Source organism: Leguminivora glycinivorella, chromosome 5, assembly GCF_023078275.1.
Source record: "Leguminivora glycinivorella isolate SPB_JAAS2020 chromosome 5, LegGlyc_1.1, whole genome shotgun sequence".
Classification (NCBI taxonomy): domain Eukaryota; kingdom Metazoa; phylum Arthropoda; class Insecta; order Lepidoptera; family Tortricidae; genus Leguminivora; species Leguminivora glycinivorella.
In genome coordinates, this window is record NC_062975.1 from 19,764,517 (window position 1) to 19,836,605 (window position 72,089).

The window sequence follows — 72,089 nt, forward strand, 5'->3', positions numbered from 1 at the left end:
AAATAGCGACGAACGGAATTTAGGACACGATGACACAATATATCCGTGCTAATCACAATATGACCAAAATCCCTTGATTTGGTGAATTTGGTTCTGGTAATTTTGCTTCGCTTCACTACCCTCTAGACTAGACAGGTCAAGACATAAATCATGCACCAACAGAGGTCAAGAAACAATTGTTGGTTCGTAGACTATAACGAATTAGTGAATTGCCCCACAGGGGGATGGAAGATAGCAGCCTGCGATAGCGGAGTTCCGAATGTCACGCCCGATTTATTTATACTAATTGGAACGTAGTTCATGCTTTCCTACAGCCATGGCATAAATATGTATGGTTAAGTTACCGAACAACTAAATTATCTGAGAGTTCCTATTTTTAACGACGGGATGTTATAATTTTGACGTGTATGTCTGTCTCTCCGTCTGTTTGTCTGTCTGTGTGTGTGTCTGTCTGTAGCATCGTAGCTCCCGAACGGATGAACCGATTTAGATTTCGTTTTTTTTGTTTGAAGGCTGAGTTAATCGGGAGTGTTTTTAACCATGTTTTATGAAAATCGGTCCAATATGTCCCGGTCGGGGGTTTTTTCAAAATTTTAATTGTGTGGTTATTTTACAGTTGTTTTCATTCTTGTCTAGGTAAGCTTATAGTTGTGAGCGATCTAATAAGCCGAAAGGTAAAGAAAAACTGATACTAAAGCTTAATAAGGCAAGTCAGTATCTAAATCTATATTACGGCGACGTCCGGTTTCACCGAAAAACTGAAGGCCCTTTTGAAATATTACTAGCTATTAATGTATACTTGGGTTGTGTGTCATATGAGTTAATAATACCATTGGCCCTAAAATACTTACAAGAGCCTATACATACGTATAAAACGAAGTTTTGTGCCCGCGCTCATTTCTTGGTGTTGTACTGGCATATAACAGGCATCATATTTCTCAACCTAACCCCGTGACGAATGTCGTTCAAACAGGAAAAAGCTAAAAGTTAAACAAACGTAAGCCCTACAAATGAGGTTAAGCGGGGGAATTATTATAATCCCTGGATAATTGTCCCACCCCGGTGAGGGTGACGATGTATCGGGTTTCCAATTTTGTCACTTTGTCACTTTACTTAGCGCCATGAATGATTCATAGTATGTACGCGAGATTTCAAAATTATTTTTATCTGACAGTTATTTTATAGGGATTAGAAAACCATGATTTCTTTTATGACAATGGATGTATTGGCAATGTGCATGAAGAAGTGACGCTGATTGTCACAGATACACGCAACTTAAGGGCATGACCAACATTAATGCTAGCGGAGGTCGTTAAGACTAATTTAGTATCTAAATATAGCATAAAAAGCCCACAATGTGAGGGCACCACCACTCACCAGGCATGCACAATGTGTATTGCACATATCGAATAGGGTACGTCGATGTAATATAATTTGATTATACAAGCATCGCACCATCTCACTTACCATACTTTCCAAACTTCTTCTTTATTGTGTCGCTTTCTAACAAACGATTCATCGGTCTCGATGTTTTTCTTAATTTTACTTATGAATAACTCCATTATGATACTGCCCATTTGTATCTTTATCGGTACCTATCCACAGACAAACAAAATATCGTCTCCACTGTTTAGCAATGCATGATCCATTTCTTCCTGACATTTCCTTCGCGATGACTCATCGCCCTCTGGTTAGGTCAATGTCATGCGATACGACATAAAACCAGCATAACTAGAACCCTACCCAAAAACACATCTCATCATACACGAGTTCTACAGTTCACGGATTGATTTTATATAGCAACTGCTAAAGCAAAGTTAACATGGATGTGTAAAAATACGTTGTGGCTTACAGGCGCATTTGAGAAGGTTCAATTTCCGATGTGTTTTTGTTTAATAGATACATGTTTTTTTGGATTAGCTGTCGGTAAGGATACGTATAAGGGGACGGATGAACAGAATGAGGGGTGGATTGGGATGTGACGCTTTGCTTAGCGTCATTGAGTGCGAAGCGAATGAGTGTGCTTTTCGGATTTAGCGCGGGGGTGGTTGTTGGCCTGACACTTTTGCAGCTTTAGGTGTAGTGGAATGTGAATTCAAATGGGCAAAATAGGTATAATTGAGTCTAGTTGATCAAAATATATATATATACATATACACCTACATGTATACATATGATATATATACAGTGTGGAAAAATCGAATGCCACATGGATGGCAACTACCTTAAATATTGTAAATAGCACATTTTGTGTAAGGGGAGACGTTCCTTTGTTTTTAAAAACAATAAATTCGGCATTTAAGGATTTATGAAAAATCGCTTGCCTCAGTCGGGACTCGAACCGGTCAAATGTGACAAAAAATAACGTGCCGTAGGTATTTTATGATGCAGATTGAAAGGGTTACTGATAAGGTTCATTTTTCTCTAAATAACAAATACAATCAGAATAACGGAAGTCCATGAAAATTTCTTCTTAATTGCGGTGCATTTCACGTGACGGGTGAGAACAAATTTAAAAGGTAATTGTTAGTTTTCATGGCCTTCTGTTATTCTGATTGTATTTGTTATTTAGAGAAAAATGAACCTTACCAGTAACCCTTTCAATCTGCATCATAAAACACGGCACGTTATTTTTTGTCACATTTGACCGGTTCGAGTCCCGACTGAGGCAAGCGATTTTTCATAAATCCTTAAATGCAGAAATTATTGTTTTTGAAAACAAAGGAAAGTCTCCTTTACACAAAATGTGCTATTTACAATATTTAAGGTAGTTGCCATCCATGTGGCATTCGATTTTTCCACCCTGTATACATGTAGGTGTTTTTCGGAATAGGTAAAGATAATTTGGTCTGAAGGAAATTCCTCTCGTTTAATCAAGTTGAAGGTACTGTACCAAATTCAAAGACTTTATGTTTTCTTTATTAACGCATTCACTGTTCATGTTTTCGTGGAGCTACGCTCGTAGCAGATCCAAACGTTTATCGGTTCCTTTTTCATTTGTAGAGGAAAATAGTTCCGAAACTTCTGAACCAGAGGGTACGAATGGCGAATGCCCGATACAATCTATAAATTAATTTATTAAGTCAAAAATTAAATGAATTTCTTTGCGAAATGCCAATAAATTCAATAAGACTAATGGTTTCCACTGTCATTACCAAAATCTGGCCCCCACACTAAATTGAAGTATCAATCAAATTTTAATTTGTGCCTACCCCCAATATTGCCGAATCTGCATGAGTCGTTACTCCCAGTCATTTAATGGTGACAATAAAATGTTACGTCCTCGTCCTGAAGAGTCTGTTATGTCTTGTTTTATTACAAGTAGACATAGGGTAGAAATATACTGCCTGATTCTAACAATACTTATTTAAAATCATTTAACCGGCAAACAAATCTTCGGTCACTAGTTACGTCAACCACACTAAACTTTTCTCGATTTCTGCAAAAGACTCGTGCTAGGACGAGTCTTGATAGGACCTCATACATCCGTTTCATATTAACTTTAATCTTTTAAATTAAATTCATAGACAGTTAAAAAAAAGTCAATCAGGTAATATTGTTGTTCGAAACAGACTTTATCATTACTATTTAAAAAAGTTAATTCTCAGTTCTAATATAAATTACCCATTTTTCTGACTTGGTACCTACCAAAAGAGAAGTAGGGGTATTAACCTCCCATTACGCACTTCATTTTTTCCGCACCAGCTGTGAAGAGCTCACAATAGAAATTTCCCGACATGGGGCAAATAGAGTCCTCAAAGCGCAAGTTTATTATGATTTGAATTTCACATTCTTCCCCTATACAAATGACTTGCAATTATGGGTCCTCAATGGACTTATTACATCAATAGGGGGTGAGATGGACCCCGCAGAGACCGCAACAATTGAATTTTAACGACCTCTAATACGGGAGACTTAGAGATGCGAACGTCGATAAACTTTATTTGGTTACAGAAAAAAAAATCACTTTAACTCTGAGTATTCAAAATCACTTTGAAGATAAGTAGTGCAATTAGGCAAATTGGGTAGATTAAAATAAATAGAATTATGACATAAAAATGAAAGAACAGTATTTAGATATGCACTTGGCGTCGTGTCGTGAAATGTTTGGGACCCCATACATTTCACGATTCTTCTCTTTCCAAACAGACACTGACTTGGCACTGATTGTCACAGAATATAATCTTATGAGCATGTCAAACATCAATTCTAGCGGTGGCCGTTGGAACTGCAGAGCACATGATCGATGCCGAGAGAGTATGTCGCCGTGAGATAGACTGCCCGTCCTTATGCCATTCATACAGTTAGAAGAAGACGTGTGATCTATCTCGCGGCGACATACTCCCGCGGCAATCATGTGCTAGGCCTACTGGGTTGAATCCATAGAAAAGTCTAAAAATCGAGTAGCAAATGTAGCAATCATAATAATGGACAATATGGACATGGTGCTTGTTAGGTTAAATGTCGATAAGGAAGATAGTTCAATAAAATTTGTATGGGAAACCACACGTTGACTGCACGACGACTGCGCAGTTTCCACACAATCGTAATCCATCATATTACGTTGCAATAATTGATTCATCCCTTATAAACGATGATATTATCGTTAATTTAGTCCAATATTGATGACGAACATTTTAAAAATAAATTATAAATAATTCTAGTGCACAAGTAGGGAACAAATCAAATTATTTTATTATTATGTTTTTTGATTTGTTGTTTTTCAAGTAGTCACACTACTATATATAAATTATAAACTGAAATAGATATCATACACGAAAGAAAAAACGCGGCAGTGGCGGGCGGGTGGTCTGGTGGTAAGGACGTTAGCCGCGTAAGCTGAAGACCGGGTTCGATTCCCGGCTCGGCCACCAGTGGGACTTGTCGTTTTTTCTTTTGTGTATGATTTTTTGAAACATACTAAAATTATAAACTAAGTTTAATATAATTATAGTATGTTTCAAAAAATCTTCAACACTACACCAGGGCCGTAGCCAGAATTCAATTTAAGGTAGGGCATCAGTTGCAATTACAGGTAAAGTGTAATACTGATACTGTGCAATAATGTAGCACTACATTATTACAGGTTCTCTAGCTACGACCTGCTCTTCTACATACCTAATTGTCAGCTATTTTTTAAACATACTTAGTTTTTCTACCTCCCTCAAGATTACGGCTTCCCATTGTATTTTTTACTAATTTCTCAAACATTGCGTCCGTATGTCCGGACCAAAGATTCGGCCACAGATGGCTGGCCAGATTTGATCCTCTAAAATCCTATTGGAAAGAAGCGCTGCGGTCTGCGAAATGTGAAAACGAACTTACTGTTGATAAATAATTTATATGGACCACTTTATAGGCTTTGCGAAATTCAATTGGACCTTGGGACAGATTATTGGAGACTGTATCATCATTTTATATATACATTTTATTTAAGAGTAAGGACATATTTGGAACCGCTACATAGTACAAAACAAAATCACTTCCGACCTATATATGTTTTCATCTTTAAAACTACGCAACGGATTTTGATGCGTTTATTTTCAAATAGATCTAGTCATTTAAGAGGAACATTTATATGTATTACATACCCCTGTGAAGCCGGGGCGGGGCGCTAGTTCCCCCTATATAAAAGAGATTTTCTTCTTGTTAACGTTATACATTTAATAACACTACTTTATAAGAAAAAAATCGATAAGATGATAAATATTTTTTAGGTATTTCTATGATAAAGTTGTGTACCTACTTTTGGTTGCGTAACAATTTATGCGTTTTTTATAAAATCAAAACTTACTTAGCTCTAACAGTTATATTTTGAAAAACAAAACATGGGTAGGTAAAAATTACTGAAAAGTTACAAAAAGAAAACATTTGATGTCAAAACAATTTTGTGTTGCTGTAATTACGAGTATAGTATAAAGGTCTACTACTTATTTAGTCTATATAAACGTACTGAAAAAAAAGAGACAAGAGGCCGAGTCTCATTTTGGGGCACTGAGCCAACAGAGTAAGTAAGTAAGTACATTAATAAAAACAAAACATAAATAAATTAATAAATAATATATTAGAGTTAATAAATTAACTTTTACCGTTATAAAATACAACCGCACTTAAAATATTACTTGGTTAACGTATTTTTTTACAAATTTTGCTCGACGACTTCCCTGGCGATGATAGTTATCAGCTGATTGATGTCTCTCTATAATTAAAAATAAAATAAATATGTTAGTAATATGTCTATTCATATGTGGTACCTATCTAAATTATTTATTGGTTGGGACTACAGTAAACATATATTTTTATTAAAAATTCAAGGGTTACTTATTATATTTTTCAAAATTTGCACTAAATACAGCCGAATATATTTAATCGGAAATCTATTAAACTTAAAGTAAAAAAAAACTATAGGCACGTCGAGGAAAGTTAATAAATATAAATTATATTAATCGAAAATTAATTCCTTTACTTACCTCATAAGCTTTAAGAGTCCCAGGAATAGTGTTCCCCAAATAGTTGTTGATATTACGAGAAACATTATTGCCTTGCAACACCACGTTCAAATGGGACTGTCGACAAAAAAAAAGGTAAAAAAATACATATTACAAATAAAAACGTGTGTGGTTCGGTGGGCGGAATGTTACAGTACAATATTATTTTATTTCTTTAACATTACAAAGTGCGGTTGTTGAATGAACGCAGATCCGAACGCAATACTTTTACTGGACATTCATTTTTAATGATATAATCTAGTGAGGGAATATACAGGGTGTATTTTGATAGCGGGTCAGTAAGGGCAGCTATGAGATGCCGTAGTCCTACGTGAAAATGTTCTAAGGGGACCATCCATCGATTTCAAATTGATGAAAAATTGTAATTACAGATTTTGGAAAAAACATACAGGGTGCGAGAAAAAGGGCATTTTTGACAAACTTTTTTTTTGACGCCAATCGATCCCATTCCTATCAAGGATCAAAAGTTTGTATGGGACCAATAAAAAATCCGGCTATAAAAGCCACAAATCCCGAAAAACTTTTCCGATACAATTTGTAGGAAAAAAATTGTTTTTTCCACATGGTGTTTTTATGATGCCAATCGATTCCATTCCTATTCAGTATCGATAGTTTCTTTAGGCTCAACCTGCGGTAATGTACTAATTTTCGATACTTTCACCATAGTAAAATGTAGCCATTGATTTGTGGGTTTTTAGTGCATTACCGTGAGTTGACCCCTAAGCAAGTATTGATACTGAATAGGAATGGAATCGATTGGCATAAAAAAAACACCATGCGAAAAAAAAAATTTTTTTTCATACAAATTGTATGGGAAAAGTTTTTCGCAATTTTTGACTTTTCTAGCCGGAAGTTTTTTTTTTGGTTCCATAATAGCTTTTGATCTTGGATAGGAATGGGATCGATTGGCGTCAAAAAAAAAGTTTGTTAAAAATGCCCTTTTTCTCGCACCCTGCATGTTTTTCCAAAATCTGTAAATGCCATTTTTCATCAATTTGAAATCGATGGATGGTCCCCTTAGACCATTTTCACGTAGGACTACGGCATCTCATAGCTGCCCTTACTGACCCGCTATCAAAATACACCCTGTAGATGTAAAACTGTAACATTCCGCCCACCAAAATAATATTTGTTTTTATTTTAGTAGAAGAAGGTACCGTGTGGCATACCATTGTATAAAATAAATATAAGTGCCATTTTTTGTAACTGTCACATTTTTGACGTGCTTAATCGTGACCAAAATTTGAGATGGACAATAAAATTAATGTCTACAGTTTTTTGTAGCACTAAAATATTGTCAGTTGGTGGTCTTTTTCCCTACATTCTGTGATTGCATGCGTTTAATTACATACTACTTTAAAAGAGTTATGAAAAAAAATAACGATAAAATAAACAATACTGCACAAGCTGAGAACCCCATCAACGACGGCTCCTCCGTGCGGGATGCTTCGATGGAAAATTTACTCGGATCCCAAAACTCGACTGCAGCGGAGGAAAACGATCATCTCAAAGTGCCAAATGTTTCGGCTGAGCTTTTTCGTGAATAATGTTACAGTGCTTCATCAAAATATTTGTGGTCTTCTTACCAAAAGAGAATCATTAGAAATTTGTTTACAGGAATTTACAGATACTAACATGGACATTGATGTAATCTGCTTATCAGAAACATTTGTAAAGTCCGGAGAGGAAAAAAACATTTACATTAAAAATTACAAAGTATGTTCCTATTTTTCGAGAACCCGGCAAAAGCGAGGGGAGTATGTATATTATGTAAAAATCACGTAGAATACAAAGAACTTACACTCTTAAAATGTTTTTCCAGTGAACATACTTTTGAATGCTGCGGTATTGAAATCCCTGCGTATAAGTGTATTGTAATTTGTGTGTACAGAATACCTAACTCAAATGTTAATGTTTTTCTTTCGAATTTAGAAAAATTGTTACATCTATTACATAAACGGGTGTCGACAAAAATAATAATTACAGGTGATTTTAACATCAATACCCTTGTTGAAACAAGATCTACCCGTGAACTACGAAGCATATTGCAAAACTACAATTTTTGTTTGCACGTAAATGTACCTACTAGGTTAAATTCCTGCATTGACCATATTATTAGCAACATAGCAAATGCAACTGTTGGAATTCACCCGCTATATCTCTCAGACCACAACACAGGCCAAACACTAACTTTTGAAACTGCGAACAAATATCAACCAATACAATATTGGTACATATATAAACGTGACTTAAGTGAAGAAAATATCTGCAAATTTATTGAATGTATCGAAAATTTAAAATGGTCTGACGTTTATGAATGTAAGGATGTAAATCAAGCATTTAATGTTTTCCACGATAATTTTGTATTTTTTTACAATTTATGTTTCCCAGTCAGAAAGTTAAAAATGTGTAACAAGGTTGGAAAATGTAACTGGTTGACAAAGGGTATACAAAAATCAACTTCAACAAAAAGAAAACTACGTTTTAACTATTACAGGACTAGAGATAATGAAGACAAATTAATTTATCAAAGATATTCAAACATTTTAAAATCATGTATAAAAGAGTCTCAAAGAAAAATAAATCTCAAACATTTATGCGATTCGAAAAACAAATGCAAAGCATCTTGGGAAATTATTCAAAACAAATCATCAAAAACCTTAAAACCACCAGAAACAATTAATAAAATCAATAATGGAGGTAACTCTGTCACTTGTACGGAAGACATCGCTAACATTTTTAATAATTTTTATATTAACCAAACCAATAATAAGTATGACTATAAACAGCACACTATAAAACAAAAAACTTGCCAGTCAACTATGTTTCTATATCCTTGCGATGAAAACGAGGTTTCAAAGTTAATTAAATCTTTAGCTAATACTAATTCTGCTGGACATGATGATATATCTACAAAAGTGCTTAAAAGATGTGGAGAACAGATTGCACCCATCTTGAGCCACATAATAAATTTGTCTTTCTCACTTGGTGTCTTTCCGGATAAACTTAAAAAGGCTATAGTTAAACCACTATATAAAAAACATTGCAGAGAAGAAGTAGGTAATTATCGTCCAATAGCACTACTTTCCATTTTCTCAAAAATTTTTGAAAAAGCCATGCACACTCGAATAACTAATTTTTGTAGCAAATACGACATTATTACTGAAAATCAAAACGGCTTCCAAAAAGGAAGATCCACTTCACTTGCAGCATTTAACCTTGTAAGAAAAATCACAGACGAAATTGACAAAAAGAACCCTGTAATAACTTTGTTTTTCGACATGACCAAAGCATTTGACTTTGTGTCACATGAACGCCTTTTAAAAAATGTCAAGCATATGGACTAAGAGGACAGGTACTGAAATGGTTAGATAGTTACCTCTCAAATAGAACACAAACTGTGCAGTTGGATAGTATTACAGAAAATAAAGTTTTGGTTCACACTAGATCATCTGATAAAAAAATAACCGCTGGAGTGCCGCAAGGAAGCGTCTTAGGACCTCTTCTATTTCTCCTCTACATTAACGACCTGCCATTGGCCACAAAATATGAATGCGTACTATTTGCTGATGATATCTCAGTAGTTATACCTTGCGAAGAAATTGACACATTTAACAATGACATAAATAACACAGTAAGCAATATCATACTTTGGATGAAACAAAATAATTTACAACCAAATGTAGAAAAAACCAGATTTATAAATTTTTATAACAGGAAAAAAATAGTTGACATTAAAGTAACATATAATAATGAAATCATAAATGAAACAGATGAAATAAAATTTTTAGGAATAGTATTAGATAGACATTGCAAATGGAATAAACAAGTTGATAAGAAATGCTCTCAAATAAATAGTTTTGTGTATGTGTTACGAAGACTTGCAACACTGGCCAACAGGTCAATTGCACTTACAGCGTATCATGGATATGTTGCCTCTGTCCTCAGATACGGTATTCTCCTTTGGGGAAACTCTAGTGACATGAAAAGATTGTTTGGGAGTCAAAAAAAATGTATCCGTGCAATTTGTCGTAAGACACCTACTACTTCATGTCGTCCATTGTTTCAGGACTTGAAATTATTAACTTTGCCATCCTTGTACATTTTGGAATCTTGCAAATTTGTCAAATTACACCCAGAACTTTTTACAAAATTAAAGAATACATGTAGGTTTAACACCAGATATCCTGACAGACTTGTACGCACAGTGAAATACAATACGAAATTATGTAAACAAAATTCTTACCTTATGTCTATAAAATTATACAATAAACTACCTAGCAACTTAAAAGAGCTGCCAGTACCAATGTTTTTCAGGAAACTCCAAGACTGGTTAGTTCGAAATTGCTTCTACTCATTAAACGAGTATCTTAACTCGTAAATCTTTATGCAGATAAATTCTCGGAATGCAATGCACAAAAAAATCAATGATATTTAATGGACTTAATGATAAATTATATTTTTGTAATTTTATGATGAATATATGATATTGTATATAAATGTAAATAGACTTAGTTTTAGCTTTATTTTTGCATGCCGATGGTGTTGGCGAGATATGCTGTACCTTTTTATGTAATGACTGCAACATCTGATTGTAACCATGTCTCTAGCGAAATAAAATATTTCATTTCATTTCATTTCATTTCATTTCATAATGTTCTATCACATAAACCTGTTGACTATAATTTAATGCAATGTCATTCATTTCCTTCTTCATATATTTTTTTTTATTATTATAAATGGGCTTACTCTTGGCCACAGACTAGCCAAAGGCAAAGACGTGGCCTACGATGGAGTGAGCTCGCCCAGAAGATGCCTGTTCACTTTTGATTTGAAGGTTGCCGGGTTATATGAGCTCGGAAATATAGCCGCCGGCAAGGAATTCCACTCCTTGGCAGTGCGCATAAGAAAAGAAGAAGCAAAGCGCTTCGTGCTGATTCGTGGAATATCTACTAATATTTTGCTTTAGTAGTAATTAGTAGTATATACTGGTATGTCTCGTATATCATTAACAAGCTGAAAGGCATTTTACAAGGTTATCGGTTCCAACTACGGACAAGGACATATATGGGTCTCGTAAATAGATATTATCTTGTCCACTGCTTATACTCTTGTAATTTGTAAATGATGATGAAATTACACATATTGTCAGCAGTAGCTGTAAGACAATAAGCATTATTTTTAGAGTTACGTAAACAACAAGGTAAAAAATAACTCGTCTGACTCGTCCTTGAGCGACTTATATGATAGTTTGAATTTATTTTTCTGAAAATTCTATATATTTTTTTTTCAATCAGAAATATTTTTCTTTAAATAAGAAATAGTATTGTGTTAGTGTACAAGTAAAAGTTGCATAAAATCTAGGCACACAGCAGCGTTTCAAGCCAAGTTAGAAATATCTTACTTGGCTTGAAATATCTTACTTAGTTAGAGTAGCACTGAAGCTTGAGCGGTTTCATATGCTCTACCAAGGCACCAAGGTGCGGGACGTGGGTGACGTCATTTCCAAACTAAAATGGAATTGGGCGGGGCATGTTGCCAGGCAGAGTGATGGCAGGTGGACTAAAATGTTGACCGAATGGTGGCCGTTATCGGATGTAAGAAGCGCCTGGCATCCGTTGGCTCGTTGGGTGGACGACATCCGAAAAACTGCGGGGCACTTCTGGATGAGATTAGCCCAGAACCGGGATAAGTGGCGAACACGAAGGGAGGCCTATGCTCAGCAGTGGGCGATTAATGGCTGAAATGATGATGATGATGATGATATGCTCTACCTATCCCGTTTGGGAACACAGGCGTGAATTTGTGTGTCTGTGTAATATCTTACAGCAATGCCTCCCAAGCTTAATTGAATGTCCATGCTCCTGATGCTGATGCCGCTGATGATTCCCACATTGACACGGACGTCACCGGAGATCACGATGTTCTTCACAGTGAGTCTAAAAAAGTGAACAGTTGTTTAATATTTATATTATTTAATTGTTCTTCCTTGTACATTGCACAAAATATGTATGAACAATAATTAAATATTGTATTTTTTTATTGTTCTTCTTTCCTTGCGGTATCTAAAAACGTCATAGTACTTAAATAGATTCAGACATTTACTTAAAAATATCGTAATTGACACAATTTGTAAGCTAAGTATAATAATAACAGTCATATTGGATTGTAGCTGGGCGTTTTCCAAATTAAATCCCGAAAATCGAATTTCAACTGATCTGGACGTGTTTGGGCTCATTCTACTCAGAATCACGAGCTGATTCGATCCCGACGATAAAAAAATGTGTCCCAAATTTTCCATACAAAATTCGAGTTTCCAATACGTCACGCTCGTAGTAAGTTCATACTAAAATCGTGACGTAAAAGGAAAAAAATATTAGGACACTTTTTTTTATCGTCGGGATCGAATCAGCTCGTGATTCTGAGTAGAATGAGCCCAGACACGTCCAGATCTGGTGAAATTCGATTTTCGGGATTTAATTTGGAAAACGCCCAGCTGCAATTGATAATTTGCAACATTGTAAACACCAATATGCAATAAGCTCTGAATGACCTCCATGCCGTATCTATGTTTATGTTTTGCGATAGAATTTTTTTTATCATTAACTCACCCTCCACTGATGCTGCCGTGGATTCGTCTGTCAAAGAGTTTCACATCCCACTCAGCCATACCTGAAACGCAAAAGGTAAGTTGGCTTATCATAAACTTCATGTAAAAGTGCCAACTTTACCAGTTAGCACTTGGCGGTATCATCATGAATCCTACCATCATTTTGAGAATAACTGAAAGTCTGACTACCAGATATTCCGTGGGCCCTTTTAGTTATATATTTATATTAAATTTCGATGCTTAGAAAAAAAGTTGCTTTGTGGTCTTGGATACGGGCTTACGTGGGTCACTTTCAGGACAACCAGCCTCAATTTATCTTTATTCGTTTACTTTCTTTCTTTCTTATTCATGGTCACTCAACTAAAGATAAATTGAAGATAAAATATTTCGCACTAATAAATAAAACTTGAAACTAACCAATCCAAGTATCAATTTCGGGCAGTTCAATATTGAAGGTCAGCCTAGAGGTCACCAAGGCATAGTTCATCCTGTTGATCACGATGTTGCTGAGACCCCTGAAGTGGAAGTTCAGCAGCGAGGACTTTAGGTTGAAAATGCTGAAAAAAGAAATATTCAATAAAAAAATTATTTAAAATATATGCTCCTAATGATCATTGTTAACATCGATACTGTCTTATTTTTATATAAGCAAGCAAAACATTTGCTTATAGTTTGGTTAAGTTTTCAAACGCACAATAGTTTTTGATAGGTATGCCATGAATTTCCATGCTGTTTGTACACAGCTGAACAAGGTGAAACAAATTAATTATTATTTGGTAGTTTGTCTGAACATGAAATAAAACTATGGAAACAGATTAAATCGCGTATAATGAATTCTGAACATGTTCAAATTTCATAATTAGAAATCACTTTGGCATATTACTTAGTCCTTCGCACTATTAGGGATTTTCGCTTATTTCTGATTGTGATACAAAGTTAAAAATATTCTATATTCAGATCCTACAGTACAATGTAACAGAAAACTTACGAAGGCACAGGCAGGGCATAGTCGCGGGATTCCCGCACAATGTAAAGCGGGTCCAAGCCAGCATCGCGGATGGACTGAGCGAAGTCTTCGATGGCGCTCACGATGTTGCCAGTGACCAGCCTCTCGTTTCCAGATCCTGGACAAATTGTGACAATCGAAAAGAATTTAAAAAGTTATAACGAGATAATGTTTAACGGGCACCGTAAATAGTAAAACCTAGGAATTATGTAGGAATTACCGATTCAAAAGTAAAAGCCGATAATTGATTGTGTAATATAAAAATAGTGCGTGAAGTGAACAAAAGATTTCCTTAGTTATAGGACTTATAACGGTCCTTAGGATCCAAGGATGGATTTAAAAATTGAAGCTTCCTTTTTTTAATGTAAATTTCGAGGGAGGAGGTAGAAAGGTATTACTTATAACATTATTTTATTGTATGACACCAACCAAAAAAGTATGACACTTATAATCAGATGTTTTACAAATACAGATCGACTGTTACGTGATTTACATGAAAAATACGAGATGATTATGCTACATTCCTGTATGTATACCAGCTTTATGACCACTGATACAGTTTTAAAATTGTCATGATCACGATAAGGTAAAAAGAAGTAAGAAGAAAACTTACTGATGACGGGTTCGAGGCCTAGACCTTTGTCACTGGGCACGGCACTGATGCCTGCCAGCAGGAAAGCTAATGCAATTGTGACCCCTTCATGTTTGCTTCTTTTATTTCTGAAAATATTGAAAAATTGATACTTTGCTTCGAAAAATTATCCTATTACGTTACTAAGGGCCTACGCTAGCTTACGCGGATTACCCGCAACGGACGCCCGCCTCAAAGAAATTGTATAGACACCGCTAACTGGCGCGGGCGCGTGCGACGGACGTTAATCCGCGCGGCGGGCGGCGGGTGTCCGCTCCGTGCGCACGCGGCGGGCACACGCTCGCGGACTTGTTTCTTGCATTCAGTCGAGCGCCGCATCGTGCCGCGGATACACGCGCCGGACAGTACAGGGTGGCTAGCCGAATGGCACAATCGCTCACGAAACGAAGCGCTAGTAGATATCTATCTCTATCGCGCTTGCGTATTGGCGCGACAGAGCCAGCGGCGTATCGCTTTCGTTTGGCGTCGGAGAAATGCCATTCGGCTACGGGGCCAGTTGAGACAATATAATGATCGACACGGAGCGCGTAATATTAGATGTGCAAGCTCAACCAGTATTATGGGATATGAGAAATGAATTATATAAAGACAGTAAATTTCACTTTTTAAGGCACTTGTTATGAAAAAAATTGTTCTAAACATGTGTAAAAACTTATTTTCACTTGTATCGAAATGTACTATTACTTATAGCTATTGCTAGCCTTTCTATGGGTGTTATCGGAACATTGATTCTATAATCATTTTTTTCAAATGCAGCTCTAATCTTATGAATAATTCAACAAATGTCTTTGAAGTCATTTTAAGATATCTGTAAAATGCTTTCTCATCTTCTCTCAAAAGCGAAACTTTGGTTACAAATTCACTATTCAGCAACCTATTTTTCAGGAACACGGAGATCTGTCGACGTTTCTGTTTCTGCCGACGTTTTTTCGCCATATAATAAATTATTAAAAAAACCATTATCTAGCGGATACGTCTGTACACACTGTGAACCAAAATTATACTGGTAGCGCTAAGTTAGGCGTGCGCCCGTCGCGGGCGCCCGTCGCGGACTCGCTGGCCCGCGGCGGGTGTCCGGAGCGGGACCCGCGAGCGTGCGCACGCGGCGGGCGTCCGCGTAAGCTAGCGTAGGCCCTAAATGAACTTGAAAGGAATTAAATTTAGATAAAATATGTAAAATTTAAAAAAAAAAATCTAAATGTGTGTGCCTTTATTTGTATGCGTACTGTATGAATTTGAACATTAAGTTTCATGGTCATTGAACTTTGACAATAAAAATTGTGCCTACTTAATTCGCGCTTTTGTTTGAGTTACGTTTACTTTACACGTTATAAATGCATGCCTGCTAAGATCCGGAATGATATGTGTCAATTTTGAGCTATATCTATACCTACTCAGCCTACTTGAAAGGCATTTTTTACTTCACTCCACTATGAGTTTACTAAAGACAAGTAGTTTTTTTTCAGTATTGTTTTCTTTTTTTTTGTACAATAAAAATATATACTATGTTACATAAATTAATTATTAACGCTACACTTACCTGCAGATATATGCGACGTTAGGCAACGTAATTAATATTTATACAAAATCTAATCTTGATTAAAATGATATGTACATATAGGCAATGCAATTTATTTTGAATCTTTACTTTTTATCATACCAATGTTATCTTATTTTCATTTTAATTTCGGCTATCACTTTTAAAAGTCAAGGTTATTTGTGATTCCGATGAAGCTTACTACTTTGAGATAGGTACGTTGATAAGGCTTAATGGGAAAAGAAAATTTAAATAATTAGAAGTAGGTAGCTTTTTCCAAACTATAGTATGCTGACAGCATCATATTATAGTTTTTATTATTCTATATTGATATTTCTTATTATTTTAATATTATTCCATCAACATTAATCGTTTATTCAATTATTATAATTCATAATTAAAATTCGAATAATATCTATCTATCTATGTTTAATTAAAAGAAGTTTGTCTCCACTTCCTACATTATCTGTCCTTGAATCTAAAAATCAAATGATAAACATGCGTACAAAATCAACGCTATCAAAAATAATTATTATCAAGATATGAATCCAAACTAAAAATTGGTTGCACTTAGAAATAATTTGAGTAGCTATAATGGATTATACCCTTAATTTGCCATGTTTGCGCTGCTCGACTGACAAATAAGATGGTTTAAGATACGTTATAATATGATAAGGGATATCCATCCCCATAATTTATTTATTGCATTTATAATATACAAACTTTATTATGTATGTGATAAAAGATCTTAAAAGTCATATGTCATGTCATATGTTCCAAAGTTTGCAGTACGTACATCTACATTTTTTTCAAAGATCATTCGCCTGCCCTTATCCCAGTCATTTGGGGTCGACGCAGCTTAGTTTGCTTAGTTTTCCTCTCTCGTTACTTCCACATTAATTTGTAAAACCTTTCTCGACACATGATTTTCATCTTTTCATACCATGCTAATTGATTCGCTTTTCAAATACTTATCAATGTGTTCATTATTAATCTAGTGTTTGTCTCAGATATTTGATTCATAAGGACAATAGACTTGACTAGCGTCTCCCTAGTGGTGGTGTCTCGTCAAGTCTATGACAGCTGCTTGACTCGATGGTATTGGTGCAACTGAGCAGCAACGTCTATTTCGTAAGCGTACTTTAATTTTACGAGTCACATCACATAACTATCCTCTATCTAGAAATGTTCTATCTAGAAAACTATCTAAAGATAGCTTACCGCCTGTTGCTACCTATATGTTGAATGTAATTCTGCTATTTGTAATCTGTTATCTTTGTGGTGCAATAAAGAATATTTACTTACTTACTTACTTGTAGTTAAACTCGAACTGGCCAATGAAGGTTTTCTGAATTTTTTTTTGCCAGGCGCTAGGCGGTGACACTGAGGTACCAGGTCTCTCTGACAGCATCTATATCCACCAATCATAGAAACAGTTATGTTGAGATACATGAATCGTATCGTGTAGCCAAGGTATTAAATATAGTTGCGAACTAAGTGCTAAAAATATGTATTTTTTTTATTTATTTTTTTATACTATTCAGTAACCTAAAGGAAAACTAGAAAAATATACACCACCGGTGGGATTGGAACCTACGACGTTCTAGAACACCGGTCCAGCCGCTCTCGGCAACTGAACAAGGCCTGCAATTATTCCATGCATTGCCTGAATTCTTTAACGCCTAAGAGTGGCAAATAGCGAACTCTCAATTTATATTGACAATTAGCCAATAGCAATGTGTACCCATAGGTACTAAAAATGTGTCCAGTCTTACCAAGGATGATTTATATAGGATTTACAATCTTCATACTAAGAATCCTACCTCAATTTTTAGCGCCACCTATTACTATCATAACTATTGACTACACTGATGATGCCTACAAATTTATTTTTTTCAAAATGTATATTGAAAATGTATAACATGATATTAAAATAAAGAAGCATGTCATTTGTTCTTATAAAAAATAAAAACACGCAAAAATATTTAGGGAAATTATGATTTTGGCCACTTCCAGGCTGCGAAACAGCACCATCTAGTTTTAAGCCTAGAAGGCCCATACATTTCAGGGGTAATTACGTTCTTACACTAGGAAGAGGTACTATACAGTGTCTGAAATAACCATCGTTCCTCATTATACTGAGGATCTCTGATAAGTTCAATTCAATATGAGTATGTGCAAGTTAAGTATAGTACTTATAATAAACACACACAAATAAAATTACGTATCTTTACAGAATTAATTAATAACTCTATCGATTGCCATAATAAATCAGTGTAGTAGCCACATACCTTATCATAAGAATCAAGAATGTTATCATTTTAATTCTTCTTTAATCGCTTTACAAATTCACGCGGTCTCTTTATTGGCTTTTGTATGTCTGTGAAATTTTATCAGTTTTATACCTATTTCATTTTATTTGTCTGATGTTTTAAAATGTAATTTGAATATGATTTACAATTGTGTGAAATCTGTTGATAAATACAGAGTGGTAGACAGATGATATTATGCAATGATACTTATTACCTGCCTACCTATAATATGTATTATCATGACGATGCTAAGTTACCCCAAAATTTCCCTAAAATCGAGCATCGTTACCAGAGCTCAATTTCAAAGGGGGTAGGCTGGCAACGCTCATGTAACACTTCTGGAGTAGGGTGGAGCGTGGTTGTATGGAGAAAAATAAAAATTAGAAATTCATAACGGAATAGGTGTCAAAAGTTGCGGAAAAATTTGCAGATTATATTTCTGGCATCAAATTTAAAATAAGGTACTACTTTTGGCCCTCTACCAGCCGTAAAAGCAAAAAAAATAAGGTAAAATTAAGAAATAAATTAAATATGTCTGACGTCAATTTTTATTTCTTATTATTAAATAATATTATAAAAGAAGCTGTAATTAAGTGAATTTAACCATAATATTTAAACATAAATTTATTAAAAAGTGGTAAATAATGATACTTCAAAATTTCATTTTTAACTCAATAATCACGTTATCATGCGAAATACGATAAACTAAGTAACACGTGCAGTATATTTTTTGGGTTGTATTTTATATGAAAGGACATATTTAGATATAAATTTAAAGTTTTGGGTTTTTGCATTTTTCTTGATTTTTCCTATTTTTACATGATGACCAAAAGTGACATTTTAGGCGTTATTAGGCAATTTAGGCATACTTTGAAGCGATATAACTAAAATTTTTGGTTGGACTGATATGTTTTTTAATATTCTTTGAGTTTATTTTGATTGATAGCTTTTCTGTCACATGCTAAGAATATTTTTTTAAGCACGAAATACATGTAAATAGGAATTTTTGGAAAATTCCGATTTTGATATAAATTTAGGTCTCCGAAAAAAAATGTTTTAAAGTACAAAAAAAATAAATTAAAATCATTTCAGACATCAAAGACTATGTTTAATATATAAATTTAATAAAAATTTGTAAAAATAAAAAATTAAATTTTACAAAAAAATATTAATATTTTTTTATTAAATCAATGGTAGAAGGCCAAAAGTATATTGCTAGATTTTTTAAATTATTTTTCTCGTAATCTTCATCAAATTAGGCATTCTTTGAGTGGTATTAAATTGCATATTTCCAAAATTTTTAAATTCGCTCCACCCTATTCTGGAGTTACAAGCGTTCATAGGCTGCTCACAAGTCGTATGTTCTTCTGCCTGCGTCCTAAACTTATAATCATTCAATGAGTTCCGTAAGTTTGTACTTTAGAAATACAGGAACTGCTGAATGTGACCTTATAAGGAATTTATTTAGTAGTGCTTGTATACTACGATACTACTAAAAAATGTATGTTCTTCAATTACATCAGCCATACGTAGACGAACACCAAAGGAAAAGATATATAATGTCTACAGAAGTCATGTGACTTGACATAGCTATTATTTATACTCCAGTTAGTGATTTCAACAATGATTGTTATCTTAGTCAGGCCCTCTGGAAATGTAATATGCGCGTTGTAATTCTCATCAAGAACTATCTCATAAATATATTAAACTGTTTTTAGTACTAAACTTACTAGATAAAAAAATATGTTTGCAGGAATGCAATTGAATTTGTAATGAAAGGTACGAAATGATACATGTTTTTTAATTAAATACATTTTATTTCTCTAAACATTTCCTTTTTCGTATTATATATTTCAGTCATATTATATTACATATAATTTGTTACTTATTTACATATTTTGTTCGACGACATCTCTGGCGACGATAGTGATCAATTGGTTGATGTCATTCTGTAAACAAATAACACATGTATGAGCAATGTTCCGCTTTTATAACAAACCGGTGTACTTAAAACAAATGATAATTTAAGTAATTTATTTTAGTGATAATTTATACTAAAATTAAAAAAAGGAAGAGAAGAAGTGGTACAAAAAATCACCGTTAAAATAAAATGCACACTGACATTTTATTCCGCCAGGCGGCACTTGTGCAGTGCCTAGGCATGTTATTGTCATTCATATTATGTGAGAGAGGAAAAAAATATCATCTTCTCGCTCTCACGTATGAAATACTTTATCTGTGCAATTGACTTATAATAAGGTGGCGCCATCTGTCATAACCTTTAAGTGTGCCACCTGATTGAAATCATTCAGCCGCTCAGATATTTTAAAATGCTGTAACAGATAATTTTCCGTTACTTACGTATGTTTTATATATAGTCTAGAGCCAATTTGGCCACAAGTCGTCTCCTTCACGATTTTCGTCGACATCTCTTCTAAATACCTAAAACAGTTATGGATATGTTCCTCGTCCTCTCCAGATTACGAATTGACCTGTTTTAGTTTAAGGAGGGGGGGACGGGTCGAGAAAAAGGGGGGGAAAGATGGCGACCGACCATCATAGATATTTATTCACATCTCGAGTCCTATGGCACCAATCTGTTCGTGCGAGGTGTCATTTGAAAGCTTATTAAACCTACTTTAATTGTTTTTAAATAACTATGCTCATAAAAGTAACCGTTTAGGAAATATTTGAAAATATTTGTTTTTTTATCGCGCATGAATTGCACAAGTACTAGTAAAAAATGCGTCTAACTCAATAAACAATAACTTTACCGCAATTGATGTTATTATAAAATTTTTGCGTCTATTCATGCTCTTTCTAAAAATATAAGTTTCATTGGTATATGATAATATATAACCATGTAATTAAGAATTTTGTTTGGCAGGGGTTATCCTCCAGGTCGCATAAACGGGCGCTGACCGTAGTAAAGTATTCAATATTTTTGAGGTCTTATTTTACGGATCCATATAGGAGAGGTATCGTTTGAAAGATAATTAAACCTACTATAATTGTTTATACTTAACTATAATATTAAAGGTAGCTGTTTACATAATATTTGAAAATATGTGTTTTTTATCGAGCATGAATCGCACAAGTACTGGTAAAAAATGCTTCTAAGTCAATAAACAATAACGTTACCGCAATTGATGTAATTATAAAATTTACGCCACTATTCATGAGCTTTCTAAAAATATAAGTTTTATTGGTAAGTGATAATATAACCATTAAATTACGAATTTTGTTTCGTAGTGGTCACTCCGCCGGTCGCATAAAAATGAGCGCTGACCGTAGTAAAGTATTCAATATTTTTAAGTTCTTATTTTACGGATCCATATGTAAGAGGTATCATTTGAAAGCAAATTAAACCTGCTATAATTATTTTTGAATAACTATAGTTATAAAGGTAGCTGGTTACAAAATATTTGAAAACATGACTTTTTTTCGAGCACGAGTTGCACATATACAGATAAAAAATGCTTCTAACTTAATAAACCATAACTTTACCGCAATTAATGTTATTATAAAATTTACGCGAAATTTCATGTGCTTTCTAAAAATATAAGTTTTATTGGTGTATGATAATATATGACCAAGTAATTACGAATTTGGTTTAGCAGGGGTCACTGCGCCCTGTCACGATATTGGGTGCTGACTGACCGTCGCCAAATTTTCTACGTTACTCAGATCCTATTTTACTGATAAATTTGTGAGAGGTATCATTTGAAAGCATATTATGCGTACTATCTTTATTTCTAATATTTCAAGTCGAAACTGTAGAAGTTTACAAAATATTTGATTAGTAATATGTGTATTTTACTGTGAATGAATAGCATTGGCATTGATAAGACACGCTTCTAGCTCAATAAATTATAGTTTTCCGCAATTGAAATAATAACAAAATAAACGGAAAATGTATGACTTACACAAAAAATAAGTTTGGTTTGTATTGCATAAACAATTAATTTGAATTTGTTCAGCTCACCTACTGCGCACCATCATATAAATGGATGTCCACCGTCGTTGCCTTTTTCAGATTTTATTTCACTAATCGTATATTCATAATAAATATAATCTATCACGTATCGAATTTACTTATATTTAATTGATCAGTAAAATAAAATCTGTAAAATGATGAAAAAATTAAGGCAACGGCGGTGGACATCCGTTTATATGACGATTGACCGTGCGCAGTGGGTATGGTGGACAAATTAACATTAATTGTTTAGGCAAAACTAACAAAACTCATTTTTTGTAAAGGCCATACATTTTGCGGTTCATTTCGTTATTATATCAATTGCAGAAAAATATAATTTATTGAGCTAGAAGCATGTTTCACTCGTATCAGTGCGAATGCTATTCATATACAGTAAAAATACACATATTGTCAAATATTTTGTTAACTTCTACAATTACGACTAAAATTATTAAAAAGTAACGATAGTACGCATAATATGCTTTCAAATGATACCTCTCACAAATTGATCGCTAAAATAGGATCTGAGAAATACGTAAAATTAGGCGACGGTTAGCACTTATTTACGTCATCACGGGGGTGCAGTGACACCTGCTAAACCAAATTCGTAAATTTCGTAATTACTTGGTTGTATAATATCATACATCAATAAAACTTATATTTTTAGAAAGCATATGAAATGTCCTGTAAATCTTATCATAACATTATTTGCGGTAAAGTTATTGTTTATTGGTCATGCACCAAGATACAATCTTAAAAATTATGAACACGGCAACGAAAATGGTCATCCATGTATATGACGGTGCGCAGTGAGTATGATGGATAAATTAACATTAATTGTTTATGCAATACTGACAAAACTTATTATTTGAAAAGGTCATACATTTCGCCGTTTATTTTGTTATTATATCAATTGCGGAAAAAATATAATTCATTGAGCTAGAAGCATGTTTTACTCACATCGGTTCCAATGCATATTTTCAAATATTTTGTTAGCTACTACAGTTACAACTAAAATTATTGAGAACTAATGATAGTACGCATAATATGCTTTCAAAAGATTCCTGTTAAATAAAATAGGATCTGAAAAATATAGAAAATTTGGCGACGGTCAGCATCCATACGTGGCCGGGCGCTGTGGCCCCTACTTAACCATATTTGTAATTACTTGGTTATATAATATCATACACCAATAAAACTTATGTTATTAGAAAGCGCACGAAATTCCGCGTAAATCTTATACTAACATCAATTCCGGAAAAGTTGTTGTTTATTGATTAAGAAGCATTTTTTACCAGTAGGTACTTGTGCGACTCATGGTCTATAAAACACATATTTTCAAATATTTTCTAAACAGCTACCTTTATGATTATAGTTATTTATAAAAAAATATAGTAGGTTTAATTAGCTTTGAAACGATACCTCTCGCATATGGATCCGTAAAATAGGACCTCAAAAATATTGAATACTTTACTACGGTCAGCGCCCATTTCTGCGACCGGGCAGAGTGACTCCTGCTAAACCTTGTTCGTAATTACATGGTTATATATTATCATATACCAATGAAACTTATATTTTTAAAAAGAGCATGAATAGACGCGAAAATTTTATAATAACATCAATTGTGGTAAAGTTATTGTTTATTGAGTTAGACGCATTTTTTCTAGTACTTGTGCAACTCATGCGCGATAAAAAAACACATATTTTCAAATATTTCGTAAACGGTTACTGTTATGAGTATAGTTATTTGAAAATAATTAAAGTAGGTTTAATAAGCTTTCAAAGGACACCTTGCACGAACAGATTGGTGCCATAGGAGTCGAGATGTGAATAAATATCTATGATGGTCGGCCGCCATCTTTCTCCCCCTTTTTCTCAACCCGTCCCCCCCTCCTTAAACTAAAACAGGTCAATTCGTAATCTGGAGATAACGAGGAACACATCCATACCTGTTTTAGGTATTTAGAAGAGATGTCGACGACTTTTTGTAAAAGAGGTCGTTTGGTCCCTGACTAATATCTTTTTTTTCTAGACCTACATAATCAATTGTTTCGTTCACTCAGATACCTAAGTAATTGGTTTTCTATATCAACAATGGGCACAAGTATATAAATCGAAATACAGTAAGGGACTCGCTTACTTAACGTACCTAACTGCTAAAGCAATACAACTTACAATAAATGAAAATTTGTCGGTAATAAACATACAATAAAGGACATTGCATTGTTTTAGTGACTCACCTCATAAGCCCTGAGGGTTCTAGGAACAGTGACGCTCAAGTAGTTGTTGATGTTACGAGAAAGGTTCAGTCCTTGGATCGCAACGTTCAGGTGTGACTGTAAAAAATAAATGAATATCAGCTGTGTATCACAACTAAAATGACTATCTACGTCACTAAGTAGATCACTCTGGTGTTCATCGGGATTAAAAGACAAAGTATGTTCTTTATTTTGCTCTACAAACCAAGGCTGCTTTATAAAGGATTGACAAGCATCGTAGCTCCATTTGTTAGCGCCATCTATTAAATACTATCATAACTACACTGATACTTTATATAGATAGATAGATAGACTTTATATTATAAACACGTAAAAATATTTGGGAAAAATATGATTTTTGCCACTTCCAGGCTGCAAAACAGCGCCATTTAGTTTCATCCATAAATGGCCAATACATTTCAGGAGTACACTTTTTTTATGAGATTGCCAGATCGTCCTTGCTAAGTACAAACTTTAAACACACACATTTGACATACAAACTTTATTTTAACCAACTTAATAAAATGATACTGTCTTTTCTAATGGTGTATACAGTTAATAAGCAATCTTGTGTAAAACCAGCATAAAATGATATCCGGCCTAAAAATAATAAAGAATAAACTACCAAGCCTTCCAACTCAATATAAGTAGCTTGAAATATGAAATTGTATGGATACTATAAACAAAGCCGATGGTATTTCGGGCTCTTTGTAAATTCCTTTGTATTCTTGATTTAGCTGCCATTTTATTACACTTTAATGTTTATATTGCAGGTGCCGTAGCCGAATGGCAACTCTGCGTCGCGAAACGAAAACGAAACGCCGTGAAAGGTAGTCTGGCTCTGTCGCGCCAATACGCAAGAGCGATAGAGATAGATAGCTACGAGCGTTTCGTTTCGTGAGCGTTTGAGCCATTCGGCTACGTACCAATATTGCTTGTTCTAACGCCCATGGAGTGCACCATGCTCGGTATTAAGATGCAAGATCGAGTAAGGAATACCGAAATCCGTCGTCGCACTAAGGTGCAAGACGTAGGTATCGTTATTACCAAACTAAAATGGAGTTGGGCGGGGCATGTTGCTAGGCAGAGTGATGGCAGGTGGACCAAAATGTTAACGGAATGGTGGCCGCTAACAAATGTAAGAAGTGCCTGGCATCCGTTGGCTCGTTGGGTCGACGACATCCGAAAAACTGCGGGTTACAACTGGATGAGATTAGCCCAGGACCGGGAGAAGTGGCATACTAGAAGAGAGGCCTATGCTCAGCAGTGGGCGATAAAGGGCTGATATGATGATGATATGATGAACGCCCATAGACCAATCGCTAACGCGCTGTCTGTCTCGCACTATCCAGTACGAAAGAGAGTTGCATATCGTTCGCCACGCAGCGAGCAATTGGGTACTTATCTAAGGACCTTTCTGTTTATTATTTTTCATGCTAGAATAATTATAAATATTTTGTTCTTACCTGGATTGATCCGACCTGCAATTTGATTTCCATGTTTCTGATGCTAACACCAGAAATGATGCCGATGCTGACGCGAATATCGCCGGTGATGACGACGTTGTTCACAGAAACACTAGGGAGGACAAAAACAATTAGTATATTAACAACCAAGATGTTTATAACAAGATGGAAGATGTAACTGCGCCTGTAGCCAAGAGTACTCTCGCACGCGTTAAAACTGCACCCATTCGGAAGACTATAGAGAGAGATTATTACGATACGGAGCGTCAACAATTGCACTCTTGGCTACAAACCTTGTGGACGAAGCTTTCTCGCACATTGCATCAGCATCGCATAATATTTTTGCAATAAATTGGAAAATATTACCAGCATCATTGGTAGGTACAATGCTTAAGGCCTTATTTTAGATGTCAGCTAGTTATTAGTTCAGTTTTATATTTGTAGTTTTTTTATACCACGTCGATGGCAAACAGGTTTACGGTCCGCCTGGTGGAAAGCGGTCACCGTAACCTATGGACGCCTGCAACCCAGGGAGTGTCACATGCTACTACTTTATAGTTCGTTATCTATTAATATGAAAGTAATGCTCCTCGTTGCAGATGCTCGTTGTTCTTCAATATGAATGTTAAATATGTGTGACATTTTCAGTCAATAGGTATCACATTCCCGGTTGATTTCATATTGAAGATTATAAAAATAGGGCCCTATTGACAAAAAACAATAAGTGCCCTATTTAAGTGATATTTATTTAAGAATGTTAAGATGCCTTAAATTAACGTAGGGAACAAATCAAATTAATTATTAAATATTTTTTTGATTTGTTTATTTAGTAGTATATCGATACCTTTGGGTTCAATTGGCGTAAAGGACAAAATGCAGGTTTTCAGGAGAAGCAAAAAACAACTTTTTTTTTAGAAAAATGTTTATATCTTTTTTGTTTTTTGACCTTTATTTGTGACGTATATAGAAAAATATGTAGATTTTTAGTATCCTTCACCTAGTGTAGCAACCGTAGTGATAAACTAAACGGTTTAGAAGTTAGATGGTTGTAAAGGACACGTCAAAATGCTATGGACGTCCTTTACACCCACGATTTTTTTGAACAATTAGAGTTGATAGGGTCGTAAATGACGGTCTTAGATGATTTTTATACAAATTCGGGGCGTAAATGTAACCGGAATGGTACAAATGGCAACTGTTTTTAGCTTAGTTTACAATTGAGAAACTTGAAAAATGTATCAAAACGTAGTTAATATGGCATAGAATAGCCACATTAGTGTTACAGTGTATATTTATCTAAATATTTAGCAGAGACAAAGAACAAGACTATTTTATATCCAGTTTTGCAATAAAGAAACAACATTTGCTTAAAAACTATCTAGTATTTTGGAAAGTTATTATTTTAGTACTCGCCGCTGTCTCAACTCTCAATAAATTACGCATTCAGTATTTAATTCTAGCAGGGAAACGCTTTCGTAGTTGAAGTAAATATAAAAATACTAATGGTAATCACGTAAACTTTAATCAGCAACTGTGAACAGTAGACTATATTAATACGACAGTAATTTTAAGTATAAAGTAGAAAGAAGTTCTAAGAATAACTAAGAGTTAAGTACCAATTTATAAACGCAAGTTAAGACGCGTATACAAACTGTGACCAACTAATAAATAATAGTAACTGTAGTCAAGACTACCTACTATGTTGATGCATATTTTTGATAATTTTAAAACAGAAGATTGTTATTTAGTCTTTAACCTGTTAAGTAAGAATAATCTTAATTATGAGTTCAATCCTAGAAATATTATAGTCAATGCTTTGAGTACCTGTGGGTACATAGCCAAGTCACCAAACGCTAACGCTCATTCGCTAGCGAAACGCACCTGTTATTGTCGCACTAAATGTTAGTATAGTCTACTGTTAAAGTTTACTGGCGGCGTAGCTGAATGGCAATCGTCGACGCCAGACGCCGACAAAAATGCAGTCTGGTGCAATACGCAAGAGCGATAAAGCTATAGCTATAGCTACGAAAAAAATATATAGCTACGAAATAGATATTATCGTGAGCGTTTGTGCATACGTTGTGGGTACGTACCCTGATTACCATAGTGTTTTTTTTTAATTACCTACATCTCGTCGCAGTATAATAATACTACGAAAGCGTTTCCCCGCTAGAATTAAAGGCTGAATGCGTAACCTACTGACTATTCAACAGCGGCGAATACTAAAAAAATAACTTTGAGCTTGTTGCCAAAGTATTAGTAGATCGTTTTTAAGCAAATATTGTTTCTTTATTACAAAACTGGATATAAAATAGTCTTGTTCTTTTTTGTTTCTAAGATAGCTTAGATAAATAATACACTGCATTAAACTAATGTCTATTCTATGCCATATTAAGTACGTTTTGACACATTTTTCCAGTTTTTAATTGTAAACTTAGCACAACATTTGTACCATTTCGGTTACAATTACGCCCCGGTTTTGTATAAAAATCATCTAAGACCGTCATTTACGACCCTATCAAATCATGGGTGTAAAGGACGTTAATAGCTTTTGACGTGTCCTTTACAACCATCTATCTTCTAAATCGTTTAGTTTATCACTACGGTTGTTACACTAGGTTAAAGATACTCGTAATCTGCATATTTTTCTTATACACGTCACAAATATAGGCCAAAAAAACAAAAAAGTGGGTTTATCTTTCTCTTGGAAACCTGCATTATATGTCCTTTACGACAATTGAACCCAATGATATCGATTACAGTTGCGGATAAAATATTTTTAGTGCTGGTCGTAAAGGACGAAGAACAAAAAAACTTGTCCTTTACGCCCAACTTTACCACACTACTATAGAAAGTGATCCTTAAAAAGTAAGGGCTTAAAGGGCAATAATATATATCAAGGTGACTTACGACTATATTTTTATTTGTAGATTTCCTTTACGACACAAATAATCTAAATATATAAAAGAAGAAGCTGACTGACTGACTGACTGACTGACTGACTGACTGACTGACATATCAACGCACAGCCGAAACCGCTGGTCCTAGAGATTTCAAATTTGGCACATAGGTTCCTTATATAGTGTAGAGGAGCACTAAGAAAGGATTTTCCAAAATTCACCTCCTAAGGGGGTCAAATGGGGGTTCAAAGTTTGTATGGAGAAACAAGATTAGTTTGACTATTTTATTCGAAACTTCACAGGAAGATTCCTTAACACATATGACTAAATACGTGTTTCAGGTTTTTTGAAAATTTAACCCCTAAAAGGGTGAAAACGGGGTGATAAAGTCAAAAAATCAATATGGGTATCGTTTTTATGGTTTATCGGGTCGCTGATCACGATAAATACAACGTTTTTAAAATCTAACGAGGCGGAAGTGAAATACCTTCTCCCCTGTTGTGGTGCAATGGGGTTTAAATATCAAAAATATATATAAAAGAAGATATTGACTGACTGACTGACATATCAACGCACAGCCGAAACCGCTGGTCCTAGAGATGTCAAATTTGGCACATAGGTTCCTTGTATAGTGTAGAGAAGCACTAAGAAAGGATTTTTCAAAATTCGCCTCCTAAGGGACTCAAATGGGGGTTCAAAGTTTGTATGGGGAAACAAGATTAGTTTGACTATTTTATTCGAAACTTCACAGGAAGATTCCTTAAGACATATGACTGAATACGTGTCTCAGGTTTTTTGAAAATTTAACCCCTAAAAGGGTGAAAAGGGGGTGATAAAGTCAAAAAATCAATATGGGTATCGTTTTTATGGTTTATCGGGTCGCTGATCACGATAAATACAACGTTTTTAAAATCTAACGAGGCGAAAGTGAAATACCTTCTCCCCTGTTGTGGTGCAATGGCGTTTAATATCAAAAATATATATAAAAGAAGATATTGACTGACTGACTGACATATCAACGCACAGCCGAAACCGCTGGTCCTAGAGATGTCAAATTTGGCACGTAGGTTCCTTATATAGTGTAGAGGAGCACTAAGAAAGGATTTTTCAAAATTCGCCTCCTAAGGGACTCAAAAAGGGGTTCAAAGTTTGTATGGGGAAACAAGATTAGTTTGACTATTTTATACGAAACTTCACATGAGGATTCCTAAAGACATATGACTAAATACATGTTTCAGGTTTTTTGAAAATTTGACCCCTAAAGGGGTGCAAAGGGGGTAAAGTCAAAAACACAATATGGGTATCGTTTTTATGGTTTATCGGGTCGCTGATTACGATAAATACAACGATTTAAAAATCTAATGAGGTGGAAAAGAAATTTTGTCCCCTGTCGTAGTGCAATAGGGTTAAAATATCCAAAATAGCCATAAGAGGAGCACTAAGAAAGGATTTTCACCTCCTAGCATGATAATTTGACAGGGGCAAGAACAGGGACAGGGACAGGGACAGGGACAGGGACAGGGACGGGGACAGGGACGGGGACGGGGACGGGGACGGGGACGGGGACGGGGACGGGGACGGGGACGGGGACGGGGACGGGGACGGGGACGGGGACGGGGACGGGGACGGGGACGGGGACGGGGACGGGGACGGGGACGGGGACGGGGACGGGGACGGGGACGGGGACGGGGACGGGGACGGGGACGGGGACGGGGACGGGGACGGGGACGGGGACGGGGACGGGGACGGGGACGGGGACGGGGACGGGGACGGGGACGGGGACGGGAACGGGGACGGGGACGGGGACGGGGACGGGGACGGGGACGGGGACAGGGACGGGACGGGACGGGACGGGACGGGATAGGGTTAGGGTTAGGGTTAGGGACAGGGACAGGGACAGGGGATCATCCACATATTACGTCACACCAAATTTCAGGTTTTTGGACCCCTGCCCCCCTCCTATGTCACGCTTTTTTGTATCCATTTAACAGGGATTGTCACATTTAGTATGACCCCCCCCTCCCCCTTACACTGTGACGTAATATATGGATGACGCCCAGGGACAGCGACAGCGACAGCGACAGCGACAGCGACAGCGACAGCGACAGCGACAGCGACAGCGACAGCGACAGCGACAGCGACAGCGACAGCGACAGCGACAGCGACAGCGACAGCGACAGCGACAGCGACAGCGACAGGGACAGGGATAGGGATAGGAATAGGGGACGGGGACGGGGATAGGGATAGGGGAGGGACGGGGACAGGGACGGGACGGGGACAGGGACGAGGACAAGGATAGATATAGGGACGGGGATAAGAATAGGGATTGGGGTCGGAATAATCGGTCGGCAATCGATATCTAGGCAGTGTAAAATGCAGGTGGCTCAGTGGGAAGGGATTAGTAAGTAGGCATCGGCAAGTATCCTGCATCCGTGATAACTATTATATTCAATGTGCTGTAAGAAGATCGTTGTTTGCTTGCCTTTTATAAGTTTACGTTTGCAATAAGTATAAGCTAAATGGAAAAAATTGTAAGCGATAATGCAAGGAAGTACTTTTTACCCTACCGACCATAGCGTCGAGATACTGGCTATGTGGGTTGTATGAAGTTTCCCGAGTATAAATATTTATATAGGAAAATACATACATATTCGTACCTACTACCTACGCTGTGGTCGCTGTGTAACAATTCTACAATCATTGCAAGAATTTCTTTTAAAACAATAGTAATATGTGTAAGGTACAGTCAGCCAATAAGCAGTGTAAGGTTCTTGGCTGACCGTACAGCAAATAGATCAGTTACAATGACCCCCCAATGGAAATAATCGCGGACAGATGTACCTACAAAGAAACCTACGGATCCAAATGAAAATCTTATTTTTTGTAAACGTTTCAACAAGAATACTTTTATTACGCGGGCGAAGCCGCGGGTAAAAGCTAGTAATTTATAATTAATGACTTGATATTTACGCCCCTTCAGAAAAGCTATTTTTGCAAGTCCATAGTAGAAAATCTTGGTCGTAAAGGCAACTTTTTAAGAGATATCGAAATTTTAACTACACAGATCGATAGCGCTTGAAATTCTGAACAAAACTGTATATATAACTCATTTTCGCCAAAATGTCCTTTACGCCAATTGAACCCAGAGGTATCGAATATAAATTATAAACTGAAATAGATACCATACACTAAAGAAAAAGCGATCAAGCCCACTGGTGGCGAAGCCGGGAATCGAACCCGGGTCTCCAGCTATCGCGGCTGACGTGCTCAAACCATTACACCACCCCGACCGGGGCCGGGGTGGGCGGTCGGCCGATAAATTATTTACGAACATAATACGTAATATATTAATATAATATTATATTAGTATTTTTAATTATTTCTTTAGTTCAATAAATTTGATTTTTTTAAAGTAACATTCTATGTAAACTTAAACTTTACATACCGCCCACCGATGATACCGTTGAAGTTCCTGTCAAACAAGTTAACGTCCCACTGAGCAAGACCTGCAAAGCAAACGCTAGTAAATATCATATTGAATTTCTCCTGTGGACATGGCACAAGTTAAGAAAATCTAAAGTATTTAAATTAAAAATTTAATTTAAATTGACTATATCTAAAAAAAAAGTTTTTTTTTTCAGTATACCTACCTACTTACAACTTTTATGATGTTTTCACTAAGTCTGTTTGACCACATTGGTTTGAATAATACGGCACAATTACGGAATAATTACAGCTTAGAAGGTTTAAAAAAGTATTGCATGTAATAACTGTAAAAATAAATAAACTCACAGACAGTAGTTTAGTCATATTTTGGACTCAATTTATATCGATTAATACCAATATACCTACGCATGAGTGCTGATTGAAATAATAGGTAAGGAGCAAGGTCAATCCTGACTGCGGGGTAATTTTAACTAAGTACCTAATCGAAATATTTTCCATGTGCAAAATGTAGGGTTACCCCTTTAGTTTTGTTAAAGTATTTTCATTAATTTATAATCCAACACATGTTTTAACACGTCGAAATTTTACACATCGAAAATATTTCGATTATTGTATCTACTTAAATATGTACATAGTTCAAATTATCCCGAAGTCAATCCCTCCTAAAATAAGGATATAGGAAATAAGTTACTTTGTCATATTTAAAAACAAAGGTTTTCTCTACGAACAATCCGAATAAATACTTACCAAAGCTTGTAGAGATTTCTGGCAGTGCAATGTTGAAGGTCAATCTAGATGAGATGACGGCGTAGTTCATTCTGTTGATGACGATGTTGCTCAACCCTCTGAAGACGAAGCCTCTGAGCACAGCGCTCAAGTTCAGGATTCTGGAAAAAAAGTTACGAGGTTAATAAGACGCATATTTCTTACATGTTCTTGTGCATGCCCCCACACGGTATGCCTTATTAGACCGTGACACAACCGTGCCTGGGTAGGTACCCGATTATATCTCGGTATTTATGATTATAATTTATATATAAAAGCTTCTAAACAATCTGACACATGATTTTTTTTTTACTTGTTTCAGTAGTTGATACCTATTCCTCAACCCAAAGACGAAATAGCAGCTGACTTTCACGAAAGTCTATTTTCATGGTTTCATGGACCAAGTTCATGGACGGCAACCACTATACGAAGCATAATCGCGAGCCGCGAAGACTGGAGACAATTTCGCCTAGTCAGCGGTCAATATGGATATACTACCTATATCATTGATTAGGACATTTAATGAAAAAAATAATTCCAAATTAAAATACAAAAGACATACAAAATTCTCTATGTTAAAATTTTGATAGTGAGATCAATGGACAATTTTAGACTTTGAAAAAACTTACGAAGGTACCGGCAGAGCATAGTCGATCACTTCGTCAATTTCAAGAGGGTCCAAGCCAGCTTCGCGGATGGAAGCAGCGAATTCTTCGATAGCTTTAACAATGTTACCAGTGACCAGCCTTGTGTCTCCAGACCCTGTAGATTAACTTTTATTAGAACGTCTAAACATCTATGCACCTAAATGTATATATTAAAATATTTTTTTGTAATTTTGGAATGAGATTTCACAAAAGTTAAAAACAAGAATTGAAAATCTAACGGTAAAAGTAAAAGCATTCACAAAACATTGGATATGCACTCTGTTTTGTATAAAAGTAGATCTTAAATTGATTCATTTAATAATTAAATAGTAAGTATTTAAGTACTAGAAATAAATTAAAATAATGACAGTGAGGACTATGTCGTGGACGCAAATACATATTAAAATGTAAGTTTGTTAAAAGCCGTATGCTGTTAAACTTTCTTTGAAAAGCGATCTTGACATTATACAATAATTAAAATTCATAACGTATTTATGGAGCTTTTCTATACAAAAAGGGCAGAAAAATACAATAAAAACTAAAAGAATAAAGCAATTATGATGAAATATGCGCTTAAATAAAGAAAATAAAAAACTTACTGAGGGCTGATTCGAGCTCCTTGCCCTGTTGGTTGGGCAGTGCACTGACGGAGGCCAGCAGGCAAGCAAGAGCAACTACGATGACTTTCATGGTGATTTTTTATACTGTCAATGCAATATATTTAATTTAAGTAATAAACACGGGACTTTTAGAAAGACCAAATATCGTAAACAATCCTGTAGAAAAGTTAAATTAAATTCGAAAGAGACTTTCGAAATTGATTTTTTTTTCTATCACAAATGAGACATAATTTACCTACTACAGAAAATATTTGCTACAGTAGTTAAACTGCATTTTTCACTTTAGCAAAATTAAAGTAGGTCAGCACTTTAAAAACGAACATTTTAAATTCGCTTTTATAAAAAAATATTTAAGTAGGTATGGTTAGTTTAAGGATAGTTTAAGTTGTTTTAATAAGTATATATATAATTATATTGTTTAATAAATTCATTGAGAAAAAAGTAGACCACACTCACCTATAAATATTTGCTTTTCTAAGCTGCAAACTTCACTATTTATACAATATGTAATCTTGATTGGTAGAAACAGATAAAAAAATGTACCTATGCAATTAAATCATTAATTTGATTTCCTACTTTTTATCATTTTTATCTAATATTTTAAAATTATATCTAAAAAACATCAAGATATCGTATAATGTTTTTTTGTAAATTTTTAAGGCCTACCTTAAAAACAAACAAATCCTAAATCATTATTTTTTATCTGCCGAGGCATATAGAGTAGAGCGGATACAAAAAAATCGATCCCTTAATAGGTTCACTTGGTATCAAGTTCAAATAGTTAATTCAGATTGGCGAATCGTCATTGATAAACTATATCTAAACTACCTTATCGAAAAAACTGACGTTTTTAAGAAATAAGATAGGAATTGCAATCTCGTAATTAAAATTCAATAAAACTCAAATGTTTACTAAATGCATCTTTATTTATCAAGCATTGCCATTTCGTAATAAACATTTGCAGTCGTGCATTTCAAAGTTTACAAAATTTGTTCGACGACTTCTGTGGCAACGATGGTTATCAGTTGGTTGATGTCGGTCTGTAAAAAAAATAAAAACTTTTAGCTTATTCTAGTCTTTTGCCTGCATGGTACTGCACAAAATATTCTGTAATAAGTATTAAAAAATAATACAAAATTATAAGTAAAACGGAGCATTGGACAATCAACTTGTCGATTTTAACATAAATGTTAATGATAAAGAGTTAAATAATAGATTTGAACAACTTAAAAAAATGAAATGGAAGCGAGGAATATCCCTAATTTTGAAATGTTATTCATTGCAAATTACTTTTATTTGTCAACTTGTTACCCACCTGATATGCTCTATAAGTTTTAGGAACAGTCACACCCAAGTAGTTATTGATATCACGAGAATAGTTCACTCCTTGCAGCGCCATGTTCAGTCTTGACTGTAAAAAAAGTTAAATAGTTCATTAGTTTTGTATCACTGTAAAAGTATCAAAGTAGATCTAACTACAACTAGGGAACAAATAAATTATTTTATTGAATACTTTTTTTGATTTGTTCTTCTTTTCAAGTAGACCTAGAAAAGTAAAAAGTAGCCGTAGCTAGAAAGTTAGAAGTAGCCGTTTTTTCTTTCGTGTATGATATCTATTTCAATTTATAGATCTAACTAGTTAACAAAATGGAATCTTCTAAATATATAAAAGAAGAAGCTGACTGACTGACTGACTGACTGACTGACTGACTGACTGACTGACTGACTGACATATCAACGCACAGCCGAAACCGCTGGTCTTAGAGATTTCAAATTTGGCACGTAGGTTCCTTGTATAGTGTAGAGGAGCACTAAGAAAGGATTTTCCAAAATTCACCTCCTAAGGGGGTCAAATGGGGGTTCAAAGTTTGTATGGGGAAACAAGATTAGTTTGACTATTTTATTCGAAACTTCACAGGAAGATTCCTTAAGACATATGACTGAATACGTGTTTCAGGTTTTTTGAAAATTTAACCCCTAAAAGGGTGAAAAGGGGGTGATAAAGTCAAAAAATCAATATGGGTATCGTTTTTATGGTTTATCGCGTCGCTGATCACGAAAAATACAACGTTTTTAAAATCTAACGAGGCGGAAGTGAAATACCTTCTCCCCTGTTGTGGTGCAATGGGGTTTAAATATCAAAAAAATATATAAAAGAAGATATTGACTGACTGACTGACATATCAACGCACAGCCGAAACCGCTGGTCCTAGAGATGTCAAATTTGGCACGTAGGTTTTTTATATAGTGTAGAGGAGCACTAAGAAAGGATTTTTCAAAATTCGCCTCCTAAGGGGGTCAAATGGGGGTTCAAAGTTTGTATGGGGAAACAATGTTAGTTTCACTGTTTTATTCGAAACTTCACAGGAGGGATCCTAAAAACATATGACTAAAGACGTGTTTCAGGTTTTTTGAAAATTTAAACCCTAAAAGGGTGAAAAGGGGGTGATAAAGTAAAAAAAAAAACAATATGGGTATCGTTTTATGATTAATCGGGTCGCTATCACGATAAATACAACGCTTTTAAAATATAACGAGGCGGAAGTGAAATATATTCTCCCCTGTTACAAAAAATATATAAAAAAAGAAACTGACTGACTGACTAACTGACATATCAACACACAGCCGAAACCGCTGGTCCTAGAGATTTCAAATTTGGCACATAGGTTCCTTAATATGGCGTAGAGGAGCACTAAGAAAGGATTTGTCAAAATTCTCCTCTTAAAAGGGTGAAATGGGGGTTCAAAGTTTGTATGGGGACACAAGATTAGTTTGACTATTTTATTCGAAACTTCACAGGAGGATTCCTAAAGATATATGACTAAATACATGTTTCAGGTTTTTTGAAAATTTGACCCCTAAGGGGTGCAAAGGGGGTAAAGTCAAAAACACAATATGGGTATCGTTTTTATGGTTTATCGGGTCGCTGATCACGATAAATACAACGATTTTAAAATCTAATGAGGTGGAAAAGAAATTTTCTCCCCTGTTGTTGAGCAACAGGGTTAAAATATCCAAAATAGCCATAAGTATAGGTTTAGTTTTTATCTTTACTTCTGGTTCAAGAGATTTCAAATTGACACGGAAGTTCCTTAGAGGAGCACTAAGAAAGGATTTTTCAAAGTTCACCTCCTAGCATGATAATTTGACAGGGGCAAGGACAGGGACAGGGACAGGGACAGGGACAGGGTCAGGGACAGAGACAGGAACGGGATAGGGTTAGGGATAGGGTTAGGGTTAGGGATAGGGATAGGGATAGGGATAGGGATAGGGATAGGGATAGGGATAGGGATAGGGATAGGGATAGGGATAGGGATAGGGATAGGGATAGGGATAGGGATAGGGATAGGGATAGGGATAGGGATAGGGATAGGGATAGGGATAGGGATAGGGATAGGGATAGGGATAGGGATAGGGATAGGGATAGGGATAGGGATAGGGATAGGGATAGGGATAGGGATAGGGATAGGGATAGGGATAGGGATAGGGATAGGGATAGGGATAGGGATAGGGATAGGGATAGGGATAGGGATAGGGATAGGGATAGGGATAGGGATAGGGATAGGGATAGGGATAGGGATAGGGATAGGGATAGGGATAGGGATAGGGATAGGGATAGGGATAGGGATAGGGATAGGGATAGGGATAGGGATAGGGATAGGGATAGGGATAGGGATAGGGATAGGGATAGGGATAGGGATAGGGATAGGGATAGGGATAGGGATAGGGATAGGGATATAGGGATATAGGGATATAGGGATATAGGGATATAGGGATATAGGGATATAGGGATATAGGGATATAGGGATATAGGGATATAGGGATAGGGATAGGGATAGGGGACGGGGATAGGGGAGGGACGGGGACAGGGACGGGACGGGGACGGGGTCGGGGACAAGGATAGAGATAGGGCCGGGGATAAGAATAGGGATTGGGGTCGGAATCGATATTTAGGCAATGTAAAATGCAGGTGGCTCAGTGGGAAGGGATTAGTAAGTAGGCATCGGCGAGTATCCTGCATCCGTAATAACTATTACATTCAATGTGCTGTAAGAAGATCGTTGTTTGCTTGCCTTTCATATGTTTACGTTTGCAATAAGTATAAGTAAAATGGAAAAAATTGTAAGCGATAATGCAAGGAAGTACTTTTTACCCTACCGACCATAGCGTCGAGATACTGGCTATGTGGGTTGTATGAAGTTTCCCCAGTATAAATATTTATATAGGTAAAAGACATACATATTCGTACCTGACGCTGTGGTCGCTGTGTAACAACTCTACAATCATTGCAAGAATTTCTTTTAAAACAATAGTAATATGTGTAAGGTACCCATACAACCATTTCAGTCGCAAAATCTTCAAATCAGTAACTAACTGTCAAATGTGACATAACGTGTGGTAACGTCGTGCAAACAATGCGACCGTATTGATACAATAACAAAATGTAGTCGTCGTGTGCACTCGTTACGGTAACAAAATGTGTACGAATTTGTGGCTGTCAATGTCACTGTCAGAATGACTTTTAACGACACTTTATTAGTCGACGTTTGCACACAAAACGGTAACAACATGTGGACGAATTTGTGGCTGTCATTGTCACTGTCAGAACGGTTTCTGACAGTGACATTGACAGAATTTGTACACACATGTGTAGGTCTGATTACCGAACTGCTCCTAAACCACTGTATCCGCAAATGACAATCTGAAATACGAAGGTTTCTCAAACTGTCTTGTGAAGTTGTGGACTGGTTGCTTTGAATCATTTAAATATGAGCGAATTAAATAATAATAAACGACAACGACCATTTAAGCACTCTTCGACATTTTATAGAAATGTGGGAAAGTTAAGAAAAGTGCAGAATGATAATACAAATAGATAAGCGCTTTATAGTTACTTAATGTATTAAATATATAATTTTTAATTCTTATTGATAAAAATTAAGTGTAGTGTTGCTTTACACAATAAAAGTAGGAATCAAATGAAATAGAGTATTTACTGTGATATTAATAGAATTTTTGTTGCGCAATGATAGTTTTTTCAGTACAGATGCTGCTTTTTTTAAACGCAGTAGTGCGAGCAAATCAAGCAATGATTCATTTCTTGTCTGGTCGAAACTCTTAGCTTAGATTTAGGTACTGAAAATCGTCGTACGATACACGTGCGAAAAGGACATTCACAACTCGTGTCGATTTAAAACACTCCCTTCGTTCGTGTATTAATTTATCGCTACTCGTATCGATTTTCCTCTTTTCCGCACTCGTATCTACAAGTATTTTGTTTGGGTTACAAAAAAAACACATTATTTACTCTACTACGTTTTATTTGTGTCTCTTTAACATTACAAATTTGTAGACACTTATCTATACAAAAATCTTGACAAAAGAAGTACAGATCGCTGAAATTAATGTTGATAGTAATATTAATGACGACTACTTCAACAAGTGTCAATTGTGAAATGCCGCAAAATACTAGTTGCTCTATAGAAGACCATAATAATATGATTCCCGATCCTTTACAACCCAGCAGCTCGGTACGCACGTTACAATTTTTTTTTGATCTTCTTTAGTGAGGGCAACTGAGTACGACGGCATATTTAATTGTTTATAAAGTTTGAGGATACCTGGAAAAAATTAATACAAGAAGCCATTTTGAAAATATAATAAATATTCACTGCTTTCGGTCACGCGTGTACGCTGCGACCATTTTGCGACCGTTTGTCGACCGTTTGGTGACCGTTTGGCGACTGTTTTTTACATGGAATATTACCGTCTTAATCCATATTTTAACAACTTTATTGGTTTTCTAGGCATTATTTTTATTATTTCAGTATAGTATATGCACCGGAGCACTAAAACTTCACCAATCAATATACATAACACGCAAACACCGAGTAGTCAATAATATTATTACTGGTTAAACTGAGGTAAATTGATGGCGCGTTGATAAATTTAGACTTATTTTATGAAATCACTCGAGCAATTTAATTGGCCATGGTAATTAGCCCACATTATATTACAAATGCAAACAATATTTATCTTTAACAAATTCTTACGCCATTACATTTTAATGTCAAATGATTTTATTTCATTTTTACTTTGACGTCTCTCACGTCTTTGACAGTCGCCATTTGAAAAGAATGAAATGAACGAATGATTTTGAGAAAGTAGTCGCCAAACGGTAACAATGTGTGCACGCGTAGTGCACACTTCTGTCACTTCTGTGACCATTTGTGCCTGTTACCAATCGTCCCCATTTGGGTCGCCGCGACTAAACGTCGACCGTACTGCGACTAAGCATTGAGACCCGAAGACCTGTGTGTACACAAAATAGGAGGATTTGCGTAGGAACGGCGACCGATTATGGTTATATGGGTACAGTCAGCCAAAAAGCAGTGTAAGGTTCTTGGCTGACCGTACAGCAAATAGATCAGTTACAATGGCCCCCCAGTCGAGAATTGCCCCGCTTTACCTTAATCGAAATAATCGCGGACAGATATACCTACAAAGAAACCTACGGATCCAAATGAAAATCTTATTTTTTGTAAACGTTTCAATAAAAATACTTTTATTACGCGGGCGAAGCCGCGGGTAAAAGCTAGTAACAACATATAAGGTCTTGTAGAACAGCATAAAAAAGCATAACGTTATCGTTATTTAAATAAAAGTCTATGGCAAGAACAACTAGCGTAAAATTGCCAATAAATTAGGTATTAACTTTAGTAGTTTAACTAGTTCATTCAAAATAATCTAAGCAGGTATTAAGTTCAAATAAATACGTCGTAAATTAAGGAAAAAACTTACTTCGATACTGCCGACGTCTAGTGTCAGTTCCATACTCCTGAGGCTAATTCCACTGATAATGCCGAGGTTAATACGAACATCTCCGTCAATCACAATGTTCTTTACAGCAACACTGGAGAAGAAACAACCATCAAAGAACTTTCTGATATGAAATTTTAAATTCTTGTCTCATTGGAATACGAGCGTTGGATATCACCAACAACATTCTGCTATGAGACCCTTTCTACTTTTAATGATATTCTTTTGAAAAAAAAAACTATTTTGTGTTTATGCTTGTGTTGTTGCCATTTAGATTATTTGCATTTCGATATCCATAATTAATATAAATATTATAGTTCAAAAGGTTTAAAACCAAGTGAGATGCATCTGGATTCCTACCGGTTCAAGTTTATAAATTGTCTTTAAATTTGTTCGAAACCAAATGTTCTTTGAGAAACAACCAATAACGGCTTAATGAGAACTTCAATGAACTACTTTTTGGAAAGGACAGTTTATAATTTTCTCACCGTCCACTAATCATTCCGTTGAAATTCCTGTCAAACACGTTCACATTCCACTCAGCGAGACCTGAAACACAGTCACATTACTATTAATAAATGTATTACGAATTACATGATTATTTATGAAAAATCTTAAAATTTATTCCATACATGAAACTTCATGAAAGTAATATTTATAAGTAAGTGCTTTTTAGGGTTCCGTACCTCAAAGAGGAAAAACGGAACCCTTATAGGATGACTCGCGTGTCTGTCTGTCCCTCTGTCACAGCCGATATCTCCAAAAGTACTGGACCGATTTACTTGAAATTTGGCACACATATGTAAACCTGTGGCCCAAAGACGGACATGTAATTTAATTAAATGAAATTTAATCACAGGGGCCACTTTTGGGGGGTAACATTGAAAATTAAAAATCAAAGTTATTAAAACTATATCGTGTTACATATCAAATGAAAGAGCATTTTATAAGCATTTGAAGTATAATTTTTTTATTTTTTTTATTTTGGTAATTTAGAAGTAATTTAAGAAAATACGCAAAAAATGACCATTCCCCCCTTATCTCCGAAATTACTTAGCGTAAAATTTTCAAAAAAATACACGAGATAGCCCTCTACCTGTAGATTACAGGAAAACCTATTAGAAATCTACAGTCAAGCGTAAGTTGGACTTAAGAGAAAAAAACTCAGATTACGAATTTCACTCACTGCCGCTGCAAATAGTTACTAAACGTCTTAAAATGTTGTAATCGCGTTGGACAGGTATAAAGAAATTAATTTCTGTTTCGTTTGTTATAGAAATTGTTAAATAAAAAAAAACATTTTCCAAAATGACTTAAGTTCCTACTAAAAAAGAGGCACTTAAGACCGTTTAGAACTTCACTGACCATAATATTGCCCACATAGGTCCAAAAAAGGTGTATATATACGAAAACAAAAAAATTGTGCCATCGACAACCAAAATCAGAAGTCCATTTTGCTCTATCTCTTATCGTTTCCGAAATATACGCGAAATCTAAGTACGAAATTTAGTGTACGTTGCCATTACATTTCGTCAGGCGCTCATGACCTGTTTGTATGGAAATGTCGTAATCCGACTCGCACTTGACCAATTTTCATAGAAAGTTGTGTTTTATTATAGTTTTGAAGGAAGTTTCTTGTTTTTAACCACCAACGCAAAAACGACGGAGTGTTTTATAATAATTTAAGGTTTGACGCTTGACATGTCTGTCTGTGGCATCATAGCTCCCGAACGAATCAATCGATTTTGACTTTGTTTTTAATGTTTAAGGTGAATTCGTCGACAGTTTTTTTTGTACCACGTAGGTGGGAAACAGGCATACGGTCTGCCTGATGGAAAGCGGTCACTGTAACCTATGGACGCCTGCCACTCAAGGAGTGGCACATGTGCGTTGCCGACTCATTAGAAACTTGTACAAACCTGTACTTAGAAGGGGTGCCGACGACTCAAAGGACAATCTATTGTCCTAATTAGTTCCGTAGGTCCTCCCTCGTTGAGCTCTGGCTGCCTTACTCACCGGCAGGAACACAACAATGAGTAAGGTCTAGTCCTATTTGACCGCAGTCTTTTGTAAAGCGGAGGTACTTCCCCAGTTAGACTCTGCTCTACCTTAGATTATATTCAATTTAGTATTAGAGTTATGAGTTAAGATATTCAAATGCAGCGTCATCTATTATTAGTTTCGACAACTTTTCATGTAACTTTCGATGCCTAAAGGTTCACACAAGTCTCAAGTCGCGTAAATTACTTAGTAAATTTTGCCGAGAGATGGCGCTAAATACAATAATGCTCATTAGAATAGAATAGAATAGAATAAACGTTTATTCGTGAACACAGGTAAGACAAAATACACATAATAACAACAAGACAGAAAGGAATGAAGTGCCACGAAATGGCCTCATCTCAGCATGTTGCTGGTGACTTCCAGCGCTGATCTTCCGATGAGACCATCAAGTGAGAAAGATTCACGGAGGGTAACAGACAGAAGACATACAAAACACATACAAGAACGTGGTCAAACAGTTAAGAAAGTGAAAACGTTACAAGAAAAATAACAACAGACTGTGATCGACACATAGAATAAAATAATAATTATAAACAGAAAAAAACCAAATTAATTAAAAAGAGTCGTACACCAGATCGCGCACGCCGCGTTTTAACGTTTGGTCGAACCATACTATGGGTGTACATTAAAGTGGCAATTGCTAGTTGCAACTAGCGCCAGCGGTGGTTACACTAACTAAAAGACAGGTTTGTCACAACAAGACAATAACAAACGTGATTTTGTGTGAAACCATAACTTAATTACTAAATATCAAATGTACGGGTTTACAGGATGGTGAACATTATTAAATAACATCAACGGCAAATAATCATGCTGCAGAAGGAACAAAAAACAAGTGGTAAAGATAAGAAATGAATGTTTAACTATAGGCAGCTCGTGTCAAGTCTCAAGTTTTCTTGGCTAAGTTGGTGGTTTAATAAATACTGCTTGAGCTTGGTTTTAAAACTATAAATACTTTGCAGGTTCCTCAAAGGCGGAGGCACATTATTCCAGCAACGCGATGCAGAATAGCGATAACTTCCTCGGAAAGCTGCAGAAGTATGGCGCGGCGTTAACAATTGAATCCCCCAGTTACGGCGTTCGCGAAGTTTGATGATAGAGAGTTTGCTGAAGAGATACGGGGGTGACTTATACTTCAGCACACCAAAGAGCAAGCAAGCCAAGTGAAATTTACGTCGGTGCTTCATTTTAAGGATGTGATGGCTGTTAAGAAAAGGAGTCACGTGTGCTCTCAACGGAATATCGAAACAGAAGCGGGCACAGGCATTTTGGACACGTTGTATGAGTCTCTTTGTTCTTGCAAGAAGTCTAGGTCCAAACACTACATCCATATAATTCAATTTTGATAATACAAGTGACTCAACTAGCTGACAGCGTAGGTTTTCACTTATGTATGGCCGAATTTTGTATAGGACCTTAAGTTTATAAAAACAACTTCTGATAGACTCAGCTACATGCTTTTCATATCGCAGTTCACAGTCCATGAGAAGTCCTAAATTACGGGGCTCATATACCCTCTCAACTAGAGTGTTTGACAACATAACATCTTGTGAAATAGTGATACCAGCCACTTGTTGCCGGCTGCCAAATACAAGGTATTTGGTTTTGCTCGGATTAAGCAGTAGACAGTTTTCTGTGGCCCAGGATGCAATAGAGGCTAGATCTTGGTTTAGTTTCACAATAGCACAGTCAATGTCTTCTGGCTTGCATGATATATACACTTGTATGTCGTCTGCATAGATATGGTATTTGCAATGTGTGATGTGCGACCTTACATCTGAAGAGTAGAGTATAAACAGGAGCGGACCGAGCACCGATCCTTGAGGAACTCCCCTGGTCACTACAGCCTTTTCAGAAAAAAGTGAGGATCCGTCATTTCCGCATACTTTCACAATTTGTGATCGATTACTTAAATAACTATCAAACCACTTAACAGTATGGTGGTCAAAACCGTAGTAGGTCAGTTTGGAAAGAAGAAGATTTATATTTAAACAATCGAACGCCCTGGAGAAATCGAGGAGGACTAAAAGTGTGCACATACCTTTATCCTGAGCATCCAGGATGTAGTCAGTGACATCAAGTAATGCGGTGACAGTGCTGCGTCCCTTTTGAAAGCCTGACTGGACGTCTGGTAATATATTGTTTTTTTCCAAGTAGGCAGCTAACTGTGAGCCAACTACTTTTTCCATTATTTTAGACATACAAGGTAGTATGCTTATGGGCCTAAGGTCAGTAAGAGTAGAGGGGTTAGATACTTTAGGAAGTGGAGTCACAACTGCTAACTTCCAGATATCGGGGAAGGTTGCTGTGAGAATGGAGGTATTTATAAGATTTGTAATGACCTCAATTGAGTAAGGAAAAGTTAACACAAGCATATTTAGATTTATCTTATCTATACCTTCAGCATTAGATTTTATGCATTTGATCAGTTGATTCGAATTAATAGTATCTAAGTGGAAAACAGAGTCATTGAACTTATGAAACTCAAAAAAGGTCAGCTGTGACAAGCTAACATCTGGAGTTCCAGGCAGGTTAAGAAAGTGTTTGTTTATGGTGTCAGGATTATTAAATGAAGTAGGCAAATCTTTATTTATTTTAGGCAACACAGTGTTCTTTAAGTTTTTCCACAAAGTTTGAGGGCTATTAATTTTATTGTTTATATTGTTTAATTAGAGTACCTATACTTCTAGCCAAAGACATTATATAACTCGCCGTCGCGTCTCATCGCATCGTCTACTTCCATATCGATAAGGTTTGATTTCGTATGCGTCGCATCACCGTCGCGCGACCATCGCGCAACCGTCGCCCACGCAAGCCACGGCGTCAATGGTTCGCATGGAATGGCTTAGCTTTAAATCTCAAAAAGACTCACTTTGTGCATTTTAATCTTTCGGGCCGCATGACCACGCCGTTGATAGTTCATATTAATGGGAAAATACTTGAATAGTGTGGAGCGTTAACAGAGCATTAGTATGAATGTATAGTCCCGTCTGGCAGAAAGCATGAAACTTGGCATGTATATAGCTTATAGGGTTATAAGACAAAATTGAAGTAGAAACACGCCGAGGTGTCAATGTTTCTCCTCCTTCTCCCCACTTTTGTATGCCTGTTTTCAGTTTTTTTATATTTCCATGAAAACCGTAAAAGCTACAACAATAACGTCTAAGAGAAGTATATTCTCTATAAAATTCTCTACAATATTGTCTTTTGAAGTATATAGCTAGAACTTATAATTTTCAAACTATGCTCATTTCCCTTTGCCATATTCGTGTCACCAATGACCAGTAGGATAAGTAAGGCCAGCGACTTTGCACTTTTGCCTGTGGCGATGCTGCTTGGCAAAATTGTTCCTTGGGTCAAACTGATCCGATTTATCCCAATAGTCATGAAATCGCACGTGACTACTCCCTACAAAGAGAAGGGTAAGGGGCCGGTTCCCTCGATGAAATCTATGCAATACTTCTTCTTGCTCATAGTGTGATGGACCCTGCCGTCTATAATAAATTGCCGCAATATGTGGTTGAAGTACCTAGAGTGTCGAACTTTAAGTATTGCTTAAAAACTTGGCTGGTCGAGCACCCGTTCTACACTTATGACAATTTTTTTATTACCTAATTAGAAAAATATTTTTGTTAATTTTTTATGTGAATATTGCCTAACTTTTTGTAATTTCAATCTTCTGTCTATTTATTTTCTAAGTATTATTGTTGTATGAATATTATTTTTTTAAATCAAATCTTGACGTGTAAAATGGCGTTACAAATAAATGAGTATGAGTAGTATTAGATTATTTTGACCATTAAAAGTTTGTACTAGGCTTGTGCCGTTTCGTTCGTTGATCGGAGCGCTCCGATCTCGTTCAATCGCTCCCATGAACTAGTTCGCTCTTTTAGGTCTTTTGCTCATTTAGTTCAGCCAGACCAGCGACCACTGCGGTCGGAAAGATCAGAACGAATGGGACCGAATAGTGTCAAAATTATACAAATAGTCCACAGATAGTAACATTCCGGGCCGAAAGGTTGTAAGTAACCGAAGTTTAATATGAAAACTTGACTTTTTTGTTGCTCTGCTAAGTAGCTCTCGCTCTCGGTCGGCGCAGTCACACATTCGTTCTCGATCCAAACGGCTCGCGCTCGCCGATCCTATACTGAACTAAATGAGCAAAGACCGATTCTCAGACCACGGAAAGATTCAGTTCATTTCGGTCATTGATGGGATTTTATTCCTAACAGTTCATAGTTCGTGAACGACACAAGCCTAGTTTGTACGGAACCCTCGGTGGGCGAGTCCGACTCGCACTTGGCCGGTTTTTAATATACTTTTTATTTTTAACCCCCGACGCAAAAACGACGGGGTGTTATAAGTTTGACGTGTCTGTCTGTGTGTATGTCTGTGTGTATGTCTGTCTGTCTGTCTGTCTATCTGTCTGTCTGTTTGTCCGCCTGTCTGTCTGTGTGTGTATCTGTCTGTGGCATCGTAGCTCTCGAACGGATGAACTGATTTTGATTTAGTTTTTTTTTGTCTGAAAGCTGAGTTAGTCGGGAGTGTTCTTAGCCATGCTTCATGAAAATCGGTCTACTATGTCGCGGTCGGGGGTTTTTTCAAAATTTTAGAAAATATTGAATTACACAATAAATAAGTACAACCTACATCCTGAGACAATTCCCACTAAGATTTATAGACATAAGAGTATCTGAGTGGCATTGTCATAGATCTTAATAGGCACTAAACTTAAATACACCAACAATATGATACATAATGTTACTTAAAGATAGTGTTAATACGAGCATAGTAAAAGTTGAGTTACTACTCACAGTTAGAAGACGAGGCAAGGAACTATACCTGTCTACACTTACCCATGCTTAAAGCAATTTCGGGTAGTTCAACGTTGAATGTCAGCCTGGAGTTAAGCACGGCGTAGTTCATCCTGTTGACGACGATGTTGCTCACACCCCTGAAGAGGAAGCCTCTGAGCGCAGCCCTTAGGTTCATGATGCTAGAAAGAAGATTGTATAACTAGATTAAGGGAAATTCGAAATTTTTGCCCTGTAAGGAATCCTTGAATCTTGATCATCAGGCCAAAGCATTCCCTGTTTAGTGAGTTCAGATAAGTCGGGCATATAGATTAGATTAGATTAGATTTCTTTATTTCATGATAAAAATTACACTATAAATTTGCTACATGTCAAAATTATGTTTATCTTCTCATCATGATCGTCAAAAATTACATAATAAATTCCAAATAAAAATAAGTGTCTCCCAATGAGGATCGTACCGAATACCGATAGACTGAGGTTACTCGAACCTTGATTTGTGTGTTAACAGTGATCATCGATTTTTGAGGAATAGGGAGATACGTTATCAACGAGAACTTAAATATTTTATGATGTGGTTGCCATGCTTAACGAAAATAAATGAAATTAACCTTAAGAATTGAATTCTTTCTAGTCAAAAAATTGGTAATCAATATAACCCCGCAATCCAAGTAACCCTAGTTTTTACGGTACATGCAAAATAACGGTTTCCAAAGGAAGCAACCAAAAAATTAAGCTCGATTTGAAAAAAAAAATCCTTCTAGTTCTAAATAGAAATTAACTCTTCCTTGTATATCACAAATCGAATATCTAAATAATTTTTCTTTTTATCAGGTATTACGATGATAAACAAACAATTACACAAATAACACACGTTAAGAAAACTTACGAAGGTACTGGAAGGGCATATTCGACTTCTTCATCAAGGTTAAGAGGATCCAAGCCAGCATCACGGAGGGACTGAGCAAAAGCTTCGATCTGCTGGATGATTTGACCCGTGATCAGCCCATTGTTTCTGGTCACTGAAAATGAATTTTTTGTATGACCTATAAATTGGTCATTAAAAGTACTATCCAATCAACGGACTTCAATATGTCAGAATTATGAAACATATGCTTTACAACTAATGACATTGAAAACATAATGCGGTTTTAGACTCTGTTCGAAGAGAGATAGTCACAGTATGTATAGGTCCCCATACATTTTACGCTTCTTCTCTTTCCGCACAAACTATGTATTCGAAGTAAGCGACGGCCGCTTGAAGGTACTTTTTCTGTCACAAATATATACATATGAAGCTAACGCCAAAAAATTCAAACTTACTAAGCGCTGCTTCGAGTTCCGTGAATTGTCCGGTGGGCAAGGCGCTGACAGCGGCCAGCAGGCAAGCGACAGTAAGGACGACGACCTTCATGGTGGCTCTTTAACGTTGTGTGCTGAAACTATTACCAAACTGATTCTTACCAATGAAAATATAAAAAATAACTTAAATAACAAACAAAAAACATTATATCAGACTTGAGATTACTCACTTAGAATAGTATTTATATGCCACTATAAGGGGCATTCTTCAGTATTTATAGTAAATTTAATCTTTACTAAACAAAACAGAAACATTATTAATGTTGATACCCAAATCGTTAAGGGGATTAAGTACTTATCTTTTATCCATCTCTTTAGATATGACGTCAAGCTATTGTCGATTATATTTGACTATTCCTATCACCTATCCTTGTTCTATTAACTTCGAATCTATGCGATCAATGCCTATATCTTCTGGCGTAAACTATTATCATATCAGCCGAAGGCCTCTATTTGAATCGAGGTATGCCACTTATTGGTCTTGTCTTTGATCATTCGAATATTTTTGACCCAAGAGCAGGAGAATTTTGGATTGCAGTCGGTCCTTGAGGCAACCTGAAAAGGTGGTATGATGGCCAACCTGTTATGATAGCCAAGCTCAGATCTGCAGGGCTAAATCAAGCTATACATTTTTAAATATTTGAGTTTTCGGCAGAAAGGTTCTTGAACCAACCTTGAACTATTAAAAAATGAAAATTGAGTTCCTCAAATCCTTGACCGTGTCAGACGAGTGCAAAATAAGATAAACAGAATCACACAGGATCAGGGGTTAAACATATTCCGAATCAGATAAATCGGAGAAATTCATTATGTGAAAAAACATTCAGATTTTTTGAAAAATTTTCTTGGGGCAATCTGTCAATTTTACGAGTAGCTAAAAGAAGAGTCTGTAATATTCATAAAAAATATGCCATAACATAAGGTCGGGCCTTTACCTTGCCAGGCGATTTTGGAAGCTATTGTTTAGTTTTTTTTGTAAATAACTCGTAAATGAAAGCCTACAGACAAAATATGTTATTTAGTACACAAATAATCTACACAAAACTTTACAACCCAATACGTCCACTTGGCATCAGTTTCAAGATTCAATCGTGATTGATAAACTATATCAAAACTATCTTATCGAAAAAATTGGGGTTTTAAGAAATAAGATAGGAATTGCAATCTCATAATTACTATTCAATAAATCTCATATTTTCATTAAATTAATCTTTATTTATCCAAACATTGCCTTTTCGTAATAATTTTTTTCTTTCGTGTGTGTTCAATTCAAATTTGTTAACAAATTTTTTTCGACGACTTCCGTGGCGACGATGGTTATCAGTTCGTTGATGTCGCTCTGTAAATAAAAATAAGAAGTTTCAGATTATTCTAGTTTTTTGTCACGCATACTGTAATAATAAAAAAAAATAAGTTAGTCGTTGATTCCAATACATCACCAGTTCAAAAATGGAAAATAATTAAAACGGAGCATTGGACAATCGACATGTCGATTATTGACAAAAATGATGATAAAGAATTATAATATAATGGAATTAAACAAACATCAAAAACTAAGTATATGCGTGAAATGGAATCGGTGAATTTATGTACCTAATTTTGGAATGTTATTTCTTGTTTTTATTCAATTCATTAATTTGTAGCTCACCTGATAAGCTCTTAGAGTTCCAGGAACAGTCACGCCCAAGTAGTTATTGATATGATGGGAATAGTTCACTCCTTGCAGCGCCACGTTCAGGTTAGACTGTAAAAAATAGTTCATTTGTTTTAATAGTTCATTTATCACTTCAAAAGTATTAACGTTAATCTACCCATACTTATCCAACATGGAAAAATGTTAGGTCGGTAATTCTCAATCGTCTAGTTTATTATTCTAATTGCCGCGACGTTTCTATTTTCAGTGGAATTTGAAATCTGATAAATTAGTATTAGAACTGAAATTCCACTGAAAACAAATGAGTCGCGTACTGTATAACTAGATTAAAAAGCATGGCATAATCTGATTTTTATATTAAAAGAATAATCTGTAAGAATGAACCATGAACTTAAAATTGATGATGAATAAATATTTAGTGGTTAGCTACTTCAAGCGCAACTGAACGTTACATTATCATACAACGATTTACGCATTACTAAATTGCTAATTAAGAAAAAACTTACTTCAATATTTCCAACGTTCAAGGTCACTTCCATACTCCTGAGGCTAATGCCACTGATGACGCCAAGGCTCACACGAACTTCTCCGGCAATCACAATGTTCTTCACAGCAACACTAGTTGAGAAGAAACAACCATCAACTATAATTTCAATATTAATTTTATTATTTATGTCTCATTGGACGATCAGCGTTAGATGTCGCCAACAACATGCTGATATGAGACCATTTTGGGGCACTTTCTTCTTTAAAATTTACTCTTTTGTGCGTGTGTTTAATGCTTACTACTTTTTCTACAGTAACATTAACGTAACTATGGTTCAAAAGGTTTAGAACCAAGTTGCATCTCCAATTCTGCCGATTGAATTGAATCGATTGTCACTAAAGCTATACAAATGTATTTTCCTTCTTTGAGGAAAAACTGTGAAACGGTTAAACAGAACTTCAATGTACTACTTTATTTAAAAGAAGAATTATATTTTACACTATTATAAAATTTTGCTTACCGTCCACTAACAATTCCGTTGAAGTTCCTGTCAAAAATATTCACATCCCAATCAGCAACACCTGAAACTCAATCAGATTATAGTTTATAAATGTATTTAAAAATCACACGATCAGTAACGAAAAATCTTAAATCTCATTCCAGATATGAACATTTATGTAGGTATACATATATACGTAAGAAACTAACCGACGCTTAAAGCAATTTCCGGAAGCTCAACGTTGAAGGTCAGCCTGGAGGTCAAGACGGCGTAATTCATCCTGTTGACGACGATGTTGCTCAAACCTCTGAAGAGGAAACCTCTAAGCGCAGCCTTCAAGTTTAAGATGCTGAAAAAATGGTTGTACAGATCAAGAGTGCGTAACTGCGTGACCTACATCAAATTGTAACTCGAAATTATTATCACGTACAGAATCCCTAAAATATTTAGATCATTCTGCCAAAGAATTATCTGTTAATGAGGTAAAGCAGAGTTGACATAGCACGATATTTTTTTACCCTAAACTCAATTTGGAAGATCTTGTAGTTCCTCCTAGTTCTCAAGAAAAATTAACGAAACTTTTCTTTGTTTGTTCACAGAAAAGTGTCATCTATTGCCCATGAGCACATGAACACTGGTACATTTACCTTAAGTTGGTAAACACACTAACAAAAATACAAATGACAGACATTAAAAAAACTTACGAAGGTACAGGCAGGGCATATTCGATTTCTTTATCGAGCTCAAGAGGGTCTAAGCCAGCATCACGGATGGTCTGAGCCACATTTTCGATCTGCTGGACGATTTGGCCAGTGATCAGCCCATTGTTTCTGGTAACTGGAAATTGATTTTTGTTAGATAACTTAATAATTGGCAGGTTACGAAAAACAGATTATATTGTGACAACGGACTCAAATTTTGCTAAATTATAATTCGCGGAAAGGCAAGGACAAACATATTCCTTATGCCTTAAGTGTAGTACGGTCCTTTCCATTGAAATACTTATGAGGTGTTATTCTGTTCGGAATGGGAAGAGCCAATGGGAATGGGAGAGAGTAGGTGTGTATGTATATTTCACGACACTTCTCTTTTTGAACCGAATATTCGATGATTCCTTTTTTATCACAATAATCTATAATGCTAACGGGAAAAAATTAAAACTTACTGAGCGCTGCCTCGAGCTCGGTGAATTGTTGGTTGGGCAAAGCGCTGACGGAAGCCAGCAGGCAAGCAATAGCAAGGATGACGACCTTCATGGTGGCTTATTAACCTTTGTGTGCTGAAACTATTACCAAACTGATTCTTACGAATGAAACTAAGAAAATAACAACACAACATTTTGAATAATTTCGAAAGATTAGAACAACAAAAAAATATTTCGTCTGCTCACAAAATTTCACAAGAAGTGCGACCTGTAGAGGACATCCGGACATACAAAATCAAATTGCGTGACTTACGAGTAAACCCCTGATATCGCTTCCGTAAATTATTTAGGAGGCACCCGCTAAGTTCTTAATAGGAGATGAATATTCAAGTAGGCATATTACAATGCGCATATGAACGTCAAATAAAGCTACGCCGGCTCTAACCCTACGCCTCAGCCTCGAGAAGATTTCAGTCCCCCCTCAGTTGGGAGGGGGGTATCCACTATGGGACCGGCAAGAAACTCGGCGGGCAACTTCTTTTCAAAACATTACATCTTATAACTAACATGCATTAAATAACAAGATACAATTTAACCTGCAAAAGTATTCATCAAAGAATATGAACAGACTAGGTACTCTATGGAAATTAATTTCAATAAATTATATTATTGCTTAATAATACGTCGTTCTTCTTCAGAGAAAACATATCAAATTGTCACAGAAGAAAAAGATAATATGAATCTCAATGTCATTAAATATGTAATTTACCTACACAACATAAAATATAAAATATTTGATGTGCTTTCTTATCTGAACTGTGTCCTCTATACATAATACAATTATTTTAATTGCTATTCGTTTTTTGTAGTTTCTGGTTCGGGCCATGCATGTTTGTCTGTCAAATAGTCCTCGACTCTGTAATAAGCCTTTAACATCAATGATTTTTTTAAGTAGTTCTTAAGAGCTGGGAGGGGTAATCTCAAAGCAGTGTCAGGTAACTTATTATAAAAATGAATGCATTGCCCAACAAATGACTTCTGTACTTTACGGACACGAAACTTCTTTATGGCAAGCTTATTTTTGTTTCTAGTGTTATAATTATGGATATCAGAATTCTTAGTGAAACAGTCTAAATTCTTAACAACATAAATTATACTATCATAAATGTATTGGGAAGCTACAGTTAAGATATTAATTTCTTTGAAGAGTTCTCTTACTGATTCACGTGTTCCTAAGTTGTAAATAGAACGAATGGCTCTCTTTTGTAATACAAAGATAGTCTGTATGTCAGCTGCTTTGCCCCAAACCAGAATACCGTATGACATTACACTGTGAAAATAACTATGATACACTAGGCGAGCTGTCTCAACATTAGTCAGTTGCCTGATTCTCCTAACGGCGTATGCGGCTGAACTTAATTTGCTTGCTAGTTTCCTTATATGAGGACTCCATTGTAGATTTTTGTCCAATGTTAAGCCAAGGAACAGTGTTGTATCTACCATCTCTAAGCATTCATCATTCAAAAGTATTTTTGTATCGATTGGTTTAACATTCGGCAGAGAGAATCGAATACATTTGGTTTTCTTAGAATTAAGAAGTAAATTGTTGACAGTAAACCACTGCAGTACATCAGCTAACGTGCTATTAATTACATTGTAATCCGTAGATTTTCGGTCAACATTAAAAAGCAGTGATGTATCATCAGCAAAAAGTACTATTTCACAAAAGTTTGTTACTATACATGGCAAATCATTTATATAAACCAAAAACAGGAATGGACCTAAAATTGAGCCTTGTGGCACTCCTAATTGGACAACAGTCCCGCTAGAGCGAGTTTTGTTAACAACTACTGTTTGTGTTCTATTGCTAAGGTAAGAAGACATAAAGTTTAGGGCATTTATAGACAAACCATAGTGTTCTAATTTCAAAATGAGCGTTCCATGATCCACACAATCAAAGGCTTTTGAAAGATCACAAAATATGCCAATTGCATCACAAGAATTTTCCCAAATATTATATATATGTTTAATGAGTACCGAAGCAGCATCGGTCGTGGAACGGCCCCTTGTGAAACCGAACTGTTTGCTTGTAAGTAATCTATGTCTGTTGAAGTGTCCCAGTAGATCATTTAACATTAGCTTCTCAAAGACTTTACTTAGAACAGGAAGTATTGATATGGGACGGAAATTGGTTATATCACTCGAATCACCCGATTTAAAAAGCGGTATGACTTTGCTACATTTCATAAGATCTGGAAAGGTGCCTTGTGAAATTGAAATATTATATATTACGGCCAAGTAAGGTGCTATTATATCTATGACATGACTAATTACTTTAACTGATGTTCCCCATAAGTCTTGCGTTTTCTTTAAATTGAGTGACTTGAATGTTTTAACAATATTTACAGAGTCTACTTGACTAAATTCAAATGAATTATTACATTTCTTAACATTAGCACAAAGTAATGAATGGGCTTGAGCCGCAGAAGAATGTAAACATTTTGTGGTGTTAACGGCTATGTTTGAGAAATAATCTTCGAATGCCGAGGCAACATCGCTGTTCGACACTATTTGTTGATTATCTGATACAATGTTGACTTGACAATCGCGTGATTTACATTTACCAGCTTCTTTATTTATGCTTTTTTTTATTTATGCTTTATCTTATGCTTTAACACTCTTCAATATATGTTTGAACAGACTCTTGAAATATTAGAAGATACTTAACAAATATGCAACTGTATTTTTCACAGCCTGAAAAACTTTTTTCACCACACCAACTGGTAAAGGCTTACTTTGCTATTCGAAAACAGATAGCAAAATAGCATTTTATCCACAAGAGTGCAAAGTAATTTCATACAAATTTTAACTTGATTTCTTAAGCTGGCTGGTAGAATTTACCTATTAAATGATGATTTTGAATCATAAATATTGAATAGATTGATGGATTTGATTTAGTTTGATATTTTATAGTCAGTATTTTGTTCGTGTTGGTGTGGTGAAAAATTTTGTGTTTCACTCGGTTGCAAAGTTTGTTTAACCTTCGTGCCTTGAAACCCCCGCAACGCTCAAGATTCCACTTTTTGAACCACTCGCTACGCTCGCGGTTCAATATTGGTATCTTTCGCTTGCTCGGGTATCAGTATTGGCACGGTTAAACAACAACTTTGCCCCCTTGTAAAACAAATAACAATTAACGAACGCTAAGGTTTTAAAATTGTATAATTATCACCTATTATTACATACATAACACTTGAGACACTACTCACCTGAAGTAGTATATGCCGTTATGAGCTCCATGCTTCAGTATTTATAGAAAAGTTAATCTTTACTAAACAAAAAGAAACAATTAATTAATGCGATTTCCTATATTTTATCCATCCTATCGCGTCTATTTAGATATGACGTTAAGATAATGTCCATATTATTTTTTAATAGCTATCACCTATTCTTGTTCTAATAACTTCAAATCTATGCAATCAATGCCTATATCTTCAGATTCAAACCATTATCATGTCAGTAGTAGGCCTTTTTTAGGGTTTCGTAGTCAACTAGGAACCCTTATAGTTTCGCCATGTCTGTCTGTCCGTCCGTCCGTCCGTCCGTCCGTCCGCGGATAATCTCAGTAACCGTAAGCACTAGAAAGCTGAAATTTGGTACCAATATGTATTTCAATCACGCCGACAAAGTGCAAAAATAAAAAATGGAAAAAAATGTTTTTTTAGGGTACCCCCCCACATGTAAAGTGGGGGCTGATATTTTTTTTCATTCCAACCCCAACGTGTGATATATTGTTGGATAGGTATTTAAAAATGAATAAGGGTTTACTAAGATGGTTTTTTAATAATATTAGTATTTTCGGAAATAATCGCTCCTAAATGAAAAAAAAGTGCGTCCCCCCCCCTCTAACTTTTGAACCGTATGTTTAAAAAATATGAAAAAAATCACAAAAGTAGAACTTTATAAAGACTTTCTAGGAAAATTGTTTTGAAATTGATAGGTTCAGTAGTTCTTGAGTAAAATACGGAAAACTACGGAACCCTACACTGAGCGTGGCCCGACACGCTCTTGGCCGGTTTTTGAATAGGTATTTACGCAACTTTTTCTTAAATTGTCGGCTCAATCAAATCAACTTCTATTGGCATTTTCTCAGTGTAATCTGTTTTTCCGAATTGTAGATCCATACAAACCTAAAATAAGATCAAATACAATATTATGACGAATTATTGTAAGTACGAGTACAACAACACTTACATCTCTTATTTCGTAGGAAATGTTAAATCAGGCAACAACAGGCGGTCTTATCGATAAACATCTGTCTCTTCCAGACATGTAACCAATGGGTAACATGAAAGAAATTACTAAGAATTATGAACGGATAAATAGTGCCGGTAGTGCCAACGTGAAAAACGTAGATCCTTATTAAGACAGAACATACCAAAAATAAGTTATAGGCTATGTTATTCCGTAAAAGTTAAAAAAAAAATTTACATAGTTTGAAAATATCAGCATTGCGATACAGCGAGGAAATGTCGCCAGTATCTTTATTACAATGATTCAAGGACCTATTTTAGATGTCCTTTAGCTAGCTTTTAAGTAAAGTTTTAGTTTTTTTTTTTATTCAGTATTTCAATTTATTTCAATTCTTAGTTACTTATGTAGGGAAATATTATTTTCATGTTAAAAGTGTTTAAATTGATATTCTTGAAATAAATAACACAATCGGCCGAACGAGTACTGATTGACCCTCACAAATTACTAGAAAAATAGAAAAAAGTGAACGATCTCTAATGATTTATCTATCCGATAAGATAACAAAAAAACATATTTAGATCTTGCGATAGTTGGGTCACAACAGGTGTTGTTACTAATCAGCAATATTCTACGTATTACATATAATTGTTTCTGCAAGTATGCAGGTGTGCCAAGTTATCAAGTGTATCAGCAAAGTTAATCAATTGACGATCTCTTATTGTGATGACATCGTTGTCATAAACAGTAAGCAAAATGTTGGTGTCGATGACAAGAGAATGACGCCAGGCTACAATTAGAAATACCTACCTGCCTTATCAAAAATTGCGATATTATGTTTAAAGTCTAAGGCCCACTTGCACCAACTACTTAACTCGGGGTTAGGGGGCTGTCATCTGTCAAATTCCATATAAAATGGTGGGTTAACCTTCGGGTTAACTCTCCATTTTCGTTGCAATCAAGTGGCGTGCTTTCTCATCCAAAAACGTTGGTTGTGATATTTCATTAAAAACTATTTTTGTTAGAATTAAAGAACCCATGTAAATATTTAAGTATTTGAAAACGTAACATAGTAAAAACACTTTATCACACACACAACACAAAAATACCTAAGTCCTCGCTGCTAGGTAAGGTGCCCAAAATGCTGGCCGCATTGCTCCGCTAGATAAGCAATGCTGATCCGCTGAGCGAAATAATTGCCAGCCTTCTGAGCCCAAAAAACTTTTTAACAAAAAATAAAACCGCCTTCAAAAATAAGCGCGTTACAAAACACGGAGAAACTAAAAAGCCAAAAATAATAAACCTTTCAATTCAGATTTCTTATCGTATTGCAATAAGCTAAACATCCAAATTATAAACAAATCAATTATTTTTGTAGTCGGTACCAGACCTATTCGTCGCCTTGCTATTGCCTGTTTGCCCCACCCAACCATACACAGGCTGGTACCGACTCCAAAAATAATTGATTTGTTTATAATTTGGATGTTTAGCTTATTGCAATACGATAAGAAATCTGAATTGAAAGGTTTATTATTTTTGGCTTTTTAGTTTCTCCGTGTTTTGTAACGCGCTTATTTTTGAAGGCGGTTTTATTTTTTGTTAAAAAGTTTATTTATTTGTTGATTTTTAGTGGTTCCTAGTGATATTATATGTATCAGTCCGAATACATGTACAGTAGTGAAAGAATTATCCTTTAACTCCTAACCATTGAGGAGTTGACCTTCCATCATCAGCTCAGCGACATAAAGTTATTACCATCAGACGTAAATACTGGTGTACCTTTGAAAAATAGACTAAAAACATTACATGTGCCTATAACATTTGAAGAGTTCCCTCGATTTCTCCAGGATCCCATCATCAGACCCTGACTTGGTGCCAATGGGACCATCTCGGGGTTATACCGGTTCGATCAAAAAAAAAAAAATTGAAAATCGGTCCACGATTCTCGGAGATATCGAGTAACATACATACAAAAAATAAATAAAAAAAAAATAAAAAAAAAAAAACATTCAGTCGAATTGAGAACCTCCTCCTTTTTAGGGTTCCGTAGTCAACTAGGAACCCTTATAGTTTCGCCATGTCTGTCTGTCCGTCCGTCCGTCCGTCCGTCCGTCCGTCCGCGGATAATCTCAGTAACCGTAAGCACTAGAAAGCTGAAATTTGGTACCAATATGTATATCAATCACGCCAACAAAGTGCAAAAATAAAAAATGGAAAAAAATGTTTTATTAGGGTACCCCCCTACATGTAAAGTAGGGGCTGATATATTTTTTCATTCCAACCCCAAGGTGTGATATATTGTTGGATAGGTATTTAAAAATGAGTAAGGGTTTACTAAGATCGTTTTTTGATAATATTGATATTTTCGGAAATAATCGCTCTTAAAGGAAAAAAAAGTGCGTCCCCCCCCTCTAACTTTTGAACCATATGTTTAAAAAATATGAAAAAAGTCACAAAAGTAGAACTTTATAAAGACTTTCTAGGAAAATTGTTTTGAACTTGATAGGATCAGTAGTTTTTGAGAAAAATACGGAAAACTACGGAACCCTACACTGAGCGTGGCCCGACACGCTCTTGGCCGGTTTTTGAAGTATTTTCTTGTGACTAGGGTTGTTACTTTAGGCTAGTTATATCCGGATTCGATTATTAACTTTTCAAACTCAGTTTCAAACTCTCGAAGCTTGTAGATCGATTCACTGTCATTATTTAATAAGGCCTTACAATTTTAAATAATTCGTACACTTTGACAGAAACATCAACACTCACTGAAATCATTGCGATGGAGGGTCGGCTCTTTTTAATTAATAGCGCTTTGGACCAGCAATTCGGAGGTCGTGGGTTAAAATCCCACTTGAACCAATTTTTTTATAAAATACTACCGTTGATCACTGTTGAATTTTTCCAGTATCACTTTTAAAATTTGTTACTTACCACAATAATCCAAAAGTTGACTGGTAGAGAATGCCTTCTGGAATTAAGTTCGCCTTTGTACACGTTATATTTTGCAATACAGTTTAATTAAAAAAAAGTTATGAAATTAATGAATAAATAATTCAAAATCGGGCAACTGTCCGGCCGCGAATTTTACATTTCAGAAAATTTAAGTTCAGTCAATGAAGAGTAGTAGGTACATCCATTCCTTTATCACATCGTCCTTCATCTTTTAAAGTATTGTGTAATGCATTTCCTTGTAACTGTTTTATCTCATAAAAATCGTGTAAAAATCACATGTTTAATCTCAATTTTCTTTAATTAATGCTTTGTAACTGTATGTGATAAAACTAATATTTATAACGTTCATTAGAACTTACACTTTCTTGATAATGAAAACGGGTCACTTTGTATGTAGATTTACATACAAAGTGACCCGTTTTCATTGTTCTTGAGTTTATGTTCTTATAAGAAACACACTCTGCACAGTGAAATATGAAATGCTACGAGTATACATTGGCCAACAACTTGTTAAATAAAAATGAAGAATGACGTAGGCACTAGTTTTTACGGAAGTGACAAGCGGTGGTAGAAAGTACGCCTTCTTATACGTAATTTAATGAGCATTTGATATTTTAGACCTGGATCATAACTTTCAGTAACATCCGGGTATTCAAGGTGACAGCCCTGAATTAAAACTTAAATGAATGATATCTTTTGATTAACGCGGAATTAGCACGTGATTTTAATATGGCTTATAAAAACACGTGTAAGCTATCGTTCTGTTTTGGTTTCATGTGCTAATACGGCGTTATTCTCGAATTATAAAATGAAAACATAAAGATAAAAATACATACATTTCTCCTTAAGTAGCAAGAGAAAATAAACAACAAATTGCACAAAGGTGAGGTATTATACGCCTAATAAACTGGCTTAATTGAAATTTAAATAAGTATTATAGATTTTTAGAAATTATTATTTTTATGAATTTTATGACCCGGGTATAGGCAAACTTTAATATTTTTTATAAAAAAACTAGAAGCAGTAGCACCGTCGGAGTTTTAGTCTACTGTTGAAAACCTTCTTAACTGTAGAATTTTGCAATAAAAGCAAGGTGAGACAAAATTGGGGTTTTTAACACACTGTGCTTCGTGTCTTTATTAAAACATTAACAATTTAATTTTTTTTATAAACGAAACATGTCTTATAATGTTCATTATAATACATTTTTATAAATGAATAACAATATTTAAATTAGCATTAAACATTATTAACAATCATTGAGGAGTTGCAATGTTGTTTCAAAAACATCACCGACTTGACACCATAGTTTCGCTCCCTGTATTATCTAAACCTAACATAATAATTTAAATTTCCAAATAATATAAAACTGTGTCTGTCTGGTGACGGGTTAAGAATTTCACCACCCCCTTTCTTCCCGTGGGTGTCGTAGAAGGCGACTATGGGATACGGGTTAAATTGTGGCGTAGGCGAGAGGCTGGCAACCTGTCACTGCAATGTCACAGTTTCGTTTTCTTTCAACCCCTTATTTGCCAAGAGTGGCACTGAAGCTTTAGTAGTTTCATGTGTTCTGCCTACCCCTTTACGGGATACAGGCGTGATTGTATGTATGTATGTATAAAACTGTAATTTCAAACGACATCACAGCAATTAGTGTAATTTTTTCGCCCCTTGAACGAAACAAGGGGATGAAATGAGGGCTAAATTATCAATTAGAACACTCGGTGATGAGGCACGCGGCAGCCACGTGCGCCTGTGATCGTGATCGCGAGGCTGTGATCATAAGTCTGTGATAAAAAGTATGTGATTATGCCCGTGATATCTGATGCGTGTCATGCGTGCTGTGTCGCGTCTAGAGTGAACCTTTTAGCCCTAGCGATGCGAAGTAAAGTTTTTACAGACGAGTTCGTTTAGGTACATCTACTTACGCAAAGTAAAATATATTTTATATAAGTACAAGTTATTTGTATATAAACTAACCACAAAATTTAAATTTTGAAAAAAACCCGCGACATAGTAGTCCGATTTTCATGAAACATGGCTAAGAACACTCCCGACTAACTCAGCTTTCAGACAAAAAAAAACTAAATCTAAATCGGTTCATCCGTTCGGGAGCTACGATGCCACAGACAGACACGCAGACAGACAGACACGTCAAACTTATAACATCCCGTCGTTTTTGCGTCGGGGGTTAAAAACGTATTTAGATATTTTTGGTGGTGCAATTTTTAAAGTTTAAAAACATTTGTTTTATTGATATGTATGTATTTAATTAATTTGTTGGTATCGATGGAATCTTGTAAGTTTTTGGCCCACGTCTCGGTTTCCGGTGAAGCTGATCATTTTTACCCCCGACGCAAAAACGACGGGGTGTTATAAATTTGACGTGTCTGTCTGTCTGCCTGTCTGTCTGTCTGTCTGTCTGTCTGTCTGTCTGTCTGTCTATCTGTCTATCTGTCTATCTGTCTATCTGTCTATCTGTTTGTCTGTCTGTTTGCGTGTGTGTCTGTCTGTGGCATCGTAGCTCCCGAACGGATGAACCGATTTAGATTTTTTTTTTGTCTGAAAGCTGAGTTAGTCGGGAGTGTTCTTAGCTATGTTTCATAAAATTGGTCTACTATGTCGCGGTCAGGGGTTTTTTCAAAATTTTAATTTTTATCTTAGACGCGTTAAATAGATAGGAAATATGATTCGTATCTAGACAATTTGTATAAAGAGCCGTTCATTATAATCGAAAATGTACACAATAACAAGATTGCATAGCTCGTAATTAATAATTAGATAATCACAATCACAAGTAATATATCTGCGTAAATCTATTATTACGCAGTGTTCAATGGGTACGTATTCAATGTACAGTGAGATGCAAAAGTGCATGGCGAATTTATCAATGAATTCATTCATAATTTTTCCATGTAATTTCGCAGTTCGCAGGTCACTGTACAGTACTGGCCAAAAATATATCATTTATGTGTGATTTTATGTATGAGCATTTATTTTGTATGTGATGTGTTCGTGTGTAGATTCCATACTAAATAATTATGTACCAAAATTTGTAGTACCTAGTTTCATTTGTGTAAATTGATGATGGATATTGCAATGAAATATATTAAATTACAATAGAACACATTGCATAACTACAAAAAAATCCATACTTAATATTATAAATGGGAAAGTGTGTGTGTCTGTTTGTTTGTCCGTCTTTCACGGCAAAACGGAGCCACGAATTGTCGTGATTTTTGAAGTGGAGATAGTTGAAGGGATGGAGAGTGAGATAGGCTACTTTTTGTCTCTTTCTAACCCCCCACTTCCCTAAAATGAAGGGTGGAAGTTTGTATGGAGCATTCCGCAATTTTCGAATTTAACGCGAGCGAAGCCGCGGGCAAAAGCTAGTCTTTAATAAAGAAAGGATTTATACGCCTTAAACGAAGTATAGGTATGATAAAAGCATTTCATGAGGTTAATGATTTCATCTCTATCAGAAAGGTCTATATTTGCAGACTACCTACAGTAGTAAGATGGAAACCAAAATTAAATATTTAAAAATTTTCTACGTCACAAACATGATTACTGGCCGTACTTTAGGTACATTTGCGCGATTTATAATCCGCGATATCCTTTATCTGAAGACTGTCAAATCAACCTTGTGCGAGTATAGATACCCATCTAATTCTGATTTCCATTTCCATTTGATTTCCATTGATTGGTAGTGGAAAGTGGGTGATGCAACCGATTTATACACATACATACATATAATCACGCATGTATCCCACAAAGGGGTAGGCAGAGCACGTGAACTACTAAATTTCAGTGCCACTGTGACAAAAAGCGGTTAAAAGAAATCCAAATTATGACATTGCAGTGACAGCTAGGTTGCCAGCCTCTCGCCTGCGCCACAATTTAACCCATAAGTATTCCACAGTCAACTTCTACGGGAAGAAAGGGGGTGGTGAAATTCTTAACCCGTCACCACACGGGGTATCGATTTATAGCCTCCTACAAATCGTGATAAATAAATAAATGTTATTAGGATATTCTTATACCAAATTGACAATGATTCCGACTGGCGTGATGCCACTCATTTCTTTGGAACAACCAACTTTTTTCACGATGTCAGCATAGGACCTCGTAATAAAAGCTGTTCATTATGATCTCATTACTCACTGTACAAAGTATGGCTGATCCTTTTTAGTTCACAAGATTATGTATATTATTGTTATGTGCCAGGTTTGCACCTAGTCAGTCGACAAATGTTAGGGTTGTCAGGTCGCACGGCTCTCGACGGTACCATTATAATTTGGACAACCCTTTATCGCAATACCGTTCGACAGATATAGAGGTGCGTTTACACTCGGAACCAAATGTATGTAAGTACATAACAAACAAAGATTTTTTTCTGAATATTAATGTCAAAATATGTGTTGGTTTAAACTCCTTACTGTAAAAGTTTAAAGCAAAGTGCAAAGGTAAATTTACGCGTTTAGGTAAAATAAAATACTTGTACAGAGGATATACCTACAGGTATAGATAGAATACTTGTTAATGTGTCTGCGGAACAATAAAAGGTGACATTATAATTGTCAACTATCTATAAAATGTGGAGATCCACATTGCCTAAGGACAGTAATGACTCCGACTTGTTATGAACACTTATCATTGCATTTAACATAGGTTTCCAGTACGTGTCTAAAAATAACCCCGTCAGAAAAGCCCTTAACAGCCCGATGTGCAAATTGGAGTCAAGCGTGATGACGTCACGTGACGTCACTCGTTATTCGCGACTCACTGACTCACTCACTGACGCGTGCTAGCCACGCGTATTCCCATCGTAACCATTCTAAAATGTCGTATGTGACAAGGTATAAAAGGGGACATACGTCTCTTTAAAATTGAGAAGTGTTTTCTAGACACGCGTTTACTAACAATGTTATAACGACGTATGTTACTAGGAATTGCAAGTAAGTTATTGCTTTTTAAGTTTGTTGGTAGGTCAAAAAGCTCCATGGGATGCCAGTTCGCCATTGTCATTTAGGACTTTCGTTGTTTTAGAAGAGGTATTGTAATTGGAGTAAATCATTGAGCGCTAAAATTTAAAAAATACAATTTGCAAATACAAATTTGACAAATTTAGGGTCAGTTGAATCAAACCGTCTGTCACCGTAGAGCGTTCGTTAAATTTTATAGTATGGGAAGTTCCATATAGACTTCTGCTCCGTGACGATGATGCGTCTGTCAAATGAAATTGATGCAACTGGCCCTTAATTTATGCCCAACGAACGGTGAACGAACGGATAAAACGGGAACGAAGTTACGAAAATAGCTACGTTATCTATAGTAAATAAAACGGGTTATTACGTCTTCAATACGATATCTAATCAGCTTACAGCACTGCTGATCACAGAAGCCGGTACTAATAATACAGGCCCCGACGCCATATTTTCCCGGCCAGCGGGCTCGAAAATTACTCGAATTAGACGTGTGAAGCGAGCCGGATATTGATTTACCATTTTATACCTAATATGGAACGAAATTAGATTCAACATGTAGTGATCAAGCTTGCACTATATTTTATGAATTATATTCAATTATTTTCTCGTCCTTAGGCCGGAAAGCGTCAAATATCAAGCCGCTGCAAAACGAAAAACCTCCTCCCGGTTCCATTGAACAGAGAAATAGTATACACACCTTGGCAAGTAAACAAGAAAGATCAAATGTTTCACCTCGTAGAATATAATTTATTCTCAATTATTGCAAAATATGAAACCTGGTCAAAAAATTTCGCTTTTGTTGTATGCAGTTTGCACCAACGCTAACTTGAGGTGCTTTAAATTACATAACAAAAAACAAACATTAAGTATAAACCATTTTATTAAGACGCTACAGGAGCGAAAATACTAACATGGAAAGGAGCCCTCCTTTTTTGCGAATTTTAGTTAAATATACTAGTGTTATATATTAACTAGATTTATTGAAAGAAAAGATATACATTCAGAACAACTAAGGGAGGGGTAAAATATATTGCGAAAAAATCTTTAAAATCGAGGTTCCGCTCTCGACTGCTTCCTCCTTCAAAACTTAATCAGTCGTAAGGAAATTTGAGAATCTCAATAACAATGAAATAATCTGTGTCGGACCGTTTAGTTTTTTTGGCTAATTGTTACCAATTTTGAATACTACACCTTTTTTGCGCCATAAGCCATAATCAACAAGGCAGTTTTTCAAATTTTTGATGGGCTCTATCGTCTTTAAAAATAAGAATATCAAAAAAAATTAAAACGGTCCGACACAGATAAAAATAATAATAATCTGTGTTGAAAAAATCATTGCTCTATCTTCAAAAACCAGGGAGGAAATAGTCGAGAGCGTTTGTATGGAGAATTGACCCCTCCTGTATCGTCTTAACTTTTAAGTACTATCGGGCCTTCGTATTTGAAATGGAGTATATTGTATACCATGGCGCGATGACAAAAGCGATAGACAACCGAATGCAGGCGCAAAGAAACGCGCATCAATCTTTTACGTCACAAAGAGCTTTTCTCAGGCCGCTTCAATAAATGCATCGCGAGTCTAGCATGATGCATTTCACAGCAAAATGGATAAACTGAAATAAAGTCAATATATATAAAAGGTGGAAGGATTGTGTAAGAGATGATACGAAGCGAAAGCGAATGATGAGATGACGGACGATAGAGAGGAAGCGGAAGACATGCTGCGCTGATCCCAAATGAATGAGATAAGGGCAGGCGAAAGATGTTAAAAAAAAGTCATTTAGTTAAGTCATTAAGTATCTACCTATAGCTACCATGCAACTAACTATTTAAGCTACGCTATCATACAGAGTATGTACCAGTGGCGGAGCGTCGATACAACTCGATTCCCATCGGGTTCCCTAAAATTCTCTAGTATCTGTAGAAGTCCATACAAAACAGATGCCAAAAACCCCTCCGGCTTTACCAACGAAAATTTTCACGCGCCGCCACTGGTATGTACTCGTATTCAGTTTCCCAAGGCTGGAATTGAACCAGCGTCCTCCGCTGTCGCATTCGGCCGCACGGCGGTCTAAGTCAAATTCGACTAATATCCTGAACATACAATGCTTCGATTCTATTTAGGTATATCTTTCTTTCTCCGACTTGCGTCTTATATTCTTTACCTCTGCAGATTTTGGCCTCCATGGAAGCGTTTGGTTCCTCTGGACTTGTCCACACGACTGCAAAGTAAAACATTGATGTCACTGAAAAATAAAACCATGGAAATGAATTAAATCCCGATGCTCCGAAGGGTTACAGTATTCGTGGTTTTGCTGATTTTTTTTGTAATAGATGCATTGCCAATATAAAATGATATTTTCAACAAGTTTCGTACTCATGCTAGCCCCACGCTATGTGCACTATATTCGCAAGCCGTGTAGAAGAAAGATTCTACTTGTTTTAATTACAGCTCATGATATATCTATAGATTTATTTTTCTTAACTTTTAATACCTATTCGTCAGCAGGTTTAAAACAATGAAATGAATAAATTAATATTTCAGGTTATTAGGGAGGTAAATAATATAGGTAAGATACAGCAGGCTTAAACGCCGTAAAAATGATAATTTATCCAAATACATATTTAAGGGATGGAGGGAGGATATCGGAAGCATTGAAACATAAATTTGTATAGCTGCACTCGAAATTGTATGTATGAAATATTTATAATTGTATATTTTGATCATCGATGTAAAAATAGACATGAACAAACAATCAAACTTACAAAATTCAATGAAATAAAGACGCTTACTTTTAAGCGGGTTAGGTATTCACGTTTTTAATCAAGTCGAAATAACGCTCGACATGCTTCGATCCATTTCCGAGCATCTTTTTTAAAGACTTGATTAAAAACGTGAGTAACCCGCTTAAAATATTGTAAATACGTTTGAGTCTCACGAGAGTTTTATAGTTAAAAAGACACGCTCTAAGAAAAGGATTTGAACTAAGTAGGTACGTGATATAAGCTTGCCAAAGAAAATGTGGAATGTGGTCCCAGCACAATACCGCGAGATCGCAGGGGGGGGTGACGGTAAGCGGCATTCGAGTAGCATGCACAATATGCACATAAAGAATCAGTCGCTTTCACACACCTACGTAGTGCAAGGGTTACCCCCCTTACCCCTTTTGAAATCGCTTCAGATGCCTAGGATACCATTTTGAACGCACACTATTGTCTGAACTAAATATTATCTAAATAGTATCTAATTAGTTTAAAATTAAAATCTTTCTTGAATTTTTAGGAATTCAAAGATATATCCAAACATGTCAATTTCATGTATGGTAGACCCTTCGCTAAAATCAAATTTCGAAAAAAGTTTTTTATACCATGTTTAAAAAATCATAAAAAAATAAGTACTTACCTATTTATTTTTTTAAACATTATATGTATTAAATAACCGATGGCCGTTTGTCTTAAATTTCTATCTGTTGCGCAAGCAAGCAAAGCCGTGTGGAGCCCCTTAATTAATACTTTCGCAAAAATGGGTTTTCAAGTTAAAACCTGGCCTAACTAACTGTGCTCTTCAATATCATTGAAAACCTCGCCAAAAACCGCACAAACCTGCCCTTTTGAAACCCGAGTGTATCCCGACGAGCAACACCTCTGAGTTTTGACTCGCGACAAATTAAATCAATTACCCAGCTTTGTCCGCTAATGCCTCCATTTGTTGCCTTTTTTATTTGCCTTTGTGCTGTAACAATGCCAATTTGGTCTGTTTGTCCGTCGAATCGTTTTGAGAGATGTCTTAATTAAGAGGTTTGACGTCTTTTATGATGTAACGGCCAGTTTATTTTACGATGTAATTTGTAAAAAACTTATTTTACAGTGTCGTCTTTGTAAATATAATCTGTGTATTATGGATGGTTTATAAATAAAATGTCATTCAACTAGGACAAAACACCTACAAATTAATGTATACAATAAGAAATATTAAAAGCTAAATAATATTTATGTTTTCTGTAGCTGTTGCACTCTTGCAAAAGTAACTACCGCGCCAGCGATGTTTTCCAGGATTCCTACTCTCTGTACGGATATGTAGTAATTGTTATGGTGTATTAAGGACACTAAGGGCCGGTTGCATCAAACTTTCTGTCAACGTTAAAGCGTTCGTTAAATTTTATTGTATGGGAAGTTCCATAGACATATGCTGCGTGACGATGATGTCTGTCAAATGTGGTTGATGCAACTGGCCCTAAGTAGGTAGAAGAGTTTTGTTTTCATAAAAACTCAAGCTCTCTGGTCTGGTCTATTATTACCTATCATCAATGTCATTATCTAAAGAAACTATATTGCTAATGAGTTTCCCCGATCAGATGGTTACTTCATTTGCATACCTATGTTTGAAATCGAATCACTTTCTTCTTCTTCAGTTTACTTTCACTCAGCACAAGTAATCGTCAGAAGAGCAAGAATTTTTATTCGAACAGTCATCCGATTTTTTTCCATTTTCGATCACAAAGAATCGCCTATAAAACTAAATCCCAACATTTTTCAACTTCCTCCCAAATTGAAGCGTTCCAAACATAATTGAGGGCTCCGAATAAAATGAAAACAAAGCATCAATTTGTGAGGCGACGTGACAGATGTCGTTTCCCGCGGAAAAACAAAAAGTCAAATTAAATCAATAAAGTGCGGCTGTTTGAGCACTCTGGCGCCTAACTTAAATGAAGAGATTAAAAAGTTAGATAACTTTACAATCGAGTTGGTTGCGGCCTAGTTTTAATGTTATAAACATTCACATACAATATGTGAATACATACAAAGACTTTGTTTAAAAATGTAATCCTGTAACCAATAAAATTTAAAAGAGGAATATGACATTTTGTACGGTTGGATCTTGACACAAAATCTCTAGTCGAGTAGAATCCAATAAGTACATAGGTTTCGTCATTTATCCCGGTTGCCTAAGACATTATAGGTGTAAGTTCTTCTTAGTAAGACAAACAATAATAAAAGGTAAGCTCTCCAAAAATGCATGGGTATATCATCCATTTAAGTGCTATTATTGTCTCTTTTTGGAACCACCTTTACTACCTTTATTTTTCAGCGGTCAACAGTAGCTATTTATGTTTGTGGTCAACCACAACTTTTGGGTAAAGGATTCAAATGCTATTTAAACATTTTCAACAGTATTAAGAAGAACGTTTATTTCAAAGCCTTGGCAAGCGTTTACTCGTAAATAGACAATATAAACATACTCAGCAATGTATTGACTTTATTAAGACCTTGAAATTTGTACCTAAATCTCTGATATGGCACCCAACAGGTCTATGATGCTTCCAATTTTATCATTTACCTATATAGATGAAGCGTCCGTCACGTTCTGGCAAGTATGTTAGTGTGAGAGTGACAGCTAGATGTCTTATCCACGTCGATAAGTGATAAAACATCATAACCCTGCTGGTAGACGTATTTGGATAAGGATCTTTTCAATATAAAGTTGTAAGTAAGTACGTGAATTTGTGTATCTATTTGTGTATCCACTGATTGTATTGGCAAGTTGGAGAGCTATCCTTGGTGATAAATCTTTTTCATCACCCCAGAATCCTGTCTAAAACTATTTCCGTTCAAAAAAAATAGAATAAAGGAAGTAGTCAGAATTTAAGTAATTATAGTTAATATACTGGCTGTGTATATTGTGACAAGTAATGCTTTGAAAAGCTTTTAGAAACCAGTTTTACCGACAAACAGACCAACTATTTACTACTCGTACTCTAGCTTAGTTACAAAAATAGCATCTTATAACGTACGATTTTCCAGTGAACTAAAATGGGTAGAGTATATTTTATAAGTAGCATGTACAAGTTCGAAGTGAAATAAAACAGATCTTTTTATATCTTGAATATAAAATTTATTTCCAAGCTCATAAATATGTTGAAACTATTTGAAAACACGAAAAATAAAAGCAGATAAAATATTAATATATTGACAGTGTGGACTGTATTTTATTGGCTGGTAGAAATCTACCAGTTTCAGGGGGAAATAAATAATGAAAGGCAGTCGCTCTCTTAGCATAATCTCATTAATCTAGAATCCAATACTGTTTCAGATAACATCGCGAAAGAAAGACGAGGCAAGGACCTGGAGGCGCCGGACTGACTGGCTTTCGCATCAGCGTTTATTTACGGTGGAAACTGTCAATATAACTGATGAGTTTTCTTCTTTTTCGTATACATAATTAACTTTTTTTTTATACCACGTCGGTGGCAAAAATGTATACGGTCCGCCTGATGGAAAGCGGTCACTGTAACCTATGGACGCCTGGAACTCAAGGGGTGTCACATGCGCGTTGCTGACCCATTAGTGTA

At 35.7% G+C, this 72,089-nt stretch overlaps 4 protein-coding genes across 4 annotated transcripts; all 4 read right to left on the reverse strand.

The window, feature by feature from the left end:
• Positions 1-5,410: 5,410 nt before the first annotated feature.
• Positions 5,411-15,844, reverse strand: LOC125226712. The gene is made up of 8 exons (XM_048130791.1): positions 15,652-15,844; positions 14,739-14,845; positions 14,108-14,243; positions 13,537-13,676; positions 13,121-13,181; positions 12,337-12,448; positions 6,471-6,566; positions 5,411-6,199 (listed from the first exon to the last, which is right to left on the reverse strand). Exons 1-8 carry the CDS (start codon positions 15,735-15,737, stop codon positions 6,140-6,142), a joined length of 798 nt encoding a protein of 265 aa, XP_047986748.1. The 5' UTR covers positions 15,738-15,844; the 3' UTR covers positions 5,411-6,139.
• A 4,578-nt stretch (positions 15,845-20,422) lies between these two features.
• On the reverse strand, positions 20,423-35,185 carry LOC125226380. The gene is made up of 8 exons (XM_048130352.1): positions 35,162-35,185; positions 34,685-34,789; positions 34,068-34,200; positions 33,421-33,560; positions 32,672-32,732; positions 26,327-26,438; positions 24,843-24,938; positions 20,423-20,575 (listed from the first exon to the last, which is right to left on the reverse strand). Exons 2-8 carry the CDS (start codon positions 34,773-34,775, stop codon positions 20,516-20,518), a joined length of 693 nt encoding a protein of 230 aa, XP_047986309.1. The 5' UTR covers positions 34,776-34,789; positions 35,162-35,185; the 3' UTR covers positions 20,423-20,515.
• A 421-nt stretch (positions 35,186-35,606) lies between these two features.
• Positions 35,607-49,861, reverse strand: LOC125226675. The gene is made up of 7 exons (XM_048130735.1): positions 49,726-49,861; positions 49,292-49,424; positions 48,445-48,584; positions 42,013-42,073; positions 41,507-41,618; positions 36,021-36,116; positions 35,607-35,745 (listed from the first exon to the last, which is right to left on the reverse strand). Exons 1-7 carry the CDS (start codon positions 49,814-49,816, stop codon positions 35,686-35,688), a joined length of 693 nt encoding a protein of 230 aa, XP_047986692.1. The 5' UTR covers positions 49,817-49,861; the 3' UTR covers positions 35,607-35,685.
• A 1,097-nt stretch (positions 49,862-50,958) lies between these two features.
• LOC125226676 lies at positions 50,959-53,695 on the reverse strand. The gene is made up of 7 exons (XM_048130736.1): positions 53,570-53,695; positions 53,109-53,241; positions 52,614-52,753; positions 52,426-52,486; positions 51,925-52,036; positions 51,413-51,508; positions 50,959-51,103 (listed from the first exon to the last, which is right to left on the reverse strand). Exons 1-7 carry the CDS (start codon positions 53,658-53,660, stop codon positions 51,029-51,031), a joined length of 708 nt encoding a protein of 235 aa, XP_047986693.1. The 5' UTR covers positions 53,661-53,695; the 3' UTR covers positions 50,959-51,028.
• Between the last annotated feature and the right edge of the window lie 18,394 nt (positions 53,696-72,089).

Bases quoted from the DNA above. Each gene is read 5' to 3' on its own strand.
- LOC125226712 (XM_048130791.1), bottom strand. From the start codon at position 15,737: ATGGTTTTTTTAATAATTTATTATATGGCGAAAAAACGTCGGCAGAAA. The intron at 14,846-15,651 runs GTTGCTGAATAG...CAATATTTTCAG, and splicing joins TCCGTGTTCCTGAAAAATAG to AAATAAAAGAAGCAAACATG. The intron at 14,244-14,738 runs GTAAGTTTTCTT...CAATTTGTCCAG, and splicing joins AGGCCTCGAACCCGTCATCA to GATCTGGAAACGAGAGGCTG.
- LOC125226380 (XM_048130352.1), bottom strand. From the start codon at position 34,775: ATGAAAGTCATCGTAGTTGCTCTTGCTTGCCTGCTGGCCTCCGTCAGT. The intron at 34,201-34,684 runs GTAAGTTTTTTA...GTTAATCTACAG, and splicing joins GGAGCTCGAATCAGCCCTCA to GGTCTGGAGACACAAGGCTG. The intron at 24,939-26,326 runs GTAAGAACAAAA...TATTTTTTACAG, and splicing joins TGCAGGTCGGATCAATCCAG to TCACACCTGAACGTTGCGAT.
- LOC125226675 (XM_048130735.1), bottom strand. From the start codon at position 49,816: ATGAAGGTCGTCGTCCTTACTGTCGCTTGCCTGCTGGCCGCTGTCAGC. The intron at 49,425-49,725 runs GTAAGTTTGAAT...ATTCATTTTCAG, and splicing joins GGAACTCGAAGCAGCGCTTA to TGACCAGAAACAATGGGCTG. The intron at 41,619-42,012 runs GTGAGAAAATTA...TTTCTTCTCCAG, and splicing joins AACGGAATGATTAGTGGACG to TGTTGCTGTAAAGAACATTG.
- LOC125226676 (XM_048130736.1), bottom strand. From the start codon at position 53,660: ATGAAGGTCGTCATCCTTGCTATTGCTTGCCTGCTGGCTTCCGTCAGC. The intron at 52,487-52,613 runs GTTAGTTTCTTA...ATTGAGTTTCAG, and splicing joins GGAAATTGCTTTAAGCGTCG to GTGTTGCTGATTGGGATGTG. The intron at 51,509-51,924 runs GTAAGTTTTTTC...TATTTTTTACAG, and splicing joins TGAACGTTGGAAATATTGAA to TCTAACCTGAACGTGGCGCT.